At 35.9% G+C, this 70,394-nt stretch overlaps 8 protein-coding genes and 1 long non-coding RNA gene across 10 annotated transcripts in view; 5 read left to right on the top strand and 4 right to left on the bottom strand.

The window, feature by feature from the left end:
* LOC109084650 (probable G-protein coupled receptor 139) overlaps positions 1-4,397 on the bottom strand; it is a 14,158-nt gene extending 9,761 nt beyond the window's left edge. The window contains exon 1 of the mRNA XM_042719571.1: positions 3,959-4,397. Within this exon, the coding sequence (XP_042575505.1) occupies positions 3,959-4,397 (439 nt within the window). The remainder of the gene's footprint in view (positions 1-3,958) is intronic.
* Positions 1,928-4,086, top strand: LOC122136471. Its single transcript, XR_006154155.1, has 3 exons — positions 1,928-2,199; positions 2,299-2,347; positions 3,962-4,086. It is a non-coding gene; the product is annotated as an uncharacterized LOC122136471 (long non-coding RNA).
* An 18,080-nt stretch (positions 4,398-22,477) lies between the features above and the next one.
* On the bottom strand, positions 22,478-27,220 carry LOC109056184 (lipopolysaccharide-induced tumor necrosis factor-alpha factor homolog). Its single transcript, XM_042721462.1, has 6 exons — positions 27,116-27,220; positions 25,683-25,943; positions 24,920-24,952; positions 24,794-24,826; positions 24,516-24,663; positions 22,478-23,551 (listed from the first exon to the last, which is right to left on the bottom strand). Exons 2-6 carry the CDS (start codon positions 25,930-25,932, stop codon positions 23,446-23,448), a joined length of 570 nt encoding a protein of 189 aa, XP_042577396.1. The 5' UTR covers positions 25,933-25,943; positions 27,116-27,220; the 3' UTR covers positions 22,478-23,445.
* Positions 27,221-28,086: 866 nt separating this feature from the next.
* LOC109056178 (E3 ubiquitin-protein ligase TRIM35-like) lies at positions 28,087-33,121 on the top strand. The gene is made up of 6 exons (XM_042719568.1): positions 28,087-28,600; positions 28,726-28,821; positions 30,064-30,294; positions 30,404-30,426; positions 30,508-30,629; positions 30,786-33,121. Exons 1-6 carry the CDS (start codon positions 28,205-28,207, stop codon positions 31,268-31,270), a joined length of 1,353 nt encoding a protein of 450 aa, XP_042575502.1. The 5' UTR covers positions 28,087-28,204; the 3' UTR covers positions 31,271-33,121.
* Positions 33,122-36,387: 3,266 nt separating this feature from the next.
* Positions 36,388-42,521, bottom strand: LOC109056157 (somatostatin receptor type 5-like). The gene is made up of 3 exons (XM_042719565.1): positions 42,073-42,521; positions 39,434-40,582; positions 36,388-37,578 (listed from the first exon to the last, which is right to left on the bottom strand). The coding sequence occupies exons 2-3, from the start codon at positions 40,523-40,525 to the stop codon at positions 37,498-37,500; spliced, it is 1,173 nt and encodes a 390-aa protein (XP_042575499.1). The 5' UTR covers positions 40,526-40,582; positions 42,073-42,521; the 3' UTR covers positions 36,388-37,497.
* A 4,321-nt stretch (positions 42,522-46,842) lies between these two features.
* LOC109056158 (junctional adhesion molecule-like) lies at positions 46,843-51,965 on the top strand. Its single transcript, XM_042721358.1, has 6 exons — positions 46,843-47,037; positions 47,476-47,829; positions 47,919-48,275; positions 48,584-48,685; positions 51,609-51,695; positions 51,853-51,965. Exons 1-6 carry the CDS (start codon positions 46,989-46,991, stop codon positions 51,963-51,965), a joined length of 1,062 nt encoding a protein of 353 aa, XP_042577292.1. The 5' UTR covers positions 46,843-46,988.
* Positions 51,966-52,209: 244 nt separating this feature from the next.
* LOC122136468 lies at positions 52,210-56,847 on the top strand. Its single transcript, XM_042719566.1, has 10 exons — positions 52,210-52,229; positions 53,318-53,410; positions 53,822-53,974; positions 54,158-54,226; positions 54,528-54,623; positions 54,814-54,897; positions 55,121-55,216; positions 55,305-55,403; positions 55,537-55,574; positions 55,696-56,847. The coding sequence occupies exons 1-10, from the start codon at positions 52,211-52,213 to the stop codon at positions 55,825-55,827; spliced, it is 879 nt and encodes a 292-aa protein (XP_042575500.1). The 5' UTR covers position 52,210; the 3' UTR covers positions 55,828-56,847.
* A 2,636-nt stretch (positions 56,848-59,483) lies between these two features.
* Positions 59,484-63,886, top strand: LOC109056164 (MIF4G domain-containing protein B-like). 2 transcript variants are annotated; one of them, XM_019073396.2, is made up of 6 exons: positions 59,484-59,603; positions 61,299-61,381; positions 61,471-61,580; positions 61,723-61,878; positions 62,539-62,631; positions 62,771-63,886. In XM_019073396.2, exons 2-6 carry the CDS (start codon positions 61,300-61,302, stop codon positions 62,996-62,998), a joined length of 669 nt encoding a protein of 222 aa, XP_018928941.1. In that variant the 5' UTR covers positions 59,484-59,603; position 61,299; the 3' UTR covers positions 62,999-63,886. The 2 variants fall into 2 exon arrangements, with proteins under 2 accessions (XP_018928941.1, XP_018928942.1); XM_019073397.2 differs by having other exon boundaries at positions 59,496-59,603; positions 61,232-61,381.
* A 378-nt stretch (positions 63,887-64,264) lies between these two features.
* Positions 64,265-66,737, bottom strand: LOC109056180 (28S ribosomal protein S7, mitochondrial). Its single transcript, XM_042719567.1, has 5 exons — positions 66,578-66,737; positions 66,161-66,349; positions 65,772-65,835; positions 64,822-64,989; positions 64,265-64,660 (listed from the first exon to the last, which is right to left on the bottom strand). The coding sequence occupies exons 1-5, from the start codon at positions 66,619-66,621 to the stop codon at positions 64,439-64,441; spliced, it is 687 nt and encodes a 228-aa protein (XP_042575501.1). The 5' UTR covers positions 66,622-66,737; the 3' UTR covers positions 64,265-64,438.
* Positions 66,738-70,394: the final 3,657 nt, after the last annotated feature.

Below are 70,394 nucleotides of genomic sequence, written 5' to 3'. Positions count from 1 at the left end.
GAATAACACCACCAGGGTAATGCAGAGATGGTGAGAGGATCGTTACTGCGGATCTATGACCTTCCAAAACACGTGATGTTGTTGTTATATTCTGGTTGTGGATGATTAATCTTCATATTGAATTGAACCGAAACACATAAATCCAACAGTCCTTCAAAGTACAGCCTTCAGTGCGAGAAGCTAATGAAATAAGACCAACCTCTTCCAATTAGTGACCTTAATGAGCTTAACCTCCAGCGATCAATTGAACAGGCATGAGCTCATCTTAACACACTTGTATCTGTGGTTTCTACTAGAGATGGGAAGTTCGGCTCTTTTCAGAGAGCCGGCTCTTTTGGCTCAGCTCCCAAAGAAGAACCGGCTCTTTCGACTCCTGAACGGCTCTTAATTGCGATTTTTTTGTAGGCCTTTTATTTTACCATAACTTTGCAAAAATTAATGTTTGTGTGTTGAAAACCCTTTCATGTGCAGTGTTTTTATGAGAATCCTCTATAAGGGCCTAATTTTTGTGCATTTATTTTGTTACAAAAACCATTCTTTTGTTTATATTTTTTAATCAAACATTTTATTTACAACAAAACAGCAAATAAATCCCCGAGACGGAACTAGAACCAAACTCAAGCAAACAGTATTAATGTCCGCAGTGAAGATTGGCATTCAAAAAAACACAATGCCTCAGCTTTGATTGGACTGATCCTATTTCTTCTTTCTGTGATTATCTGACCTGTTTTCACCCCCCTCTCTGTTATTACATAATGGTATGATCCCATATCCTCACATCTGATTGGCCCCGATGCGATTGCTGACCAATCAAAACAAAGCTCTGCCTTGTGGTAAGCGGCGAAAGGAAAAAAAACTGGGAGCCGGCTCTCACTCGATGCGAGCCGGCTCTTCTGATTCACTACAAAGCATCGGCTCTCAGAGCCGCATCTTTTGCGCATGACACATCACTAGTTTCTACTCTTATTTTCTGATTTAGCGAAATTGGGAATATGCAATGATACAACAGTCTTCAAATTTCATTAAACTGTGAATAGCAGGTTTTTACAAGTTGCCACGCAGTTCACAGCTGTGCAGTTGAATATGAAATGTCGCAGTAATATATTAAACTGCATAATTTTAATATATTTTAAAAAAGTTTTTTTTGGGGTATGATTTAATATCTAGGTTGTATTTTGTTTTATTTTGTGTTTTCCCCCCCTTGTTTTTTAAGGATGTCAAGCAACCTGTTCCTGTTGGCATGTGTCTAATTACCTAGCTTCTACAACAACTGACAGCTGAATGTTGTTGAACGCCCTTTTTACGGTATTTTGCAGCTATACACAATTAATTGCATTTCATTATGTGCATTTAACATTTTATTTGTTTTGTTTCACAACAAACCTTCTGCTATACTTTTACTGTTAAACTACAACAGTACAAACTTTTTTTTTTCATTTCTTCTAAAAAAAATAATAATAAAAATAATTTGCATGCAATTAAATTTTTTTTTTTATCAAATAATCATTTGCATGCAGTTTTAACAATTGGAATATTTGCATTTTAAAAACATCATCAGGACTCTTAGTATGTATACTGTATATACATATATTTATATAATATTCATTCATTGTCATACAAATCATTTGTCAACTACTATAAAAATACATACAAAAGTATCACTCTTCACCTCTTTCCTCTTTAATCACACCTGCTTTTAGTCAACCTCTCTCTTTTCATTCTCTTTCCATCCATTCTCTTTGCTTTTCTCACTTTCTGTGTACAATGCCTTTGAGAGGTTTCGCTTCTTCACCTCCCCGTTTCTGTGCGTTTTATCACCTCCATCTACCCAAATCACTGCCAGGTGTGATGACTTTCACACAGTGTTGAATAAGACTCAAATCTCATCTCATTTGATGTCTATTTTTCACTTCAATATTTGTTGAGTTGAAATTTATTGTGTTGTTTAGCAATTGAGCAACAAGAAGACTGCCTGCCTTCGAAAGCAGATGAAAATATTTGTGTAAACTGCTCAGGCTGAGTGCTTTGCTCAAGGGCATGGCGATTTATCTCAATCTGACAACGAATCATTCCGCTGAAACTGTGCCACATGACGTCCAACCTGAGAGAGAAGCTTCGATTAAAATGTTCAGCTCACCTGCAGATAATACCATTAGTCATAAATTGAGCAATCAACCTCCAATTGTGCAGGAACAAAATGTAATTTTAGTGTCCAGGAGCATTAATATTAAACGCTTGAGGCCAATTAATACGAGGGCTACTCAAGACATCTAATGTATCATCTGTCTTGCTCCCCAGGTCATTCCAGTTAGAGCCGGATCTAATTTCAGCATCTGTGGAATAACAGGTATTTCTTGCTGATATACGATGTGAGACACTGAATTCTGAATGTCACAGATGACCTTTTGAAACAGTGTTTTTTTCCTCAGTTCTGATGCCAATATGGCTGCGTCTCACAAGGTTACAGACCACTTGGTCAAGGATGCTACTAAATAATCAAGATTAAGTGGGACAAGGGAAAATTTTAATAATCTACATGAAAAATCTCAACTGATTGGCCACAAACAGTAATATTGGGATGATGCATTCGCCTCAGCCCTGTGTATTCATAAATACACAGACAAAGTCATGCAATAAAACATAAATTGTAACTAAATAATAATTTTTTTAAGAATATGCATGAAAAGAACTGTGGGTACAAATGTGAATATTTGGGGTTATCCATTCTCTCACCCTTATTCACTTCAGACATTAATATACAAAGGACCCAAGACAACATTTTAAGAATCTACAATTAAATTCTTGTATTGATTGACCACAAATGTAAATTCTGATAATGATGTACTCGCCTCAGCCCTGTGCACTTCATTTAGTACTAAATAATCCAAAATGTAAGAATCTGTACTGATTGGCCACAAATGTGAAATCTGGGGATGTTGCACTCCTCTGACCCTTATTCACTTCATACTGTATATGCACAAAATCATGCATAAAAACATGCATTGTGCTCTAAATAATCAATATTTTAAGAATCAGCATAAAAAAAAACCTTGATGGGCACAAATGTGTATATTAGGGCTGATGGACTCATGGACTTTATGATTACACAAAGTCATGCATAAAAACATGGATTGTGCATTAAATATACAAGACGTCAAGAATCTTGTGAATAATCTGTGTTAACAGTTTCAGACATGAATATTAGAGACAATGCACCCCGTGCACTTCACAAATGCACAAAGTCATGCATAAAAACACTAATTAATCAAGCTTTTAAGAATCTGCACAGAAAAATCAGGACAGATCGGCCACAAATGTGAATGTTTAGGGCGATACCCTATCATGCATAAAAAAATGCCTTGTGTACTAAATAATCAAGATGTTAAGCATGCATGAAAAACCTGTAATGATGGGTATGAATGTTAGTTAACATTTATTACCCCTATGCACTATACACATTCATATGCAAAGTCATGCATAAAAACATGCATTGTGCACTAAATAATCAAGATTAAGTTGGACTAAAGACAAAATTTTAAGAATCTGCAATGAAAAACTTCCACTGATTGAACACAAATGTGAATTTTGGGGACAGTGTACTCCTCTCAGCCCTATGCACTTCATATAGGCACAGACAAATTCTGTGCACTAAATAATCAAGATTTTAAGAATCGTGGAAAAAACCTGTATTGACAGGTACAAATGTGAATATTTGGGATGATACACTCCTCTCACCCCTGTGCACTTCACAAATGCACAAAGTCATGCATAAAAGCACTAAATAATCAAGATATTAAGAATCTGCACAAAAAAATCTGTACAAACTGACCACAAATGTGAATATTTGGGGCAATGCACTTCTCTCACTCCTATGCACTTCAAGAATACACAAAGTCATGTATGAACACCTACATTGTTGCACTATTAAGGCAGAAAATCTTTCTTGCATCATTCTTACCAGGCAGGCCGAGGCACAGCAAGGAACTGTAGTATATGACGGGAAACTGTCCGAGAGGGCAACCGCGAGGACTCCAGGAACTGGAGTTGGTGGACAGCACGGTGAAGATGTGGCTGTGCTCCATGGCCTCTCTGCCCTCCTTCAAGCTCCAGAGAGAAGACGAACCACAGCCAGACCAACAGACACGCAGAGGAAGAGCTGGCTGACACGTGTGGGAGCTGGAGGATGACTGCACGGAAGAGACACAGACGATGAGAGGCGATGAAGCCGGCGATGTGATGGAAAGAGAGGCAGGGATGTGAGGAAGAGTGTGTGTGTGTGAGAGAGTGAGAGGGAAGGGGGGGGGGGCTGCTGGTGGGAATGAAATCTGGGGAGGCATGAACGCAAAAAGGGTGAAAATAAGTGATGAGGGGGGAGGGGGCGTGAAGGAGAGGAACATTGGGAGAGCGAAAGGCGTTAAGTGAGAAAGAGACGATTGGTGTTGACACCGCTGAGAGGTGATTTCTGTGCTGCTGACACACTTGTGTGTCTGAAGGGCGACCCAGAAGTAAATAAGAGCTCTAGCATGACTCGACTAGTTCGCACCAGTTACACGTACAGTACGTCCACCGCACACATGGTGCACACGGGCACTAGCTATTTAGCATTTTTGAACTTGTGAATTTTGTCATTATCATGGGAAAAATTAAAAGCATCCTAGATATTTTTTTTTATCATTATTATTAATTATTATTTAAATAATTTTTGCCACCACACACTTAATAATAATAATAATAAATTATTTTAAAATAACCCTTGCCGATACCGATTACCGATAACTGTGTTATCTTTGCATTTGTCATTTTTTTTTTTTTTAAAGAATATTGGATAGAGATAAACAAAAATATATAAAAAACTGTTAGTCAACTCAATGTTTTTGGAAATAGAAGTTTCCTTTAGTCATTTTCATGCACAATTAAGCCTGTTAAAATGTATTATAGAACCTTCTGCTACTTCTACTGTTCATTTTATTGCACGTTTTATCTTAAAATAATATAATAATTATAATAATTAGTATGATAATTAGAGATGTCTCATTACCATTTTTTCAGAACTCATTTATGTACTTGCTGATACCAATTACACTGTAATTTATTTGCATATATATAGGTAGAGAAACCAAATGAATATTAATCATACTAGTCTGATTTTTGTATTTTTTATTACCATTTTTTCATATAATTTTCCTGTATTTATTTTTATATATATATATATATATATATATATATTTTTCATAAAAACCATAGGAATGTTAATCATACTAGTTGATTTATTTATTTATATATATTCATATTTAATACATATTTATACATATTTTTCATATTTTTCAATGTATTGATGAGTTTTTGTTACTTTTACTGTTACTTTTATCATTCCAATCCTTTTTTTCCAGACGAAGTAAAATAGTAAAAAATAAATAAATAAATATAATGTTCCCGATACCACTTTTTTTCCAGAATGAGTAAAATGAAAATATTAATCCTTTATTTTAAAAATTCCTTAACCCTTAAAATAAAAAAATTCCTTTATTTTAATTGCTTTTGTAATTTTTAAAATAGATATTAGGTAGAGATATAGGCAACAATTTTTATTCATATAAAATTCAAATGTTTTTTCTTTTGCTTGATTAGGTAGAGATATAGGAAAAAAAAAAAAAAATCTCATAAATAATAATCCAAATTTGTGCCCACTTGTATATATTTTATGTATTTGTGATGTTACACTACAGTATGCGTTTTCAGTGAATCAGTATGTGGTTTTTAGAGTTTTCAAGATGATTTATTGGTGGTTTATTACTGTACCTAGAAATAAAAGTCTGATTAGTGATTTCTCATTACTTATTTACAGCATACCTCTCCTTAACAAGATGCATGATTTGAGGACTCATTTATGTCCGTATCACAAACGATGATGTTAGTGTTAGTGATGATGAGTTTATATTATGGAGTGTAACAACATCACTAATAATATTATGAAATAATTATAATACGAATAACAAGTTACATTTTTAACAGCAACGTAAATGAATAACCTTGGTGTTTTGTTAAACATGAGCACAGAGCAATAACACAGTACGTTAAATTCCTATCATTCTTTTTGCATAAATAATCATTTAGATAACAATCAAACGCAGCAGTAATAACATGACATTGATGGAAAGCACACTCTCTCCATTGCTGTGGGTCACAGAGTGCATTTCTGCGGCACCTGTTTACTTTGCATACTTGATCAGTCATATGTGTGATGTGGAAGGGAAAAGGCTGATTTTCTCCATGCCGTCCTTCTCGTAAAGTCATTTTCCTACAGCCCAGTAAATGAGTGTGAAGTGATAGAGAGAATACGGCCGTTTAATAAAATATAGCTCAGTGACTCGCATTGATTACCGAGAGCGACAGAATGGCAGGTCTTTCCTCATGTTCACACACAGGCCTGAGGCTATAAAGCACACATACACACCGCTCTGCACTCAGTGATCTACTTTACTGATACTCATTGCTTCTTTGACTGCAGAACAGATCTTTAAAAACAATAATGGGTATGAATTTATTAATTTAATACTGATTTGACTATTACTCATTAGATGAGACTGTATTGTATCACTCTAACAAAGCTTCATTTTTATGGCACGAGTTCATTTGAGCAAGACATAGAAAGAGATTCCATCTCTAACAGCATTATCCATCAGCTCAGCTCTAAGCGACAGACTGTATTAATAATGAATCGCAAGCTTTAATAGCAGCCCGGTATGCATAACATAACTGTTAAATTAGATGTTTGATTTTGGTAAAGGGGTGAAAGAGTTCATATGTGCTTTTTCATTTCCATGCCATTTCTCTCTCTCTCTCTCTCTCTCTCTCTCGCTTACATTCTCCATCAAAAGTGTAAGGTGTGGGCTGAAAAGATTCAGTAAAGAAATCAAATAGAATTCCTGCATGTAGAAAATGACAAAAGTGGGTGAATGCGAACTAGACAGTAAGGAGAACACCACACCTGTTACTGTGTTAAAGCAGTGTGAAGATTCAGCAGAGCGAAGACTTTATCACTCAATATCTCTGTGTAATCTCTCAAAAACAGACATGTTTCTGAAACTGTCAGAATCCCAGAGTGATACTAATGCTCTGCTGCAAAACCTAGTGAGCTGCCGATGTAGGCAGCATTTTAAGGTTTTACATGCCTGCAAATGTTGTGCCAAAAGTAGGTCAATGTAATTACACTACACATCTTGTTTAACACTAAGGCAGCATTTCCATCTAATTAAAAAAATGCATTGCAACAAGTTCTATGAAGAGATATGAATCCAAGATGATATGATCCAATTTAAATAGAGATAAAAGAAAGACAAAATTGTTTTGTTATATTCAATTCAATTCAAGTTTATTTCTATAGTGCTTTTCATGATACAAATCATTGCAAAGCAACTTTACAGAAAATTAAGTTTCCACAATATATTTAGGAGTAGCTTATCACTGTCAGTTTGTGTACATATGGCAGAGATGTACGGAAAAATCAATTAAAGACGTAATCAAACAGATGATGAACACTATTAACAGCAATTATTATATGTTGCAATCAAACTTATAACAAAATTTGGTAATTCTGTATGTTGTTTCAGGGCTGGCATTATCTGAGGTACACTGAGGGGTTGGCATCATCTCTTCTCCGGTGTTCTGTATCCAGACCCAGGTATATCAATCCCGTGGCAAAAACAGAGGAACAAATAGAGACATAATTAGCATAGCTGCTGTTCCAACCATGCAAAAAAAGATTTGTTCAACCCAAGCTAAGGAATAATAATTTTCATTTGATCAGGTATAACTGCAATACAAGATTATGAGATGCATTACTTAAATGCGTAGCCAAAGAGATGTGTTTTATTGCTAGATTTAAACAGAGAGAGTGTGTCTGAACCCCGAACGTTATCAGGAAGGCTATTCCAGAATTTGGGAGCCAAATGTGAAAAAGCTTTACCTTCTTTAGTGGACTTTGCTATCCTATGTACTACCAAAGGTCCAGAGTTTTGCTACCTTAGGGATCATGATGGATTGTAGCGTGGTAGAAGATTAGCTAGGTATGCAGGAGGTAACCCATTAAGGGCCTTATAAGTAAGTGATAATATTTTGTAACTGATACGGAACTTAATAGGTAGCCAGTGCAGAGACTGTAGAATTGGGGTAATATGATTAGATTTTCTTGACCTGGTAAGGACTCTAGCTGCTGTATTTTGGACTACCCATAGCTTGTTTATTGAAGATGCAGGACAACCACCTAGAAGTGCATAGTGATAGTGACGTGACATTCAGCCAAGTATGGTGACCCATACTCAGAATTCGTGCTCTGCATTTATCCCATCCGAAGTGCACACACACAGAGCAGTGAACACACACACACACTGTGAACACACACCCGGAGCATCGGGTAGCCATTTTATGCTGCGGCGCCCGGGGAGCAGTTGGGGGTTCGATGCCTTGCTCAAGGGCACCTAAGTAATGGTATTGAACTCCCCCCACCCACAATTCCTGCTGGCCCGAGACTCGAACTCACAACCCTTCGATTGGGAGTCCGACTCTCTAACCAGTAGGCCACGACTTCCCACGGCCACGACTTCCCACTGTAATATTACAATAGTCCAGTCTAGAGGTCATGAATGCATGAACTAGCTTTTCTGAATCAGGAACAGGTAACATGTTTCGTAGCTTGCCAGTGTTTATAAGATGGAAGAATGTTGTTTTTGTAACATGGGAAATATGATTTTCAAAAGACAAGTTGCTGTCTAATATAACACCCAGACGTTTGACTATAGAGGAAGTAACAGTACATCTGTCTAGTTGCAAATTGTAATCCAAGAGATTCTGTGTACTGTGTTTTGGTCCAATAAGTAATATCTCTCTCTTATCCGAATTTAATAGGAGAAAATTATTGGTTATCCATTCTTTTACATTTTTAACACACTCTGTTAACTTAGATAATTTAGAAGTTTCATCTGGTCTTGTTGAGATATATAGTTATATACATAGGAATAACTATTTTTCATATATTCCGTATTTTATAATAATGTTACCAAAGGATAACGTGTATTGAAAATGGCAGAGGACCTAGGACAGATCCCTGTGGCACTCCATACTTTACTGGTGATTATTGAAATGACTCCCTATTTAAATAAATAAAGTGGTAGCGATCGGACAGGTAGGATCTAAACCATCTTAAAGCCTGCTCTTGAATACCCATATAGTTTTGTAATCAATATTTTTATTTTATTTTTATTTTTTTTGCAGGAAGGAGCACAATTGAGCAGACAATTTTTTTATTATTATTTTAGACATAAACGGAAGATTCTTGTATTGAAATGTGGCTTTTGAAATGTGGACTTTATCTACATAATTTTTTCAATACAGATGTAAGATGCCCCTTACGAAAATTAAACATGGTTTAACTACAAATAAAAAGTCTTGGGTTACACATGTAACCATGGTTCCTCGAGAGTGAACACTAGGGGGCCCATTGGGGAATGCAGCGTGCATGACCGGTGTCTGAAGCACATGTGAAACAATGCCAATCTATTGGTCCACATGGCCCACGATGTCATAGGCAGAGTGCCCGGAAGTATTAAAGGGCACCTGCTGAATACATCATCCATTTAGCTGTCTTTAGATGTAAACAGGCTGGCATGGCAAGGGGGTGCAGCGTCTCATTCCTTCTCGGCAAACCATGGTTACATGTGTAAACCGAGATGTTCCCCTTCTAGGGAACTCCCTACATTGGGGAACGAAATCCAACTACTCCATGCCGAGGCGCATGCCTTAGATGGCTATACTAAGGAGGTCCCCAATCCATGTCAGTCCCACACCAGCTAGACGTAAAAAAGCTGGGTGTAAGCCATACACTGGGCTTTGCAATGTCCAGCTTTACGATAAATATTTACCACACCGACACATTCTCCCACAGTTATAGATCTAGCTGAGATGACGTTCACGCCACAATGGCTACAACTACTAATATAGAACTGAATTGCTCAAGACATCTTAACAAGTGAACATTTCCTAACAAGTCCGCATTTTTATATCTGAAGTCTCCATCCACATTCCCATGACAGATTTTATCAAGTTTAAGTAAAATATAATAAATGTAATACAATGCTTCTCTCTAGTTATTTTTTATAGCTGACTGTAAAGTTTTATGTACAATGAATGACTTTCCTGAGGTAAATGTGACTTTACGTGACATTTTGTGTTTTACTGGTGTCTTTCTGTGGCATTTATAGTTTGTATTTTGTGAAAATATTTAAAAGCAAAATTTGAAAGCTGATCATTTATTTCTGATTAAAAGTAACAAAGCACAAAACTTATTGTGATTATTGCACGGCAGGCATGCTACAAATAATGAATAGAATTAAAGATGTGAAATATTTCCAAGCATTTACACAGTCCTTCCAAGCAAGATGTCAAATGGTTCAGTTTCTTTTAATAAACCAAGTTCATATGTAATATTTTACTACTTAATTATTACATGCTGTACAGAAATATATTTTGTATTCAATTACTTTCGGCAGTGTGGTAGGCTAAAGTCTACACCGAGCTTTGCGAATAACATCGTTCATCCTGCCCGAAAAGACCATGAACATTACAGTTCACGTCTGCAGTAAGAATTAACTAACAGACGTGAATCCTAAAAAAACAAATAATGTCCAAGCAAATCAGCTGGTGAAGGAAGTAAAACCTTTGTTGGGACTTTTTAACAATGGAGTCAATGTGATTGTCCCTCTTCAGGTCCTGAGAGATGGTGGTTCCCAGGAACCTGAATGACTCCACTGCAGCCACAGTTCTGTCTATGATGGTGAGTGGGGGGAGTGCAGGGGGGTTTCTCCTGAAGTCCACGATCATCTCCACTGTTTTGAGTGTGTTCAGCTCCAGGTTGTTAAGACTGCACCAGACAGCCAGCTGCTCAATCCCTTGTCTGTAAGCAGACTCGTCACCGTCCTGGATGACACCGATGACTGTAATGTCATCTGCAAACTTCAGGAGCTTGACAGAGGGGTCTTTAGAGGTGCAGTCGCTGGTGTACAGGGAGAAGAGCACTGGGGAGAGAACACATCCCTGGTGGGCACCAGTGTTGGTGGAGCGGCTGTTTGACATGAATTTCCCCAGTCTCACTAGCTGTTGTCTATCTGTCAGAAAGCTGGTGATCCACTGACAGATAGAGCTAAGAACAGAGAGCTGTGTCACTTTGGTCTGGAGGGCTGTCGGGATGATGGTGTTGAAAGCCGAGCTAATGTCCACAAAGAGGATCCTCACATAAATCCCTGGTTTGTCCAGATGTTGCAGGATGAAGTGCAATCCCATGTTTACTGGATCATCCATGGACCTGTTTGCTCGGTAAGCAAACTGCAGGTGGTCCAGTAAGGGTCCAGTGATGTCCTTCAGATAAGCCAGAACCAGTTTTTCAAACGACTTCATGACGACAGACGTTAGAGCCACAGGCATGTAGTCGTTAAGTCCTGTCATCTTGGGTTTCTTTGGAACGGGATGATGGTGGAGCGTTTAAAACAAAACTCCAGAGATCTGTTGAAGATCTGTGAAAAGATGGGGGCCAGCTGGTCAGCACAGGTTTTCAGACAGGCTGGTGTAATGCCATCTGGGCCTGGTGCCTTTCCTCTTTTGTTCTTCCTGAAGACCCGGCACACATCATCCTCACTGATTTGAAGAGCAGAAGGTGGGGAGAGGGGGACTGCAGGAGGTGTTAACGGTTGTGTAGAGAGATGGTCAGAACAGGTGTGGGGGGTTTCAAATCTACATTAAAACTCATTCAGGTCATTAGCAAGTTGTTGATTCGCCTCAGTGCAGGGGGATGATGTCTTGTAGTTTGTGATTGCTCTCAAACCTTTCCACACTGAAGTTGAGTCATTGGAAGTATACTGATCTTCCAACTTTTTAGCGTAGGTCCTTTTAGCCACTCTAATCTCTTTATTCAATGTGTTCCTGGCCTGATTGTACAAGACTCTGTCCCCATTTCTGTAGGCATCCTCTTTGGCCTGGCGAAGATGTCTGAGTTTTGCTGTAAACCATGGCTTATCATTGTTGAATGTTAAATAAGTCCTGGTAGGAATGCATGTATCCTCACAAAAACTAATATAGGATGTTACAGTCTCTGTGAGCTCGTCCAGATCAGTGGTAGCAGCTTCAAAAACACTCCAATCAGTGAGGTCCCCACCGGATACAACAAATGCCTTGTTTGTAATAGGTTTTATTGGTTTTGTCTCATCACGCTGGTCTTCTGATGATTTGCGCTACCCTGTCAGATTTTGCTACCTCCCATTAAAACAGATGGTACCATAATTCGGAAGCAAAATTCTTTATTAACATGTACACCTGCCCAAGTGGTTCTCAATTCCAGTCCTTGCGCCCCCCAGCTCTGCATATTTTGCATGTCTCTCTTTGTTAACACACCTGATTCAGATAATCAGCTCGTTAAAAGTGAGCACCGTGCATGAACAGTGTTCCCACTGACATAGTGCCTATACAGTGTTCATTGCTCCCTACTCCCTGAGCAGGGGAAATCTGTTGAAGTTTACCTCACTTCGGAACATTCATTTATGGATTTGCACTGCACAGCGTCTTCACATACGGACAAGTGTGACATCATATAACTTACCTATGTAAATAAATACAATTTAAATTCACGTCTCGCACACTTCAATGCACTTTGAAAGGATCATATACATTTGCTTCGATATGGAATCATGGCAGAATATCCTGTGATGTCCACTTCATAAGGCACTTATGTTCGAATAGAACAAACGTCCGAAGCGATAAGAGAAACATACAAAATGTGCAGAGCAGGGGGGCGCGAAGACTGGAATTGAGAACTGCTGACCTACCCCAACCCTAAACCTACCCTTACAGTAATATAAATACAGTGTTGGTAGCATAATCTGATAGGTAGCATTATTTGTTAGAACACCGGGACACAGCATAACAGTATGTTTAAGGGGCGTAACATTTCAGGTGCACGCTTGAAGTATTCAGCCAATCACAATGCACTGGATAGCTGACCAATCAGAGCACACCTTGCTTTTCAGAATGATGAGCTTTGTAAAAATCAACGCTTTTCAGGAAGGCGGGGCATAGAGAAGAAACAATAATGTACAGTATGTGGAAAATAATGTGTTTTTTTTTTTACCTTAAACCCCGTAAACACATTTGTTTACATTAATTCCAGGTAACTATCACATATCTATAATGACAAAAGCGGAAACAATATGTCCTGATGGTAGGTAATTCACTCATTTCGGGAATAAATTTAATTTACACAATGATTCACGAAAACATACGATGGTAACACCAAAAATGTCACACTATATTGTAAAACTAGGCAATTTGATGTTATTTACTATCATAAGAAATACATATATTGAGGAGAGATCCAGAAAGTTTGCTGTAAGGTAGGCCTACTGTAAAATGACATATTAATATAATTTCATAATATTGAATGTACAGTGCTTGTACATATAATACTTGTATTTACAGTAACTATTTTATTGAAAACTACTATACTAACTTTGTTTCACTTTTTCTGCCAGCCTTTAAAAATGACTTTTGTTGGTAACCTATGTGTTCAGGTAGATTCAGACATGTTTAATATTATTTTTGGAATAAAATCAGTTTATTTAATGTTACCACATGACAGCTCTGTAAGTTAGGTACCGGTAATACCACTGTTTGGACGCTGGTCGGTGCATCGTGATTTATTTTCATTGCACACATTCATTCATTGTAACTAAAATTGGCAATGAAATGCATTCATTTAGGTTATATTATCATGAATCTAAAATGCTAAGACTGTTATATTTGTTTGGCCATTTGTTAAGTTACCTATCTAAATTTCTCTACAATATTGGGAAATCATTAATTCGGTTTGTTGATTTCAAGTATAAACACTAGAAATGGCAAGGTTCTTGGTTTGATTCCCATGAGATGCATGCATTGACAGAATGTAGGCTATACCTTCAATGCAGCATAAGTTGGTTTGGATAAAAGCATTTGCCAAATGCATAGATGTGGATGTAAATAATGAAGGGGTGCGAGCTCTATTCGAGCCCCTGCTGGACTACTTGATTAAAGAAAGAAATGGATAGATAATGTGAACTCATGGAATTGATTTTTGCTTCACATTGTGAGATGACCGGGATTATTATGAATATTTATAATAAATTGAGCACACAGCTCAGCTGCATTTGTTGGTACTTTGTGTTCTTTGGGTTCAGTCTGCAGTGTCATCATGACAGGGACCAGATCTGCTGTTTCAAAAGACTCATTAGGCATTTGTCAGACACTGCGACTGCACATTAATTCCTCATGGTTGTGTCAATGCATATTTAGGGATTTCCAGGGCTCTTCCTGATTCACATATCAATTTCAAAAGCAGTACACTGCATGAATATTCAGAGAGAAATTAAGAGCTCCGTTTTGTTGAGTCCGTGTGACGTGATCACGACGAGCTTTGCACTTCAAACACTTTCCCATCTGCTTCTCTCATTAATACCATTCTTTCAAAAGCATCAAAAACCCCAGGAAGGGTTGGACAGCTTTTATTTCCCTTTATTAAAAAGGAGAAGCATCAAACCTTAATCCCTAAACCTTCAGAAGTGTTTATTAAACCATTCATCTCCTCACATCTCCCTTTAATGCTAGTTAGTGCGGTATTAATGATTGTTTAATGTATGCTGTCTCTCTCGGGCTCTGTTCTGCACGTCTCTCTCCCTGCGGCCTTGATCTGTGTGAGCTGTGTCTGAATAAACACAGTGTTTTAACACCATGGACAAAAACTGCTTAATCCGAGAATGCATTTACAAAACAACAAAGTCAAGTTGACATTTATTGAACCTGAGTGAAGGCCACCAATAAACCTTCAAAAAGAGACTGAACTGAGTGCATGTATTTGTGCATTTGACAAAACAGCTTTTTTCATTTACATTTGTTGACCCTGGGTCATTCTAAACCATGGATTAAAAGAATCTTGGGTTATTCATTTATTTTTTTCATGTTTTACACTGGTTATTAATCCTGCGTATTCAGGTTTCAAACTGTACCACTGAAAACACTTTTCAGACCATAACTTTAAGAATAAATCTGTTCATCACTTCAGTTAACACTTCTCAAAGTTTCTGTGATTGTAGAAAGAACATGAACGCTTAATAAGGCAAGTGGTGTTAAAGGGATTGTTCACCCAAAAATTAAAATTGTCATTAATTTCTCACCTTCATGTCAATTCCGAACCCGTAAGACATTCGTTCATCTTTGGAACACAAATGAAGATGTTTTTGATGAAATCTAAAAGCTTTCTGACCCTCAATAGACAGCAAGGGAACTACCACATTCAAGGCCCAAAAACATAAGGACAATGTTAAAAAGACTCGTAGCTTCATAAAATTACAGTTGAGAGATGTGTCTTGTGTCTCATGTCTTTTGAATTTCAATTTCAGTGCAGTGCCGCTCATCTATGTCCAAAACAGTGCACCAATAAGAAGAGCCCAGAGCCCAGAACAAGTTTTTGGTTTACAGTAGTAAGTTGGCATGGCAACTGTTTTATTTAATGGCAACATGGCGGAGGAGGCATTCTGCACTGCACTTTTTTAAAAACCATTCCTGAACATTGCGTCTCACGTTTTTAGATGCAAAGATGTGTTCTGTGTGAACAGCCCCTAATAATGCATTATTTCACACTTTTACCTTTGGCATTGCAATTTGGGGTTAACGTCCCAAAAACAAGGGTTAATGATGACAACCCGAATTTAAAAATTGTGTAACACTGCTTTATTTGATGTTTAAAAACATGAACCCATGGTTGTGTGCATTGTAAAAGGACCGATTTTTTTTTTTACTCTTTTTATTTGTGTTAGTAATGTTAGTAACAGGGTTGCCAGGTCTTTGAAACAAAACAAGCCCAATTGCTAATCAAAACATTTCTATACGTTTCCCCCACAGTCAAAATTGTGTTCTGGAGGGCGGGGAGAGCGCTTTATCCACCGAACTAAAAAACAATAAAAGTAGCACAATTGAACAGTAAAACTGCAGACTTGGCAACACTACTTAGTAAAACATTTACAGATGATGTAATGAAAATCTGTAAATCAGATCTCTGAGGCAAATATTTCTCTAAATCTACATTATCCCTTAATTACAAGCTGTATTTGCATTTAACTTTGACTAATCTCTTCTCTCACTTCTTATATTTGCCATAGTCTTTCACATCAAATCGTCTGGTTTAATGGTGTTCAGAGTGAGGCATTAAAGAGGTCAGAGCCGCAAGGTTATATTAGCAGCTTTGTTTACTTTTCAGAGCTCTCGTCTGATTATATCTGATTTTCTAACCCTTAAGATTGATCCCTCTAGGTTCCCTTACGAAAAAGAAGTTTATTCAAGTGTGCTATTGGTATACTTCTTTTAAACTAAAAATAGGAAAGTATGCTTTTAGTTTACTTTTTATGTACATTTAAGCATACTTGACATACTTACAAAAAGTCTAAATATATTTGAGCTATACTTGTGCTCTTAGAATCCGTGTTTTCATTATTATGCGGTAGAGGGCGCTAGTACACATCTTCTGTACAGAATTTCCAAAAAAAAAAACACAAGAGAAGAAGAAGAAACAACAGATACTAACACATGTAATCTAACACGATCATCTGACATGAAACAGCATCAAAACTGTAACGTTATGGAATAAAATGTCGACTGATGACGAGGTAATAATTACAGTCAAGCTTTGGGGTGTTGATCGGCTCCCTCTACATTTTGATTATCATTCTGAATCCAATTCATAGTCTTTTTTCAGCTTTTTGTTTAAAATTTTATTTCTTTATTTTTTTATGAAACTTACCCACATTAAAGTGTTTAAAAAAGAATGCATGAAGCTAGAATAAAATGTTTTTATTTACAATCAGATACCCTGTTCTTTCTTTGGATGTTTTGTATGTTCAGATATTCATATAACAAAATATATACAAATTCAAACCTAAATAGGGACATATAGTATACTTAAAGTATTTAGTAAAGTTCACTTAAAGAAAACTTATGAGTATACTTGCAGTATAAAACTACTAAACTAGTAGTTTACTGAAACTATTCTTCAAAGTGTACAATTTAAGTATTTAGTAAATTTCAGTTTCAGTATAAGTTCACTTTTAGTATAATTGCAGTACAAACTACAAACATAGAGGTAAACTAGCTGTGTACTCAAAGTTTGCTACTGTTATACTTAAAGTATACTTAAAAAGTATACTTTTATATACTAGAAAGTGGGCCAATTTAGTCCCAAGGAGTATTGAAACAGTACACTTACAAGTATACTACTAGAACACTGATATTTGTATACTTGCTAAATAAAGTATACTTAAAAATATACTTGAACTTTACTTAAGTATACTTAATAAAATAAACTTGAAGTACACTAAGGGGTTTGGATGGTCAGATTGTCAAGGCTTGATTGGATGCTAGTGTAGTCAGAGTAGGTTGAATGAGGCCATTTAGCTACTTGCTAGTGTTAGTCAGTAGTAGGTTGAATGAGGTTCCAAAACCATATCTAGAGAGCCTAAAAATAGAGACTTGATCGTTTGTAGTTTCTTTGTAAATTGGCTCCTTAAGCAGTAGACTACTTTAAAAAGTAAAATGTACCCATGTAAAATGAAAAAGAAGATTTACGGAAAATCAATAAATTATGAATGATTTATTGCTATTGTCTGAATAATATGTATCTGTATAATAATAATAATAATATCTGTAACCAATTAAAAAGTAACTGTAGTCTGATTACAAGTATTTTACAATGTAATATAATCAAATTACAAGTACTACAAGTAATTTTTGGAATCTGATTATGTAATTCAGATTATATGTAATCAGTTACTACCCAGCACTGCACCCTAACAATTACCGTAGTATCATGCTGGTGAGGTTTACTTTTTTTTTTTTTTTTTTTTTTTTTTTTTTTACGGTATCTAGTATTTGATATATTTTCTATACTACAATGCGCTACAATATGCATTACTTGTTATTGACATATTGCATAATAAGTGCAAATGACATTACATGAAGAGTTGGAGGAGCATTGCTCATGTACTTAGCACAGATGGTTTTGTCCGAATGTCATTTCCGTCATAATATTATATCAGCACCTGTACAGTACAGTACATATAAAGGTATTAGTATTGTGCGTGTGTTTTATCATGTGGTTGTTGTTTACAGTTGCCCCTCATCCCTCTCTATGAAAGGAGCAAGCTAAAGGTCACTGCCTCCCACATGTGAGGATGTTACAGTTAAAACAGTGCAGCTCCGTACGCAGCGTTTCATGTCCCCCGGGGGGCTTTCTTTGAGCCGCGGGCCCCTCTGGCCACACGCAAGGCCCCGGCAATGCAACACTTTGAGGGATGAAATAAGGCTTGATTATAAAGTGATTATATCTGACACTAGCCAGGCATGAAAGGCGTTTGTTTTAAAGGACCCTTGTTTTCGAGGTCCGGTTTAACATCAAAGACAGAGTGAGGGATGGAGGAAGAAGAGGACATGTGATATTTATTAAAAGGGAAGAGAGCAGTGCCAGGTCACTTTCATTTCTGTATGTCATTTTTCCGGCTCACCTCATTGTACTTTCATAAATACAGACAATACACCCAACACTAAATGCAAATATTATAGTATAATTTATTGATGTTATATGTTTTTAGGGGTGTGTTTTGTAATTGAAATATATAGACTCAAGCTGATAAACTGTAATAAAACAAACACTTAGTTATGAAAGTTATGCAAGCAAAATAGCCCAAAATCTACAAAATAGACTGCATGGAAAAAAGTTTCACTTGTTGTGTCTTGCCTTAATTAAAAGGGAGGAAAAAACATGTCACTTATCTTTTGTTGTTGACGTTATAGCTTGAATATCCAATCTAGCTTGGTTAATTGGTGCAAAATGCATCATTTTAAATAGATGTGTTCAAATCCTTGCTCAGAGCAATATTAATAGTGATGCTTAACACCACTAATGAAAGCTAAATGGGCTGCTTTTGCCTTTGTCTTTCCTACAAAGTGAAGTGGTGTGGGGTTTTGTCAGACAGATTTGAAGCTCTAAACAGAGCCCTGAATGTCTCCCCCTCCAGCTTTTCCTTTGATTCATTTTCTGAATTGGGAGACACAAATGGATGTTCATTGACAGAATATCAGTCAGAAGTGCCGCCTTTCCCTCCTGTTCCCTGCGGTGAGTCTGCAGCACCTGTCTGCTGAAGAACACGTGCAGCAGATGCATGGACACCTGTGAGCTCTCCTGGAGGAACGTTTATTGCTCATTTGTTAGCCGATAGCTCAGGAGACTTAATAGTTCTGATTAATGTATGTAACTTTGCCTCAGATGTTTTTCCTAAAATGTGAGCAAAAGTGCAATATTTAAATAAATAAATAAATAAATAAATAAATAAATAAATAATAAAATAAGATTTTTCTTTCTACATCAAAATTTTGAGTTTAAATCAGTGTGGGGCTGTTTCTTTGCAATTATTTGTAAAAGTAAACTCTAGTAAATTTCACAAATTACAAGTACACACTGAACTGAATGTGAAATTTTGAAGTGGAAAGACTGAAATTGTATTTTCTTGGAAAATATATTTCAGTGATAATTACAACTTAATCAAATAAATAATAACTGTTCACTCTATAAAAATTGGGCACATTGTACTGTATTTGAAGGAATTTGCTGTAATATTTATGTCATGGTGTGTCTTGCAGGGACCATTCAGGAGGCACAGATAAAAAAAACGCAGGAGATAATCCAACATAGAAGGCTGCACAAACACATTTAACCAAATAGTGAACACGTAGACCCGTCAGAGGAACAACTGAACTGGTAAGAACTAAATACATGGGATAATTACCAAACACAGGTGCAAGGATTTGATTTTGCGTTTCGAATTTTATACTGCATTTTGTTGTATTTTACAGTTAACGGAAATGTCTGTAAAATTAATGGATAATGGCCCGGTATTTTTTATTTATTTATTCATTTTTAATGGATTTATTTCTTACAGTGTTTAAATGAATAGACATTTGGTCTCAGAAGTATTTGATGAGAAGGATTTGAGTTCATACCGAGATCTCTGACTTTTGATGGCAGACTTTGTCATCTTAGCAAATCTGAGCACATTTTGATATTTCTTCTGAAAGTCTAGAGGAGGCACACAAGAATACTGGATTTTATTTCTCAGAAGAACAAAATCTGAGAAGATGGAGACTTTTCGAAGTCTGTGTGGAGAAAGTAAATGAAACAAACAAAAACAAAAAAACTTCTATAACAAAAACTTCTGAAAATGTGAGTTGTTGCTGTTGTTTGTACTTTCTAAAAACTCCAAAAGGGGGGTTTTCATAGTAGTGATGCCATGAAAGAACCAATGTTTTTAATAAACAAATAATCTTTTGATTCTAAAGAACCTTTCATGCCATGAAAAGATTCCATGGATCTCAAAGGTTTTTCGTGGAACCACACCAAATAACCCTTATTTTTAAAAAATATACTGAAGTGAAAGTGAAAGTGGTGGTATTTGCATTTTATGGGTATGGTAACCCATACTCGGAATTGGTGCTCTGCATTTAACCCATCCAAGTGCGCACACACACACAGCAGTGAGAAGTGAACACACCGTGAACACACACCCGGAGCAGTGGGCAGCTATATCCAGCGCCCGGGGAGTGAGAAGTGAACACACCGTGAACACACACCCGGAGCAGTGGGCAGCTATATCCAGCGCCCGGGGAAAGGGCGCTGGATATATCCACCACCTACATACAACTCCTGGCAGCACCGAGACTCAAACCTGCGACCTTCTGGTTACAAGTCCAATTCTCTAACCATTAGGCCACAGCTGCCCCTTGAAAAATATAGATAGGCTATGCTAAATAAGTTTCAAAAATATATCTGCTACAGGAAGACATTAGAAGACTTTGTTGTCCTCCCTTGGGTTACAGTACCTCTTAAGTGTCATAAGGGCGTTCAACGCTCCTGTTTATGTGCTTTATAGTGCCACCTGTGCTCCATCTTCAGCTCGTGCAGCGTCGGTCGGCGTGAGTCTGGTTCACTGGGTTCATGTGGTTCAGCAGAGTGAGTCTGCTGGCACAGAAATCTCTCTCACCTCACGCCTTTCTACACCTCTCTGCCTGACACAGTTTGATTAATTAGTATTGCAAGCGGCAGAGTAGTGGCCACCATTCCCCTTACGGCTCAAACACACACACAGCCTCTCTCCGCCATTTCTCTTTCACTCCTTCCATCATAATGGTTTTATGGGGCACCAAAACGAGTGATAAAACATCCTTGCGGACTATGCAGAGTAATAATGAAAAAGAACAGTAATAATAATAAAGACGATAACGTCATTTTTTTTTTTTTACCATTCTCGTAGTTTGGGATTTGAAGACAGTTTTTTTTTTGTCAGATTCAAAGCTGATGATGTGAGGCTCATCATTATATATAATTCATACTAATACAGTTAGTTGTACTACAGAGCCAGTATTGAAATTGTAATCACTTGTTGTGCAACATACATTCTTGGCATGCAATTAATTGAAATAATATCGAAATCACAGTATGGCTTATTGAGCTTATTAAACCACAACAGACTGTGGTTAATTATTTAATTTCATTAAATAAATATGCTGTCTGCATGCGCTGCATGGTTCAAAAGAAAAATGCTCTCATTTGTATACACACTTTGGGCTTATCATACTATGTTAAAGAAATTTAGTAAAGGTGAAAGTCTTGAGTTTGGTTCTTTTAAAGAGATCAAGTCTGAACACCTTTAGGCCTAACTTTGAGCAAAACCAGAGACTGAGCAAAACCTGGCTTTATTTGGAGACAAAGGGTATTGTTTTTTGTTTAATACAAACCCTGTTTAATTTTATTTTACTATTATAGTATTTATTAATATTTGGAATTAACTCTCTTTTTCACTTGATTTTTAATAATGTTGTTATGTGCTTATTTAGTTTATATTATTATTTAAATGTTTCTATAATTAATCTTTATTTATCTTGTAGTGTTTTCAGCTTATTTAGTGATTTTATTATACTTCAATTTAAAACATATTTATTTTATTAGCTGCCACAGCAACATTTCTATTTTTTGTTTGTTTGTTTGTTTAGTTAGTTTATTTTATCTAATTTTCATATTTTATTTCAGCTTAATTTCAATTAACAAAATATTTTAAATAATATTAGTTTAAGTTAACAGTAACAACACTGTAGCAACATGAGGCAGTAAATTTTTATATATTAAATTAAATTAATATTGTAACAATCTGCTTCCATTCTGTATGCAACAGAGCGACTTGCTTTTTAAAATAGTTTATTATGCCCTCTATTGGTTCTTGTACAGATTGCAGGCACACAGTTGTAGAATATATATATATATATATATAGAGAATGTAAAATGATTTTAGATACTACACTGCTGACAAATAATTCTCACTGATTAACAGAATAAAATGTAAAAATTTGATTCAAGTTAACAGTTGTTCCACAAATTCACAAAAAATGATGATGATAATAATAATAATAATAATAAAAAAGCATTTCAGCCTCTTTTGTCCCTTGAAATCAAGAAACATTCATTAATTTCTCTGTGAATGTAAATTAAGAATTTATAATGTGAATGTGATCAAATTATTCATTAAGGCTGCCCTGTAATTCTCTCCGGGGAAAAGAGTCTAAATTACAGGAAACTGAACAACAGATAATTAGTCAGAATCAAAATGACTGTTGGGCTGTTAACTTCAATAAGGTTCACTAATTCATTCTAGGAACAGTTTACTTCACTATATTTAGTTTAATTTCTTTGAACCATCTAACAAGCATCATGTAATGATAATAACAGTTGTTAACCCTGAAACCCTTCATTTAAGAGAGGCTAATAATGAAATGTTGAAGCTAAGAGGTGAAGACAACTGGGTGCCATAGCAATACAGTTACATTACAGTTACATTATGAGCTTGTAAATGTTACAAATTTAACATTTATTAACCTTAACATCAAACTGACATCATGTTAGTTAACTTTAGTTTGCTTTAAAAGTTCATACATTAAAATGTTAAGACAATATATATCTGAGACATAACTGTGATCTACATTTACAGGCAGAGTTCTGAAAGAAATTGAATGTAAAACAGTTATTAAATATTCTATTTCATACAATATTTATATCCATACATATTTTAATAAATATTACACATTATGTAAACACTTACCATATAGTCTTACTACACGTGTCGTAATAGTTGCATTTGGTTAAGTGATAATTATTTGTGTGAAATTATTTGAAATCACCTGTGTTGGAATTTAATGTCGCATAGACACTTTCCTTTGTCTTATACCCATTAGATCCCATTCAAATTAAAGATCAAGAGGGACATGTTTGAATCCAGATCACAGGCGCTTGTAGAAAGACAAGATCTTGTTGCAGTTTGGGCAGCGGTGCTCAACATCTTTACATGAATCCATCCAGAAAGGTGCTAGACAGCACGGCCAGCACCTGCAAAAGAGGCATCAGACTCAATCAATCACTGTCTGCCCTACTGACTTCCACTCACTGCTTCTATTCCTCTCTTTAACTCTAGGCTCTTGCTGTCTGCTTGCAGAATTACGAGACAAAATATGATTTACATAACTTTTTATTTACATTTGCATGTCCCATTGAAAGCCTACACTAAAAACAAAGTGGTGTGTAAACAATTTCCACTCTGAAATTTTTAGTACATTTTACAATTAATTAATTAAAAAAAAATCAAGTAAGACTAGTATTTTATTGTAAAATGTACTCCAAAAATATATTGTTTTATATAAAACCTTGAAAAATAATTTTATGGTGTATTCTGTCTAAAAAGGGATACAAATGGCAAATGTACACTCTAAAGGTGGCACAGAAGTGATTCTGAAGTGGCTTTTAGGTGTCTTTACACACTGTTCAGTGCCTCTTAGAGGAGGCATAAACGGAAATACAAAGCAATCACAAATACATACTTTGATACTAAGGGTTGAAGTGGGTCAAAGCTGGCATAATTTAGTCTATTGCACATTTACACTGGATTCTAAGCAGGCACAGAGCAGTCTTAACTTGGCTGAGTGAAGGCACTTAAAAAAATGAAGGTTCCAAAAGAGGTTTTTCACAGTGATGCCATAGAAGAATCTTTTAATGAACAGTTCTTAAAAGAATCTTGTGTGCGTGTGCGTGTGCGTGTTTGTGTTTGTGTGCGTGTGCGGGTGTGTGTGTGTGTGTGTGTGTGTGTGTGTGTGTGTGTGTGTGTGCGTGTGCGTGTGCGTGTTTGTGTGTGTGCGAAAATTATTTTAAAAATTCAAAGAACCTTTTTCCACTATGAAGAACCTTTTGAGTAATGTAAAGGTTCTATGGATATTAAATGTTCTTCATGGAACCAACCTTTATTTTTAAGAGTGTGTAGTAAGTTTTATGAAATTATCAAGTTTAAGGAAATGTTTACCCGATGAGGGCAAGACAGCCACAGGCCATCCAGGCCATGAGTCCGGAGTAGTGATCTGTTATAGTGATCACCTGGTGCTTACAGTGAGGGCACATGGTTTGAGCGGGTAAATCACGCAGACTGGGAAGCATCACTGTGGTTGTTACAGCTGTAATGCACATAAACACAACACATGATCCAGATAAAAAGAAAAGCTACCATTCTGCCATTGTGTAGCATCATTGATTCTTCTCAGGATTATCTAACTGTTTATATTAATAATTGAAAACTGTACTTACTGTTAACTTGAGGATACATCCCAGGGTTTGGACCTTTGAAAAAAAGTAAAAAGAGTTCCATTGCACTAATACCAGTGATTGGTATTAATTAATTCTACTCTTTGATAGTTAAAAACTGCTACTTACTGTTAATTTGAGGATATATCCCTTGATTTGGAGCTTTAGAAAAAGATTTTGAAGCAGTAAAAGCTGTCACTGACAGTACACAATGTCTTTCAAGATTCAAACAAGCATAATTAACCTCAGCTGTCAACACGCCACATATCATGTGATTAAAATGTTATTATTTTATTTTATATTTTATTAATGTTATTTTTAAATCCATCAGCATATGAGGGCAGGAGGAGCAGAAACAGGAAGAAGATGCCTTGCATATTCAGTGCCAACATTTCAAACATTACAAAGTTGCTAAGAACTAGTCTTTAACACCAGTAGATCATGAAGATTCACATTTATGTGTGTCTGATATGATCAAGCGATGACCACATTTATGTGTGTCTGATATGATCAAGCGATGACTCAAGTGCTTGTGCTTCATAATGTAATGGACACGCCTTCTCATTAATAATAATGAGTTACCACAGATGTACACGTGTGTTTTTTTTGGTAATATTGTATAATTATTAGTTTTTTATAAGTATTTTGTTGTTGGATAATTTTTTATGATGAGTAATAAAAGTTTTTTAATATTGGGGAAAGTAAAAAATAATCATTTTGGGGGCAAATTTGTTATACCCTGTATGAGCAAAGTCAACATACAATGTGATAACATTAACTATCATTTTCAGCAAATAGAAAATCCTCTCTGGGTCTGAATGACATAAACACAATTTGAAGAAATGCACCAACAAGCAATCTATTTAACTGAGGTTTATCAAACCAAACGTACCTCCATGAAAGTATGGATTAACTTCCGGCTCTGGGTATGAGGTGTATGCCATATTAATATTTGGATATGGAGGTGAATTGTATCCTGGGTTGTCTTTCCCTATGTAATCTGCTGGAGGGCCTGGGTAGGGTGGAGCAGATTCATAAGCTTCCATTGCTTTCATAGCCTCTATATCCTCCATATCCTCCATATCCTCCAGATATTCCACCGTTTCCAAATCATCCAAATCAGCTTCTCCTGCTTTATCCATATTCTAAGCTCCTTAAACAAAAAATTTATATTGTTTTGTTTTTTTTATATTCTAATTTAATTAAACAAAAAAACAACAAAACATAACAGAAGCACCAATGCAAATGCAAGCAAAAAAAAATGTTGACAAGACCCATTCAAATCTCTACAGTGCATCCAAATTTCATTCTGACATGGAAATGTTCTGTTTGTAAAGTATTTTGCACTGCTTTTCCTTTTAGTCATGGAAACAGAGCTTCATTTTCCACTGCATCATCAAGACCAGGAACTTAAGACATATGATGTTAGCTTGTAAAAACCAAGTTGTAGAGCTTCCCTCTTCCATTTGAAAATCAAATTGAGTTATTTGCAACACAGAATTTTTACTTCATTTAAAATTATGAAAGGTAGTTGAGTCCCAAATAACAAAATGTTAGATAAAATTTTAAAGATTTTTTTTTTTTTTTTTTTTTTAAAATATGTAATATTACGCAATTTGATGATGCTCAGTTCAAATAATCAATTAAAACTTTATTCCACATGCTATGAAATGTATGATTTTGTGAGAAAGTGTGATACACTAGAGCACTATTTCTGGAATCAGCATCCCAAAATTGGAAAGAAATTTAGACTTAAGCCAGATACATTTATGTTTAAATTTGATGGGTAAAAAAAAAAAAAAAAGAAGAACTGAATGAGAACGATGAGTTTTTGAGGCATCTGGGTCTTGTAGAGCTCTAAATTTCCATTTAGTGGTGGACAGGCAAGCTACAAAATAATTAATTACAAATGTCTTTTTTTAAATTTAATTTTAGTTGTGTTTTTGATGGATTTAAAAAGAGCCTAGAGTTAAATGTGATTCTCGTGTTTTAAAGTCATGAATCAACTTCCATTAGACTTGCCAAAGAATTCAGGAGTGTGACTCTTTTGTCATTCACACGAACAATATGCAAACAGAGGCAGAAAACAGAGCTCTCAGCCACAGATGGTGAATTAACTTTTTCGATTTTAACATAACATTGTGCTATGTATAATTATATAAATAACAATAATCATTGATTATCACTGTCATATCTGTTAACTCTTGGTCATTAGATTATATCTAATCTCCTTGGCGAATCGTTTTTAAAATAAAAAAAGATATCTCTCTTCTGTATCTTCGTCTCATTCTCACACTGATTAAATCTACTTCCAGGCCAACTTACCTACAGGAATGAGAGATCAGTGAGATTCGAGACTGGGTGTTGTATTTCCTTGGAGACCAGATGAGACTGAGTTCAGGAAAAGGAGAAAAGGGAGTGTATGAGTTCTAGAGGATGGTGAAGAAAGGAAGCAAAAGGGAGGAGAATTTTAAGGCTTCTGATGATGACTTCCTCTTCTGAGATTGTTATTTAGTGGCTAAATAGATTTATTATTTAATTCAGACTTGATCTAGTTTGACTTTGTTTGGTTTAAAGGTGTTGGGTATAGTAGTATGCGTATGTTTGTTTATGTTTATTTTTGATTTAAATCTGCTTCTTCTTTAGCCATGTTGGCTTTAAATGACCTGCCTTTGTTTTGATGTATTCATTAGTTTGGTTTTCTTGAGCCTTGTCATTCCATTAGTTTTCCAAGAGTTGTTTGAATATCTTTGCATTCACAAACTGGTTGATGACATAGAATTGCCAAAAGCAGTGAATGCAGTAATTAGTGATCTATTGCATTAGTTTTTGAATGGTTTTTTTAGTGTTTTTGTTTTTTATTTCTTAGTATTACAAGCTAGTTTTGATGACATAGAATTGCCAAAAGCAGTGAATGCAGTAATTAGTGATCTAGTTTTTTATTTCAATGTGCTTTTGCCCAGGATTAATATAAATAAGGGGAGATCTGAACACACGCTCTAGTACAGTGAATCATGAGCTAGGTAAGCCTGGGTATATTTGCTATGCTAATTTTCTATGTAAACAACCCTTTTCCATTCACATCCATTGGATAGGTCTTGAACGACTCACTGTTTTAGAAGAATTATTTGAGTCAATGATTTATTGGTTTGCTCATTTCAGAAGGGGCTGTCGCCAGCTATAGCTAAATTGAATAACAAATAATAGCGAATAAAGTGCCTCAAGTCTGCCACACAGACCCTATTGTCTTGACTAAAGCAACAAAGTATCAGTGATTAGTTGAGAAGGAAGTGAAACCCTTTCAAAAAGGATTTTTGAGAAGTCTTTTTCTCTGACTTGTCTCGTGGTTATTTATTTTAAATGCATCATTCCGAAAGTGAAAGTAAAGGTTAGATTGCTGAAGAAACAGTAAAGATGTATTCGCCATTTGTAGAAGAACTTAATTGTGCTGTGTGTTATGAAATCTTCAAGGATCCTGTTGTTTTATCATGTAGTCACAGTTTCTGTAAAGAGTGTCTTCAACAGTTCTGGAGAACCAAGGAAACTCAGGAGTGTCCTGTCTGTAGGAGAAGATCCTCAAGGGATGATCCTCCAACTAATCTTGTGTTAAAAAACTTGTGTGAGTCGTTTCTGAAGGAGAGGAATGAGAGGTGTTCATCAGGATCTGAGGAGATCTGCAGTTTACACGGTGAGAAACTCAAACTCTTCTGTCTGGAGGAAGAACAGCCTGTGTGTTTAGTGTGTAGAGATTCACAAACACATGACAACCACAAATTCAGACCCATCAGTGAAGCAGTTTCATCATATAAGGTAAGAGAAATGAAAATTTCTCTGTTTAAGTTGGCTTAGCTTTATATCACATATACGGCGTTATCATATTCATGTATTTTCTCAGCAGCTGATCCGTTTTGTATTTTCATTTTCTTGAATTCTAGGAGAAGCTAAATACAGCACTAAAATCCTTACAAGTGAAACTTAAACACAAAGAGAACATTAAAGGGGAATTTGAGAAAACAGTTGAACACATCAAGGTGAGGAAACGGTCTAATCAGTTATTTAAACGGGGAGTGGGGAATCGTGTAAAAAATAAGAAAACAACCGTTTTTCTTTTCTTTTTTTAAAATCACAAATAAAGCAAGCTGAAAACACATAACCAGCTTGAATAAATATTGAAACGCCCTTTTCTGCCAGTTGCGCAACCAAATATTTAACCGTGAAGTCATCAGATGTTTCTCGATAAATGAGATTTATGAATGTTTATAATTGTGTATAGTTGTCTTGAGCTGATTTGCTGAATTTGTTGAAAACTTAGAAGAGTTAGATTTTTACTTTTGTGAGTGTTTAGGCAATGTAATCAGGAAAAGGTGGTGGTGGGGGTTTTCTGTAATATGCAGTTGCTGTACTTGAGTGCTTGGACTCCTAAAAACAAAGAGGAGAAGATGCACACCTTACTTGATGTGTGTGATTGATTAATTTGTGCAGGTTCATATGTTTACAATGGACCCTGAAACTTTTGCACATTTTTCTTAAATACCCATACCAAGACAAAACATTCTCCAAAATGAGACATGAACTAACAATTGGATTTGGCACTGAACAGGATACTTATTTTGGAACAGGAGGTTATTTGGTTGAAAACCCTGGGAAAGCTGGTTCAGTATTCCTAAACTCTTAAATCTGTATCATTATTTTAGCTTGCTACTGTGGGATGAAAAGATTGTTGCACTGAGACATTTAAAATGATGCCATACATAAATGTGAAAATCTTTTGCGTTCCCACAGAAGATACATGTAACCATTCTGAGTGAAACAAGTGAAGGGAAGGGAGTGGTGAAGACGTAGCAAATGTGGAGGCAAAATGTGCTCACAAGACTTGGGTTGCAAAGGGGTGGAAAAATTCTGATAAATTTAGTAGAAGTGGATGATGAAGATGTAGAAAGTGTTCAGGATACATGTGTTGTTAAAGATTTTAATAATTTTTTGTCAACCTTTTTGTCAACCCTTTACAAGACACATATCTGTATGCTAATTCACTGTTTGGATTGTCCATCTCTCAGAAGATTAAAGTCTCTGAAGACTTACACCCCAGTACAGAAGAAATGCAGGAAATGACTGTTATCTACACTGTAAAATAAGAGTAGTCATCAAACCTATGAAATAAAACAAATGTGTTTAGTGAAATCTTATTTCTTTAAGGTGAAAAACAAAACCTTTGTGTAAATGATGTGATGTGTGTTGACTGAGATGATTGAAGTGAATATGATTGATTTCAGTCTCAAGCTGAGCACACAGAACTTCAGATTAAACAGCAGTTTGAGAAGCTTCATCAGTTTATCAGAGATGAAGAAGAAGCTGCAATCACTGCACTGAGGGAGGAAGAGGAGCAGAAGAAGCAGATGATGAAGGAGAAGCTGGAGGAGATCAACAGACACATCTCAGCTCTTTCACAGACAGTCAAAGACACGGAGGAGATGATGAGAGACAGTGACAATGATGTTCTAAAGGTCTGACTTCAGATCATCCATTAATTGGCTGATTGATTGATGATTGATGGATTGATTGATTGATTGATTTATTGAGTTGTTGATGATAAATTGTGTGTTTGTTCTGCAGAAGTTTCCACTCTCAATGGAAAGGTGAGTGATCTGCTGCTGTCTCTGCTCTCTCTGCTTCTGAAGTTAAAGCCACTGCAGTTCTGATCCTGAATGTTCTTCCAGAGTCCAGATCTCATCACAGCCGGATCCAGAGACACCTGCTGGAGCTTTGATTCATGTGCCACGTTACTTGGGCAACCTGCCCTTCAGAGTCTGGAAGAAGATGAAAGAAATCATCCAATACAGTGAGTCTGGAGAAGATCTGTGCTCTTACACATACACTGGATATGACACATTCTGGAATATTTATAACATTTAATTCATAATAATCTGTATTTGGTTCACTCTTGATCATTACATGAACATCAGAATAAAAGCAGCTGTTGACTATGTCTCATCAGCTCCTGTGATTCTGGATCCAAACACGGCTCATCCAGGTCTCGTCCTCTCTGATGATCTGACCAGTGTGAAAGACCGCTGGAACAAACAACCGCTTCCTGATAATCCAGAGAGATTTGACAGCTATTCCTGTGTTCTGGGTTCAGAGGGTTTCAATTCAGGAACACACTGCTGGGATGTGGAGGTTAAAGGGAATTCACACTGGATTCTTGGAGTAACTGCAGCATCGAACCAAAGGAAGGGACGTGAGTTCTTTGACACTGATGTGTGGAGTGTGCAGTATGGATTGTATGAAGGGTCTGGTTTTCCTGTTAAACAGGATCTTGAGTGTGTGAGAGTGTATCTAGTCTATGACAGAGGAATGGTGTTATTCATTGATCCTGTAACTAACACACATCTACACACATTCACAACCACCTTCACCGACACTGTCTTTCCTTTCTTCGAAACTGCTTCCTCTCTGAGAATCTTGCCGTTCAAAATTTAGTAAATGTTACACCTGGATCTTCCTGCTTTCATCTTTCCCAGTCACCATGTTTTAATCCATATCACATGAGTGAGAGTGCTGTTGATCTGAATATCAGCACTTCAGTCATTCAGTGCTAGTACAGACACACTGACAGAGACATAATGCTGAACTTCCAGCTGAAGCGAATGCTGGTGCAAACTTCTAGTTATTATCTAATAATTGTTTGATTGTTTTATAATTGCTATAAACCATGGTTGTTTTAATTTAAAGGATCAACTGAAAGGATCAAAGCATCAAAGGACTCTTTTAACCAAAAAAAATAGTAACAACTTGGTGGCAGATTGTGTGAGTGATCAATCTGGCGCTCTTGGCTCACTTCCTCCTGGAGCTTACCCTGGAGTTTGTTATAATAATGTGGATCAACAGGCTTCTTACATGGATTATACCTCTTCTCATCATCCATCCAGTGACACTGATGATCAAACTGATCAAATCGCTCATGGTAGCTACCAGCAACAGTGTTAGCATCTGTAAATCATTTTAAGCTAGATACAAAATAGATGCAAGTTTAAATTGAAATGTTTGCACTTCTAACCACCAGATGTCACTGTCAGCCATAATTAATACATTCCAGTCCTGTCAGTAAAATTGTTTTATGGCATTTTACATACTGTATGATGAAACAGAATTTACATTGTTTACAACATTGACATTGTATGATACCTCTCTTTATTCCAGTATTGTATAATGTGCATGAATATTATGAAGTGTATTATATGAGCACATGAGCATAACCAGTCTAGATATTCAGTTCCCCTGCCACTTTGTGCAAAAAAGATGAAAAGCCTTTATAGAAACTAAACATTGAGGCAAACAGCATCTTCCATAAATTATTTGAAATCAAGTGAATGTGTCTGGCAGTGATTGTTTAGTTTCTATGTTGTGACGTCAGAGATAAGAAGTCAGTAGATTCATTGGCCATCTGACGACGTTGTTGTCTCTGATTTTGTTACTGTTAATTGTAGCTGGCAACTAAGTTACTGAGAAAGTGACAGTTATAATTCTTCATCTTTACTAAGATGAAAAAAAAAATGTAATATGTTTGCATTGACAATCTTTTAAAGGCCACTAGATGTCACTGTCAGATAATTACTGTGAGCTGCCAAGGTTTATTTTAAGTATACATGCACTTTACAATGTTTACTTTAAATTAAATTAAATTAAATTAAATTAAATTAAATTAAATTAAATTAAATTAAATTAAATTAAATTAAATTAAATTAAATTATTAATAATACATACAGCTTTCAATGCTCACTTGAAACCCTTAAATTAAATCCAGCATAATTAATTATACATCTATCTTACAATGTTAAATTAAATTACATTAAATTAAATAGTATAAGGGCACGCAACAATACTACAGAATTATTTTAATAATTTATATTAATAAAAAAAGGTATCTTTGTCTTTATTTTCTACATCTACAACTTTTTATACCACAAATAATGCATCACTTTTCTTACAATACAAAACAAACATAAAATCAAACAGATATTGCATGTCTGAGTGCATGAAAAGATAGTTATGTTTACATACAACAATTTTTCTGCTTACATTTATATAGGCTCCATTACAGTGTAAATAGTAAGTGTGATAAACAGACATGTATTCTGACTTGCAGTTGGATGTTAACACATTTGCTTGCTTGAGAACATTTTATTTGGGGGAAAAACAGTGGCATATTATCTTTCAGTTCTTGTTGAGATGGAAACAGAAATGATCAAAATCGTTTTTTTTTTTTTCCTGTTGTTTTTCATGTCAGACTGTTCAGTTCAGTATTAAATGCATCCTGTCCCTTCATTTGAAGTGCGCCCACCTCTCGTTGCAGTCAATTATTTAGTTATTTTTTCCCTCTCTATTGCTCTATTTTAAACTCTTCCAACCCTTTACAGCAGTCATTTTCCATAACAGTTTAACCACTTGTATGTATACCTTAATGCACTGACCAAACAGTGCTTGACAAAATATAATGGGATTATTTCCTATGAGGGGGAAATTGTTTCCAGGAAGTGCCGTGGCTCTTGATGGACATGCTTATGACCTCCTGGTATTTGGCACTTTGTCATTAATAGGTTCAAACTCTGCTTGGAAAATAGCACTGATTTCTCAGAACGATTTGCAATAACGGTCTTCAAACCGCTTTGAACTTTTGCTTTGATTAGTGGAGTCAAAACGCATATATCAGATATTGTATACAATACTGAAACAGAAACCTGAGACACATATATTCGGTCTTCTGACCTTCAGGTAAAGTTCACCATGAATCTGTCAGCATGAGAATGAATGCCAAATGTGATTTTGGGAAAGGCCAGTTGTTGGATGGCTCAAGTGGTTTTCCAATTCCATCCGGCATCAGACAAATACAATTTGCTAACAGCTTCCCAAAATAACCTACAATCCCATTTCTTTTCAAATGAAATGAAGGGAAGGTAAAATGTCTTATTTGTTGAATGGTACTTGAAATTGTATTATCAGTGGGGCCTCGCTAAATTAGCCAATTTAAAAACAACTGGGTTTAAAGGAGACTGGAGAACTATTTTCACTCCCATATCCGCCTTTGTGTGCAAGAGGGCTTGGATGACAAAATGCAGTTTTCTCTTGCAGGGCGTTTCCACTTCTAATTTAAAAAGAGTTCAAATTCACCAGACTTACTGGTCTGTTATCCTCAGATTTTTTCCCCTTTCTTTATATAACAATTAAGTTTACAATTATGTAACAAGCCTCTTCTGTTTGTGTTTACTCACAATTCTTAAAAATGATTAAAATAAAGTTCACCCAAAAAATTTAAATTTGCTGAAAATATATTTGCAGTGAATGGGTGCCATCAGAATGAGAGACTAAACAGCTGATAAAAACATCACAATAATCCACAAGTAACCCACACCAGCCCATCAGTTGACGTCTTGTGAAGTGAAAAGCTGCATGTTTGTAAGAAAAAAAAAATCCATTCTGACGGCACCCATTCACTATAGAGGATCCATTCATGAGCAAATGATGTACTGCTACATTTCTTCAAATCTGTTCTGATTATGAAACAAACTCATCTACGTGTTTGATGACCTGTGAGTACATTTTCCACATGCCTTTATTTTTGAGTGAACTTTTTCTTAAATCTGATCTTCTGCATTGTTGTTAGACTGACAAATTGTTTGGTAGTAATTTAGGTTGTGAATTTTTGATTGGAATTTTTTTTTTATCAGATTATGTCACCACAGGACTAACCAACAACAACACTTCACACAGACATTAAGCAAAGGGATATTCCATCTATTTAGATTTGTTTTATTATATGGACTTGATACATTTATATTTTGGAGTATTTTGTACAGTGACCATTAGTATTTTTCAAGGGTTCATGAGTACAAACAAACATAACATTTAGCACCAATTGAGTTTAGTTCAATTATTATTATTATTTATTAATTTATTATTATTATTATTTATTTATTTATTATTTTTATTTTTTTCAGAAAATAAGCTAGCACAACTCTTACATTTTGTCAAATTTAATTAAACAATTTCTTTGCATTCAGTCCATAAAGCACAGTTTCTGTTGGGACTAGATGTAATAATTTTGATTCTGAACTGAAACTGGGCAGGGAATGCGTAACTCCCAGCATGCTTTGCTTGGGAATTAATGGCGAGTGAATGTTGAATGTAAATTCAACATTAAATTGAAATGTTATTGTATGTGTTTTTGAGAAATGGGCGACATTGAACAGTATGACATTTTCTAATTTAATCATTAGGGAATGACTACTTAGTATGCTGCTGGTTAGCAGGCTTGCAGGGGTTCTGTAAAAATGAGCATATGAATCATGCGCATGCATAGAATCACTTAAAATATTTTACCTCATTACATTAAATAAATGGGAATAAATCATTTTTTGACAGAATTATTTTACTAAAGACTGAGAGGAATAATGATGTTGATACATCTTTACTGATTTGTGAAACTGAAATAATTATTTCAATTTAAAGCACTTTTTTTCAGTGCATGCTGGGTATTGTCCTCTGCTTTGACACTGAGAGTCTGTATACGGCAGGTTTGAACATATGAAAAAAGGACAAGTGACACTTGCAACCTCCTGCGCCCTGACAGATGGGTTGTCAGTAAACAACATCAACATGCGGGTAGAGACAGCAAAACTGAGAGAAAAAAAGGGGCATGTTGACAAAGAGATAGAGAGTGGAACGACACTGTGTTGAAACTGGTTTGCCAAGGCTGTGTCTGGTTCTAACATTGACAAGTCCACTAAAGCTAGTGGCAAATGAGTGACTGAACTCAAAACAAACACTGCAACGCATATGACCTGAAAAACTAACGGCCAGAACCTGTTGATGATATGCCAATAATAAACAGTGATTATAAGGATTATTGTTCGGCATAAGGAAACATTTTAAGAGAAGGAAAAAATAAAAGAGTAAACAGGTGCACTTGTAAAGACGGTACGATCTATAGATTTGCAGGAATTTGCCTGCATGCCAGAAAGGGCATGGTATTTATACAGTCCGAAGTACAACAGTTACCATTTAATAGAAATGTTCTGCATTTGTTGAACCGTCTTACTTAGGCATAGTATTTCAGAAAAGCAGTGGAAGGGATCTGGTCTGTGTGCTTTTAGCCACACACAGTGGATCTTTTTGCTGACTGGATGATGATGTAATGTAAAACCAGAACTGATCTTGCAGCGGACTCATTTTTTTTTTAGTCGGAGAAAGTACATCCTCTAAATGGAATTTTGCTAAAAATATCCTAACCCTCAGGCCATCCAAGATGTAGATGAGTTTGTTTATTGGAACAGATTTAAAGAATTGTAGCATTACATCACTTGTTCAGCAATGGATCCTCTGCAGTGAATGGGTGCCGTCAGAATGAGAGTCCAAACAGCTGATAAAAACATCAAAATAACCCACAAGTAATTCACATCACTCCAGTCCAGTCCATCAGTTAATGTCTTGTGAAGAGAAAAGCTGTGTTTGTAAGAAACAAACTGTTTTTTTATCAGCTGTTCAGACTTTCATTCTGACGGCACCCATTCACTGCAGAGCATCCATTTCTGAGAAAGTAATATAATGCTAAATTTCTCCGAATCTGTTCTGATGAAGAAACATCATTTTGTCTTAGTTGACAGACCTGTCTATGTAACATTTTGTCTGCATACTTATCTCATTTTGAGTTTTGTCCCTCATGCGTGCCTCTTTGTTTTTCTTCCTGGGGCTATAGTTGATAATTGGCTACACTGACCCAGAAGTGTCTATTAATGAGTACAGTCTCTGTAAATCTAAAGCCAATAAAGTATGGAAAATCTGCTGACCTTCTGGCCCTGGGCACAAATAAGGAATCTGATGATGTAAAGGTGACTTGTGAATAAAACAAAAAGAAAAAAGCTCAAACAAGTCATGAGATGTTAACGGATGGAGATATTTTTTGAATCATTGTAAGCAGCTGTTTAATACACTGTTTAATGTACTTGTTAGCAGCTGTTTATGTACTTGTAGAACTCTGAACAGTGTGATTAGCAGGTTAATATAAACCATTTTGCCTGGACCTCTATTTAAAGTAATTAACTTTACAGTATTGTTTACTATATACAGCACATAATAATCTAATAACATAGATGTCTTTTACTACAGAATTATTACAAGAGTCCCATGTTTCCATTTGAAACTTATCGGAATCCTGTAAATCCAGGTTTATTAGGAATGATACAAACAACATCAAGACTAAGGCAGCATAACACAGGTACACCTAATCACCAGGAGAGCTTGTTTGAGAGTAAAAATGTTCAGAACCGCCACCAAATTAGCAATGTCCATCAAAATGTAACAGCAGAAGCCACTTCCTCTCTCAATTGTCCAAATTGGTCCAAAGGTGGAGGATGAACAGTTTCCCAGTTTTATTCAGTCATGGGGAACAAAATGATGAGCAATTTGCCATTATAATACATATTTACAGTTATATATAACATCACTGATATCTTCTCATCACAGAGTGATATTTATATGGAAATGTATTGTGTTTGTGCACCAGAGAGTGTTTGCTCTAGGCAAAGACAACAATAACTTCATATAAAGCTGTATATTTTGACCATGTCATAATGACTTTGATTGGACGACCAACTCAGAACAAAAAGAATATATGTGTTAAAAGAGGGAAAAATCCATCCAACTTTCAGATTTTATATGGACTGGCTGCTCGGCTGTGGTCCAGGTCGGTGGTTTTCTGATTTATCACATGCCTCAGCCTTCAAACCAATGGACTGAAAAAGAAAAGGTAGGTATAGGATTTCAGACAGCAAAAACAATAGAAAGAATAAAGCCTTTAGCCTTGCAGCAACTATTCTAAGAACTCTATTCTTCAAATGCAGTTCAGATGTAATCTGAGTATTTGTTTTCCTTCAGATCTACTTTAAAGGGGCATTTATGTACAGAACAACCCATTGAGATCTACAAGCCTTCAGTAGTGTTGCAGAGTCCATTGAGATATAGTTGTCTTTTGTTGTGTTTGTTGTTTCTTAAGGCCCCGACATATACCAGCATTCAAAGCTTCCATGTTTCTCATCATTCTAAATGTATTCTAATTTGAATGTTTGGAATGTTGGCGCTGCCTGAGAAAAGAACATGTACCTGGTTGTTTTGTGTTTATGGTCTATATCACTTCTTTGAGGATAATGTTTCATAATCTGATGACTAAGGAGTGATGGGCCAGACCTGTTTGATTCGAGAAGATTTAGTGATTGTGATGTTCTCTGCTGTTTGCTCTGATAAGCCTGACATTTATGCCCATTATCGATGAGCATCCTTCCTTCTTTAGTCATAGTGCTATCACCAGTAAGTGATAAAAATGAATAATTGCAACAAATGAATGCTGGTTTGTCAGTGAAGGCTACAAATACATTACAAAAAATCTGCATCAAATTCATAGGCAGATGAGTAAAGACATGAAAATTTTAATTGGCATTTCAAAAAATGTAATTGTTAGAAATTTTTAATTGGCATTTCAAAAAATTTAATTGTTAATTTTAGTAATCGTTTGTAATGTTATGTGCTTTGTTATTTTTATTAGTTTTTGTAAATATTTCTATTAGGTTTATTTTTATCTCAATTTGAGTTGTTTTTGTGAGTGAAGTGACATACAGCCAAGTATGGTGACCCATACTCAGAATTCGTGCTCTGCATTTAACCCATCCAAAGTGCACACACACAGCAGTGAATACACACACACCGTGAACACACACCCAGAGCAGTGGGCAGCCATTTAGGCTGCGGCGCCCAGGGAGCAGTTGGGGGTTTGATGCCTTGCTCAAGGGCAACTCAGTCGTGGTATTGCCGGCCCAAGACTCGAACCCACAACCTTAGGGTTAGGAGAACTCTCTAACCACTAGGCCATGACTGTAGAAGCCCATTTCTGCCACAAAGTAAAAGCAATTTTTTTATTTCACAATTCTGACTTTTTTTCCCTTACAATTATGAACTTATATGCAAGTAATTTTTTTCTTTTTATATTTATTCGTTTTTTTTTTTTAATTGTGTGATAAACTTGCAGTCATGAGTTATAAAGTCAGAATCATGGGATTATGAATTTATGTGAGAAATATAGTTATAATATGATATATATTGTTTGAAGACATGTGATTGTTAGAAATATATTATAAAGTCAGAATCATGGGATACACACTTGCGATTGCAAGAAATATAGTTGAAATATAGTTGAAATTGCGAGATACCAACTCACAATTCTTTTTTTGTGTTTTGTGAATTGTAAGATATCAATTGTGATTTATGAAGTCCAGTTCTTAGGAAAAGAACTGACTATTTTAGTTTATATCTCGCAATTCAGGGTTGTTTTGCAAGTCACAATTGTATCTCACAATTTTGACTATATTTCTCGCAATTGCCAGTGTATATCCCATACATCCCATATGTAAACTTGCAATTCTGAGAAATAAAGCCAGAATTGAGGGTTGTGAGATAAACAGTCGCATTTACCTTTTTTTCAGTTGCAGAAACAAGCTTCCCTACATTGTTTTTTGGTATATGTAAGCATTTACCTTTTATTGTGTTGCTTTCTGATTCTTGATTCTAAGGATGTGCTTTATAATCAAAGACCCTTACCTGATAGCTCTGGACATGTTCTTTGAAATCAAAGCTCCTTGGAGGGAATAAGGCCTCATTCTGCTGGTTCCTGCTGAGGCGCTCACGGCCAGGGTGACCGTTGCTGACCCCGTTGACCCTGTGGATGCACAACACTTGCTGGAAGCTCCGCTTGAAGTTGTCCGACAGAAAGCTGTAGAGCAGAGGATTGGCGCAGCTGTTGACGTAGGTCAGGATGACGGTGAGAAAGTAGATGCCGGTGATGAGGCTGTTCTCCGGGAGGGTGCTGATCAGGTTGAGGATGTTGAGTATGAAAAACGGCAGCCAGCACAGGACAAACACCACCACAATGATCACCACCATTCTCGTCACTTTCTTCTCAGACTTGCTGCGTTTGGAGAGTCCCGCTCGCGCACTGGTGGACTTTACCTTGATTACAATGAGCAGGTAGCAAAGGCAGATGACCAGAAGTGGGCAGAAGAAACCTAGTATGGCGGTGTAGAGGATGAATGCGGTCGACCACACGTCACGCGGTTCAGGCCAGCTCAGGTTGCAGGTGTTGAGCTCTGGCTGAACGTCACAGTAAATGATGACTGGTAGTGTCAGCAGACAGGACAGTGCCCATACCATGCTATTTATCACCTTGGCAACACTGGGTCGCCGCCACCTCGTGCTGCGGATAGGATGTACCACAGCCATATAGCGATCAATGCTCATTACTGTCAGACAGAATGTGCTAGTAAATTGACTGATGGAGTCTGCCCACATCAGAATACGACAGAGGAAGTTGCCAAACGGCCAGTAGGCGAGCACGTTGTGGGTGGTGAGAAATGGAAGTCCCAGGATGTACAGCTCGTCAGCCACTGCCAGGTTTAAGATGTACATGTTGGTGACCGTCTTCATTTTGGTGTAGCGCAGGACAACGAAAATGGCCAGAGAGTTTCCTGTCAAACCCACGACGAACACCACAATGTAGATTACAGCCAGAATCTTTGTGCTGTCCTCCTCGGCCATCGAGCTTCCATTCGGTTGAAGGGAAATATTGCTGAATTCACTGGACTGGTTTGCATAGTCTGAGATTGAGGTGTTGCACATAGACCCCTGGGTTGCCATATTTAGATACAGGCACCGATTTGGCAAGGAACTGCTGATTTTTGAGTCTCCAAATGGCTATAAAGAACAAAATGAGAATAGTGGTTTATCTCAGCAGCATTATATTTAAAATGAGAGATTGAAATTGCTTGTTTGACTTTTATGCACACACTGTAGGATAAAAATCCATAGAAAAATGACAGTATGTGTTAAGTTTATCAGACATTCCTTTAACACAATGCAATGCTTAATTCAAAATATGGGAAAATCAATATGGAAAATTCCTTCAAACACAATGCACTGAGCTGTATTTTTTAACACATTTTATTAGTGCACAGAAAAATTCTAAAACATTATTAAAACTTGAACTGAACAATTCTGAGAGTATTAAATGTGACATAAATACACTTGACTTGGAAATACCTTCTTACCACTTTGGGGTAAAATAGAATTTTTTAGAGGTTCAGATCAGCATATTGTTTTCTGAGTGCATTAATGTTTTTCTGAAGATCTAGAAAATAAGCAGTTATTTTTGAAGGAATTTAAAGTGAAGATCTAGAAAATAAGCAGTTATTTTTGAAGGAATTTAAAGGTTCTTCACCCCAAAACATGCATAGGCTTTCCCCCATATTGGCATTGTCATAATGTCAAAGGCTTTCCCCCAATTAATTGGCATTTTTTCGTGTTTCAAAAACATGCATATTCATATTGCTTTGTAGTTGCATTAGCGATGTATATGTTGTTTGTGTAGTGAGCAGAGCGACACAATGTGTTGCACAAATAAAACACAGCCTCAGAAATGCGCTGAGCCATAAATCGAAACAAAGGGTAACGATGTCACTGTTATGAGTACAAACAGTCCAGTGGACACTAATTAATATGAACCGTCCGCATTTCCACCGCACCGGTGAATTTTTAACTTGCCTTATATGCCACAAGCGAGTGCCTGACTGCAACAAAACGATGTGTTGATGTGCCGACACATCCACTTATTAAGTTTTGAAACATTTTAAAAGTCACGAATTACTGGGTGCGAATTTTCACTTGACAGTTCGCAGAGGGAGTAACCACAGCATTCAAGCTTGTCACTTTATTATAATTTATACATCCATCAATCAATATAGCTCGATAGCTGAGTCACTTCGCCCCTATGGAAATTCCTTATAGAACTTCTTTACGCATTTATTTAAATATACATTTAATATAATGGTTAATTATTAAATATCTATAGGTATATTTGGAAATTCAGCTGTAGAAAGTCACTGCGATTTACAGTCTTAATGGGCAAACTAACAACATGTTTATATGTTTAAACTATCATTAAACAAAGTGTAAATTTAGCTGTCACTTATTTGCAGTAAGATGATCATACCAATCAAAACAGCTTACATGCTTTTGTTGCAATAAGTAAAGTTTTCACGGGAAAAATGCAATTTGAAATGTTGGAATTAAAGTTGATAACGCGATAACATGACCACTTCCACTAAATGCCATGCAATTAGGCTTAATCGGCCACAGAATGAATGACTCACTCTTATTTAATTATAGAGGTAGCTGTACAACCCTACCTCAAACGCAGTGCGCGGTGCTCTGGGTTTCAGAAGCGCTTCCACTAATTGATCAGACTCTTCTCCGTTTCTGTGATCAATAAAGATTAGATGACTCAATGTCTCTTTGTCTGAGGTCCAACATCAAGAGCCAGCACATCACCTTCATCCCCGATTCCAGTTTACAAGAGTTCACTATAAGGCCTTATGTTGCGGTGCGCACACAATCCGCATCGTTTGTCTTTGAGAAAACCACAAGTTTACATGACTATAGAATCCACATCTAGCCAACAATTTAAGTGACTATTTGTACACCTAATAAATGTCTAAATATACTTGTAGTCTTGTCCTCCGTGGAACGGCTGAATCTTCAGGTCGGTTCAGGTGGAGAGGTGCTGCTCTCTCCAAGCGCGCACTGTTTTATGGGCTTGTCTGGTCTTCTGCGCGTAACAAGCCCAGAGCAGAGCACTTCATACGTCACAGGCACAAACGAGCTTCTGTTTTTCTGACCTCTCCTTATAGTCATGCATGGATCTGCACGTTGCACCGAGCTCATAATGGTGAATTTATTGATAGGCTACACTGAAGTATATAAATGTGTCATTCCCCGCTGAAGCAGGTGACGGATCATAAAACTGTCGCGCAACGAAAACGCAGCAGTGTAACATTTTATGGTCTGTTTTACTACGCCTTTGAAAAACACACTACTGTTTGCATTTTCTAAAATGCTTATTCTTCTTGTACCTACTAGAAATGATAAGATATAGCCTATATATCAAATTGTGTACTAATAGGATTTTATTTTATTATTTTTTTCCCAATAAGTGTCTTAAAGTATTTTTCCTATGCATTACGGGAGTCTTTAATGTTCTTGCAGGTTTCAGTATTGTAAGTTCTTCAGACATTTGTCCTTTTTGAAAGGGTCAGATGTCTCAATTGTTAATCTTTACTGGCAGGGTGAACAACCCAGTGTTCAAAACCTCTGAAAAACTCTTTTGTTTGAGTATTTTAAAGCCATATTTTACAGATGTAAGAAATGGCAAGGGTGTGTATGCCTGCATTCCACTCTCACAATATAGACCTGCAGAGTCCTAATATCAAATTGAGGTTTACTATGCAGTAAAAGAGAAATGCTTTGTGTTTTATTAGTTCACAAAGCTCTGATGCCAGTTAAGATTATACTAAGAGCAGTTTTCTTTCTTTCTTTCTTTCTTTCTTTCTTTTTTTTTTCTTTTTTTTTTTACATTTGTGCCAAGTTCTGGATGGTTTTCAGTATTTAAAGTTAGAACCTGGATCTCCATTGTGGTCCAAGTCCAGTTTCATATTACTGAATAATTTGGTTTATTTAATTTATTATTATATTATTATTATTATTATTATTATTATTATTGTAATTGTTGTGCTTGCAGTTTGGACATTTCTGATTTCACTGAAACACTGCTATTAATGTTGCCTTAAATATGTATAAAATGTAGTATAAATTATGTTCTTCTCATAACTGATAGACACAGTCTTTTTTTTTTTTCTTTTAGACACAGTCTTAATTTTTTTTTTTTTGTGTGTTTTTTTGTGAATGGAAGGGTTTATGTGTGGGTTTTTGTGACTGGCAGGCTTTATACTGATAGACGTATTTTTTTTTTTTTTTTTGATGTTCTTTTAGCAGTTACATCAGTGATCCTTGCAGCTTTCTTATCACAGTGGCTTATGTGAAAGTACACAAATTGCATAAGTAGTAGTTAGTCGTTCCCAACCACGTTCCTGGAGGCCCCCCAACACTGCATGTTTTCCATGTCTCCTTAATCGAACACATCTGATTCAGATCATCTGCTCATTAGTAGAGACCCCAAGACCTGAAATGGGTATGTCAGACAAAGGAGAGATGCACAATGTGAAGTGTTGGGGGGCCTCCAGGAACGAGGTAGGGAACCACTAACAGGGCAGGTAGCAAGTAATAAAGGTCACACACTGAGCTCAAACCCCAGAAGCAAGTTACATCCATGAAACAGAGAACATTTTACAGTGTACTGTTGACTGTCAGAAATGTTGATTGACTAAAGTGGATGTGTTTGAGAATATACGTACATTTAGACATTTAGCAAATATCCATGTTCTGGTTTGTATGAGAATCACTCACACAGCTTTCCTTTTATTTGATCTAATTTATGTTGACAAGAATGGATGTACATTTCCACCACATAAGAAAAATTCTTTGGTAAATCATAAATATGACATTTAAAAAAATCATATTTATGAGATAAAAAGATTAAATTATGACATAAATGTCATAATAAAGACATTAAATTATGACATACTAAATCATATTCATGAGATGTAAATTAGATAAGTAAATGAGATAAGTCATAATTTTAATGTAGTCTAATGTTTGACTATTTATGTCATAATTATGACTTGGTATGTCATAATTTCCACTCATGTCGTTATTTATACTTTTTATCTCATTGCATTTTATGTCATAATTATGAATTGCCAATTCATGCTTTGTTTTCTTATGTTGCAAAAATAGGCTTCCATTGGGGACAATGGTAGTTCGCTTTGGTCTAAAAGCAGAAAGTTAAGGCAGGCAGTTAAGGAGGAAAAGGAAGTTTCATATCATGAAAATGTTTTGGTATTACTGTGGTTTCTAATCAGTAGGCACTTTGACTTGGGAGTCTTAAAGGAATAGTTCACCCTAAAATGAAAATTCTCTTATAACTTATTTTCTTAAAAACAAATAAATATATGCAGGTTTGTTAATGTATTATTTTTGTTGTTGTTATGAACTATCCCTTTTTATCAGAGCTGCATTATCAAAATGTTCTTTTATCTTCTCTGATAGGTCAATAAATGGCTATAAATCAGTATGTCTTGAGTATAATAGAATAGAGACAGACACATCTGTGGACTTTCCACAGATCAGTGGAGAATGGGCATCATAAAAATGGTAAAAATAAAGTGCAGGATGATCTGGGCAGAAGAAGGGAAACACACAGATACAGGAAGAGGAGGAGCAGGGAATGGAGGCCGTTTCCTTCCTACCCAGCATGAGACTTTAAAAAAAAAAAAAAAAAAAAAAAAAAAAAGGTCAAACAGACAGAAAATCATACCTATGGCTCTGGTATGTTGGTGCTCTGATGAATGTATAAGGTGCACATATAACGCTATAGCCTACTGTGAGACCATGTGTCATTTTTGAGATAACAGATCTACTTCACGCACTTTAACTGAACTTTGCTGCAGGTATGACCACTAACACAGCCTCTCAGTCAAGTCAAGTTTATTTGTATTGTGCTTGTCACAATACACACTGTTTAAAAGCACATTTACAAAAAATGTCCATGATAAATGTTAAATCGAGATGTTAATGTTTATTAATATCTTCTAGTATTAATAAACCTATTAATACTCTTCTAGTAACATTAATAGAATGTCTGTAGAATGTTCTCTGGTCTTTAATAATGTTCTCAAAACATTAGCACAAAACATTATTTCTGCATCTTTCATGGAACTGTCTGGTTTGCAATCCTTGTAGGGATTCTCCATAGACGTAATGGCTTTTCAGAAACCATATATTCTATTGCCCTACCCCAACCCTACAATTATTTAATTTTTAATTAAAAAAACTTCAAATTAGGTCCCCACTGTGACATGAGTCCCCATGACTTGGTGTGTATTCAGTCCCCAGCAGGATATAAAAACAAGGTCTCTCTCTCTCTCACACACACACACACACACACACACACACACACACACACACACACACACACACACACACACACACACACACACACACACACACACACACACACACACACATCTCTTCTCTGTAGACTATCACTGCTACTCCAATGTGTCAAACTAGTTTTTGGCCATGTTGACACAAGCATAAAAACCTCATTAGATCCATTCTGAGCAGGTTTTTTATGGCATTATATCACGTTCCCATTGGATACTGCACTGCTTTTGTCATGACACCATCCCAAACTCTGGACCCTGACTGCTGCTAATGCTGGTTAAATGAACTCAGTCCCACCTCAGAAAAGTGACATTTTATTTTTTAAGTGACATTATTATGACAGTAAAGCTTGCACTATTATTTTACGTCTGCTGATAAGAGTATGATGCTCAGAACTGTAACTACGATGCACAACATCAAGTCAAAGTGCTCATATTTAAACACAGAATCTTTCTTTTTTTATCTAAAGTCATTAGCTATCTGAAGTTATTGGTGAGTTCCTCTTGATATAAATGAATTTCACTTAAATAAACACGTGAAATTCTAGGGAAACTTTTTATTTATTTATTTATTTATTTATTTATTTTATTATTTTATTATTGTCGGTTTTTTTTGCTTACAACACACAACAGACTTTCTATATAAAGATGCAGGTGAGGTCTCTGTCGGTCTGGTCTTCTTGAGGACAAGGCATTTCAAGGTGTCCCTCTGGGCTTCTTTCCTTAGAAGAAGAAGAAGAAGAAGAAGAAGAAGAAGAAGAAGAAGAAGAAGAAGAAGAAGAAGAACTTTTAGATGAGTTCCACTGTCAACTCCTCTGCTAACCACTAGATAGCTCTATAAAACAACTTTTTACAGTTGACAAAAATTTTAATTAAATAATTTAAAGTTAATTATTGTATTGACTTTATCAAAATAATACAATCAAAGATGTAAACGCAATATCAATAATTATATCTTATTTCCTTTGTGCTAACAGCTTAAAAGTAATCTCATATTACCTCACATTTCCTCATGATCACGCGACACACTTGTTTACACTCACTGCACTCACTTGAGCTAAACCACTTCCTTAGGTGCCTTCAAAATCACAAAAACAAGAAAGCAAAACGGTTGCCTTTGTGTCGCACTGAGATGCATAAGAAATTAGTCGTTTCTTATCATTTACACTGGAAATAATGAGAGTTTCGTAAGAGAGCATTTTAAGATGCATTTCCTGCAGTGTGTTTTGATGCTCAACTTTATAATATCTGATGGTATGTATTGTTTGTTTAGATTTAATGCTATAGGAAGTAAAAAATGTTTAATTTTTCATTACTCTCGTTACAGTTATATGACATTTAAAAGCAAAATGCCTTTTCCATGGTAATCACGTGTCCTTTATTAACCTTTAAACATTTAAGAGAGAAAGTAAAGGTAAAATTTTTTAAATGTCCTATTTCCGGTGTGGTACAGCGCGTGTCTGTTTTTTTGAACGGTGTTTTTTCAAGATGCCTATTGTTTTCTGAGGGGCTCCATAATAATTCATTGGTGTTGTGAGACCCCTTAAACCACTTAAATTATATGTCTTGAAAATTTTAGCCTAGTATTTCTAAAATTATTATTAAACAATTCATGTAATTATATTTATATTAAGGTCTATTGTAACTTTATAACAATTATTATATTTATTTCTCTCTCTCTCAAACACACAGATACCCTGGGGTTTATTGTTCGAGGTCCCTCTGGTCCTCTGGTTGTACGTCTGGGTGGCTCTGTCATTCTGCCCTGTTATGTTGAGACGCCTTTAGTAGCAGAACAAGTGAAAGTTGTGTGGAAAAGAACTGACTCGGAGACTCTGGTTCATCTGTATCAAGATGGTGAGAGTCGAGCAGAGGCCCAGCAGCAGGATTATCATGATAGAGCTCATTTCTTTACTGATCAGATTCAACATGGAAACTTCTCCCTCCGTCTGGACAATCTGAGAGCTGAAGACAAAGGGGTTTACAGATGTAAAGTTTACAGTCAAAAGGTTGCTGACAAAACTTTAGTTGAAATAAAAGATGTTGGTGAGTGTGAATCAGTTTCTACATCAGAATTTAAAACAAAAACTAGGCTATATTTCATTCTGTAATATTTCAGCTATTCTTTCTTCCAGAGCGTTTGCTAGTATCAGGATCGAGTCGCTCCATATCTGCGTCTGTGGGTGAGGACGTCACTCTGAACTGCTCTGTAGACTCTCACATCACACCTGAACACATTGAAGAGGTTTCATGGAAGAAAACAGATGAAGATGAAGATATTCTGGTTCTACTCTTCCAAAACAATCAGACTTTATCAGATTCATCAGATGAGCGATACAGAGACAGAGTTGAGTTCTTCACTGATGAAATCCCCAAAGGAAACTTCTCTCTCAGACTGAAGAGTGTCAGAACTGAGGATAAAGGAGTTTACATGTGTCAAGTGTTTGCTGGAGGACTTTCAGCCAATGCAACTGCAGATTTGGAGCAACTGGGTGAGTCACAGATAAATAAGAAAACAATCTAAACCACACAAACTTGTGATATTAACAATTTTGTTACCATTTACCTAGACCTCCTTATGCCAGAAAGGTTCTTTGTTGTTGTTTTGTTTTTGTAGCACCTTTTTTTTGACTCACATACATTCTAGTTAGGACCCTAATGAAACCTTGTTTGTCTAGAGTGGTACAGCAGTAAAAATTCTAAATATATTGGCTTACCCCAGAATTCAGTACCTGAGTTCCATTTAGCTGTTTAGTTCCATACAGTGTCACACATTGTGTAACTGATGTTTGTTTGACAGGTTTCTCTTGGCTACACATAACTGTGTTGATTCTCTGTATTATTGCACCTGTATCTGCACTTCTGCTTTGCTGGCTTGTTTACTCTGGATCAGAAAATCAAGGTATGTTTATATGAGAAATAGGCTTCAAATATTTATTCTATATTCTTTATTCTACAGTCGTGGCCAAAAGTTTTGAGAATTACATAAATATTGGAAATTGGAAAAGTTGCTGCTTAAGTTTTCATAATAGCAATTTGCATATACTTCAGAATGTTATGAAGAGTGATCAGGTGAATTGCATAGTCCTTTTTTGCCATGGAAAATTAACTTAATCTCAAAAAAAACCTTTCCACTGCATTTCATTGCTGTCATTAAAGGACCTGCTGAGATCATTTCAGTAATCATCTTGTTAACTCAGGTGAGAATGTTGATGAGCACAAGGCTGGAGATCATTATATCAGGCTGATTGGGTTAGAATGGCAGACTTGACATGTTAAAAGGACGGTGATGCTTGAAATCATTGTTCTTCCATTGTTAACCATGGTGACCTGCAAAGAAACGCGTGCAGCCATCATTGTGTTGCATAAAATGGCTTCACAGGCAAGGATATTGTGGCTAATAAGATTGCAACTAAATCAACAATTTATAGGTTCATCAAGAACTTCAAGGAGAGAGGTTCAATTCTTGTAAAGAAGGCTTCAGGGCGTCCAAAAAAGTCCAGCAAGCGCCAGGATCGTCCTCCTAAAGAGGATTCAGCTGCGGGATCGGAGTGCCACCAGTGCAGAGCTTGCTCAGGAATGGCAGCAGGCAGGTGTGAGCACATCTGCACGCACAGTGAGGCGAAGACTTTTGAAGATGGCCTGGTGTCAAGAAGGGCAGCAAAGAGCCACTTCTCTCCAAAAAAAAAAAACATCAGGGACAGATTGATCTTCTGCAGAAAGTATAGTGAATGGACTGCTGAGGACTGGGGCAAAGTCATATTCTTCGATGAAGTCCCCCTTTCCGATTGTTTGGGGCATCTGGAAAAAAGGCTTGTCCGGAGAAGAAAAGGTGAGCGCTACCATCAGTCCTGTGTCATGCCAACAGTAAAACATCCTGACCCCATTCATGTGTGGGGTTGCTTCTCATCCAAGGGAGTGGGCTCACTCACAATTCTGCCCAAAAACACAGCCATGAATAAAGAATGGTACCAAAAACACCCTCCAACAGCAACTTCTTCCAACAACCCAACAAACAGTTTGGTGAAGAACAATGCATTTTCCAGCACGATGGAGCACCGTGCCATAAGGCAAAAGTGATAACTAAGTGGCTCGGGGACCAGAATGTTGAAATTTTGGGTCCATGGCCTGGAAACTCCCCAGATCTTAATCCATTGAGAACTTGTGGTCAATCCTCAAGAGGCGGTGTGGACAAACAAAAAAACCCACTAATTTTGACAAACTCCAAGAAGTTATTATGAAAGAATGGGTTGCTATCAGTCATGATTTTGCCCAGAAGTTGATTGAGAGCATGCCCAGTCGAATTGCAGAGGTCCTGAAAAAGAAGGGCCAACACTGCAAAATACTGACTCTTTGCATAAATGTCATGTAATTGTCGATAAAAGCCTTTGAAACGTATGAAGTGCTTGTAATTATATTTCAGTACATCACAGAAACAACTGAAACAAAGATCTAAAAGCAGTTTAGCAGCAAACTTTTTGAAAACTAATATTTATGTAATTCTCAAAACTTTTGGCCACGACTGTATATATTCAATATATTCTATATATGTTTATATATATATATATACACAGTGGCATGCCAACGTTTGTGAACCCCTTGCAGAATCTTTGAAAATGTGAGTAATTTTAACAAAATAAGAGAGATCATACAAAATGCATGGTTTTTTTATTTTTTATTTTATTTTTTTATTTAGTACTGCCTTGAGTAAGATATTTTACAATAACCCCGTTCAAGTGTGAACCCTTGGTTCTTAATACTGTGTGTGGTTACCTGGATGATACACAACTGTTTTTTTTTTTGTTTTGTGATGGTTGTTCATGAGTCCCATGTTTGTTCTGAACAATTAAACTGCCTGCTGTTCTTTTGATTAATAATAATTGTCCATGTGCTGAATTTTTTTTTTTTTAAGAGTATTTTTAGTATTTTTGAACTTTTTAGAGGTGATTGTTTTATTTTTTTGACATCCATCTTTTCACACTGAGGACAATTGAGGGACTCAAACACAATTATTAAAAAAAGCTCGAACAGGAAAACTTTTGAACAGGATGAAGATGTCCAAATTGTTCTTATTTTGTAGAAATATAATTTGTTTCCATTTAGTACTGCCCTTTGGAAGCAACAGAAGATACTTGCATGTTTATCGGAAGACAAATTAAGTACAATTTACCTTGATCTTCAAATACAAAACGTTTTCCCACCCGGCTCTTAATGCATCGTGTTTCCTTCTGGAGCATTAGTGAATGTTTAAACCTTTTTTAATAGTTGTGTTTGAGTCCCTCAGTTGTCCTTAGTGTGAAAAGATGGATCTCAAAATCATACAGTCACTGCTCGAAAGGGTTCAAATATGCAAAAGATGCAGGAGCTGCAGGATTTTTCTAAAGAACAGAGCTCAGTTTAACTGTTCAGAACAAACACAGGACTCATGAACAGCAATCACAAAACAGAAAAACAAACAAGCAAACAAAATATTAAAAACCAAGGGTTCACAAACTTTTGAACGGGGTTATTTTTATAATTGCAGCTATTTATTTATTTATTTTTTTTGTCTTGTGGATTAAATGTAAACATCTTTTATGTAAAATATCTTACTCAGGACAGTACTAAATAAAACATGCATTTTGTATGATCTCTCTTATTTTGTTAAAATTACTCACATGTTCACAGATTCTGCAAGGGGTTCACAAACTCTCTCTGTGTGTGTGTGTGTGTGTGTGTGTGTGTGTGTGTGTGTGTGTGTGTGTGTGTGTGTGTGTGTGTGTGTGGGTGTTTATAAATAAACAATTTTCAGTTCTAACTGGAGCTGGTATGTATCTCCATTTTAGAGACAAGGCTGTGTCTTCAAGTTTGTCTTTTCCTTTGCCCGTTTATTACTATGCTGTTGACTTCAATCATCTGGCATTTTATTGAAGGTATTTCATCAGGACTATTTTATCTGAGATCTTTTAATAAATCCAACATAGACTTTACAACTTAATTACAACTTAATGCATTCATTTAGAATGGTTATACCAATTATATTTGTATATTTCAGAGTTTTTTTTTTATCATCAAAATAATGTGTTTCAGGTTCTCTGTATGAGACCATCTCTTGCTGTATGCTCTATATTCTGGGGCCATTGAGGTTGTTTTGGGTTACACCATTAGCCACAGATTTACCAGGTTGGTTTTTTTTTAAATAAATTGCTTTATAAAACTAACTTATTTATATTTAGATTTTACATAATATCTGTGTCTACTGAGGTTTGTCGTAGCTATACATAACGCTAAAAGGGATTAGACAAGAATTACTATTATTTGTTTTTATTATTATTTATTATTATTATTTATTTATTATGATTTTTGTTATTTGAATGGTTTTACTATTTTTTTTTTTTATTATTATTTGTTGTTTTTATTTATTTATTATGATTTTTTTTTAGCATTTATGGCAGTGGTGTATTCAGGTAAATAATCTTGAAAACTAAACTTAATTTATCCTTAGTTTATGTTTAGCTTATCCAGTTTATATATATATATGAGTTTGTGGTGGTTGTGTATTCAGGTAAATAATCTTGAAAACTAAACTTTACGTTTTGTTATGTTGCAGCCTTATGTTATACTGCTTTAAATTACTTTTTTCCCACATCAAGCTACACTCCATACACCATAATGGTAAAGCAAAAAACAGGTAAATCAAAAAACAACATTATCAAAAAACAGGTTTTTAACATTTTTGCAAGTTTATTAAAATGTATAAGTATTCATACCCTTATCTGGGTAAGCTGAAATTTAGCTCAGGAGCATTCATATCGCTTGTAGATGTTACTACACTTCGAGTGAAGTTAACCTGCGGCAAATTCAATTGAATAACTATAATGACAGACTAAAATATGTTGAGTGCAACATTTTGAAATATGATTCATACGAATTGAAATACGACCTTTCATTGCATCTAAATCTAAAAAGACTCATCCTGCATTATAGCACACGTTGTCCGGTGATTTATTAAAGGGCATATTGGCCTGAAAAACATGATTTTTTAGTTCATAATTTTTTAACACTGCATTTGGTACCTAAAAGTAATGTAATTTTATTGACATAATTAACTGTAATCAAATTACATAAATTTAAAATGTAACGCATTACTTTACTGCGTTACCAGAAAAAGTAATTAGATTACAGTTACGCATTTCTGTGTAACTTGTTATACCCAACTCTGGCTGCAACATAACAAAACAACATGAAAAAAAATGAAGGGGTATGAAAACTTTCACAAACCACTGTGCTATATAGTTTTATATATATACTCCCTATATATATATATATATCATATATATATAAGTACTTGTCGGCAGCTCCCACAATAGAATAGTCCCGCCTGGATGCCACAATCTCTCCTCTGAACGTGGAGAAGACGAAGGAAGAGCAGACCTCCGGCCGTACGTGTCGGCAGAGAGCGCAGGATGTGTGCTCAGCAAAGAGTTAAGTTTTTTACGTGCACAATAGTAAAATATACCATTAAGTTTAAATTAATAATTAATATTTGTGTCAGTACTTTTAGCTGAACATTTTGAAAACATCAGCGCAGTGATCAGAACAGTCACCATCAGTTTACTCGTCCTGATGTGTCTCCTCTTCATTACACGTGAGTATTCGCCCATTATGGAGCATTATCCACAAGATGAGGATATCTTGTTTTAATGCATTGTTGAAGACACAACATTCACAGACTTTTTTTTCATACATAATTTTTATAGAGGATAGTTGTTTTAACTCAGAATTAATATCAGTACAATCTAGAACAATTTGCATATTTCACCTTTTTAAACAATTCACACAACCACTTCATTCAAATTGTTCTTGATGATTTATGGCCAGAGAAGATTATTTAATTATTATTATTTATTTGTTCAAAACTGACATTCAAACAATGCTTCTTTAGGACATTTATTGTATACATCTTAGATATGCAGTAAGTGTGAAATATATTTGTTTAGATTTGTTATGTGTTGATACTGAATGCACACATTTTTTTTTTTTTTTTTTTTTTTTATAGAATTGGCTGAAGAGAAGTTGCTGTCATGCTGTGGAGAGTTAAGGAGAAGGATGTACAGAAAAGTTAGACTCTTTGTAGCTACTAGTAGCTTTTCATGGCTGCCTTCATTCCAGCTCGCCCTTCTGCTCTACACTCATTTTGCCTCCAATAAAGGTAAGCAGGAACATTTTAAAACTTGAGCAGATACTGAATGATAATTAACTAATCACTATGCTTGAGGAACGTTCAGTTTTGTCTGCTTCTTACACAGCATAAATAAAAGTGAAAGAAGAAGCTGGTCATGTAGTTATTGTGACGATTTATCTCCTTACTCTAACTGCCTCTCTCTTTTTTTAGTGTTTATTATTACAGCTCTACCAGTACTTCATTGGTTGTCTTATTTATTTTGGAATGAAAAGAAATGCTGTAAGTATGAGAAATTATATTTTGCTCTATTATGACTGGAGAAATTAATCAGTAGATGGGTATACAATACACGTTTAAATATATGCATATCACATTTATTGTACTTTTGTTCAAATACTGTTGAATGTTCACCTAAATGTGTCAGAGCTAGTTATGTCTCTTAAAAAAAAAAAAAATCAGTTTCCAAAAAAATAAAAATAAATCAGTTTCCATCTAAATCAGCTGTTTCACAAGTCACAGCTTCACTCAGTAACTATTTTTATTCATGAGCCTGTTTTCACTGTTTCTTTTGTCTTTTCAGGTCTACGTTGTCTATATTATTTAATTTGGTTAATGAAGATTGTGATGAGTGGCGTAATGGTGTATTTTTACATTATGCTCTTGAGAAATGAAAAAGGTGTGAACATATTTCTAATATTTAAAGATATTAAAAAGTTTAAACCATTTTTTTTTTATCATACATGCAAGTGTACATCTGTTAATTTTTAACATTGGTCTGTTGAATATAAAATAGAACGAGAGATAAATAATTATGGGCAATAAATAAGACTTTTCTGCTTTTTAATAAAGACTTTTTTTATTTACAGCTGATGCAGGACCGGTCTGTTTGGCAGGATTTGTTCAAGCCTTGTGGGTGCTTGCATTTTCTGAAGTCCCAGTCTATTATGAGAGTAAAGTATCAATCAGCTTCTTTCTCGTTCATGTGTTGTTTTTTCAGTCCTCCTGTTTCATTCTCATCCACAAATCTTAAGGTCTGGATAAGTGTTGTGATTCTGCCGGGGATTATAATACTGCAGCCAGTCAGAAAACTATGGCTGTGTCTAAAATCATTAACTTGTTCACTCATTCACAGTTCCTTAATGAACTAACAAAATGTTTAACTCTGCCCTACAGAGCTCAGCATGAGGAAAATGATGTTCCTGTATGGATCAGCTGGTCTTGTTTTAGTGAACTCTGCTGCACTGATGACAGAACTGATAATGAAAGCAGGTGAGTGGACACAACATTATAATGAGATTCCTAAGGCCATGTAGGGTCAAAACATACTGCTTGCTTAAAAATGAATCTCCTTCCACAGTTTATGGTGTACGCCTGGTGGGAGATTTGAGAGCCATTGTCTTTCTGTCTGAGTGGCTTTTCACTGTAGCATTGCTGATTTTATCCCTTCTTGCATCCTGTAAGTATGACCTGAAATGGATTTTATCACTATGTGTGAATCATCTATCATGCTGCCTTTGCCGCATCTGTGCATGAACTGAGCCTGATCAATTGTAACTAATCTTCATATCTTTTCCTCTCTCACATCTCAGGGAAACCCGTCAACACCGAGTCTCAGGAGGCTTCTCGGGTGAGTTTTTATGATTACATATGAATTTGGTTAAATAATACAATCATTTTAAATGCACTGATATTTAAAATGGACAACAATAGAAATATGTCACTTAAATACGTTTTTCTTTTAATTGCAGATGTCGATAGATTATAATGCGACTCCTGGTACAAAGCACACCAGTGTAGATATGAACCAGATGACTGGAGAATCCGTTGAAATGGAAACTCTGAGAAAAGTATCCGAGAACAGCGAGGAGCATAAAGAATAGGAGATCAACTAACAGTAAAGTGAACTGCACTTTCTAGAAGATCTGACTGAACCTTTCTCACTGGGCAGAGGTTTTCATGGAATTAAAAATTTCTGAGGGTAAAACCATCGAACATGCCATTTGTTATTTATTTATTTATTTTTTGTCTGCATAACTATTAGCAGCAGACATTGGTGCACTGCACATCATCATATTTCAGCCTGAATTATTTTTATAACTGCACTGTTGTGCCATTGGTATTGTGGTTGCCAAACTATGCTGAATTCTACTTTGAAGTGACTTAAGTGTTTGAAGTGACTCAAAAATTGTTTATATACTCTCAAACTTTTATATTTTTATGCATTTAAATATTTTACATGTAATATGTAGCCTATGTAAATTATTTACTTTATGTAATTTGTTAAAATATGCACTTTCTCATCTTTGTTCTTATGTTATTGCTGACTATGCTTTAAAAGTGCTTAGAGCACTTACGACAGTATTTACTAAAGCAATCAGCATTATTTTTCTTTAGTACCAAAATGGGTATTGAGGAATGTTAAATTTTACTGTAACTTTATTGTGACTCTCTTTCAAGAGTTAGGGGTATGTTTCTGGCCAGAGTAAGCTGCAAAGTGGATCCAGAGTTGAATGTATAACATAATATGCTCTTCTGTTGCTTTTTTCACTGACATTTTTTGTGAAACATGTTCTACCTTTTTCTTCTCTTTGGGATGTTTATGCACATTGACTTCTGAGATGATGTTACTGTATATATGACAAGATTCTGCCTCTGATAAATTTGTGTAAGGTATCATCTTAAATGTAAGAAGACCTTTGTTTTACAGGATATTGTTATAGGCCTACATGTTTATTTTATTATTCAGAAGTATTTTTAAATGTATTATTTATTATTATAATATTTTTTAATTTATTTTTCATATTTTTTGTACCAAGTTCAAACACATGATCTCATGTAGTATTAAAATATGATCTGCATCGCTCTGTATATTATAATAAATATTTTGCAAGAAATTACAATCTGCCCCAAGGATGTGATCTCCGCCTGACCCAACTCAGTATGCTTTTTTTTTTAGAATTCACTGACATTATAAAGTGTTAGGGCTGGACAATAATTAAATATCAATATGTGTTGCAATGTATTTTTTTTTTTTCAATAACAGTGATATCATTTTTAAACACCGATATTTCCGTATACATTACCAGTGTTTACCATCAATTTATTTATTTGTGGCATTTGACTTTGATGAATAAACATTAGCACTACACGTTTCAAAATCAAAACACGTAGCGGGTGTTTTATATGAATGTATCTCTGAAGGGAACCGACTGTCTTCAGAAAAGTTTCGTTGGCATTTTCAATAAGCCTGTCTCCCAATAGTATCTACTGTCTCCAGCAACATGTTTTTGTTTTTGCTCAAATTTATTTAATTTTATTTTTTTCTGCAGCAACTCAAAGCACTTTTCATACTCTTTATCCTGTCTGAAGCACATTTGTTTCAATCAGTAAGAATAATCAGCCTACACAGGGCCGGCCCGGGGCAAAGGTACATAGGCAGTTGCCTAGGGCTTCAAAATGACTGGGGGTCGCCGCACAAAAGTTTTTTGTTTTTTGGTTTTATTTGATTTTTATTGTGGCGGTTGTGTTGTTTGGGAGCGATATGTTTGGGGAGCAGATTCTGACAATTAACATAATTTTTTGTACTGATCGATCATCAAACTGATTAAAATAATGTTGGAAAAAAATAAAATTCACATCAACGAAAAAGCATAAAATTTGACAACATGTCATGTTTTGGGCTAATTTAAATACTTTCTGCATGACGTAATTATAATACATCATCATAATGCATTACTTATGCATGGGGCACGCAGTTAAAATAGTTTTGCCATTTATGTGCTCTTAAAGTATAATTTCTGAGAAAAAAAAAATTAGTGAAAAAAAAGAAAATTTTAGGGGCACAATGCAGAAAACGACAACAAAGAAGAGCAGAAAAATATCAATGTAGAGGTAAAAGAAAACGACAACAAAGAAGAGCAGAAAAATATCAATGTAGAGGTAAAATCACAAGTTAACGACTGTGTATTTACTACATCTTTATGTAGTAGCCTATTTTAAAATAGCCTGTTATGTTTTTTATTTCATAACATGCTTAAACAAAAAGTGTCAACACTGACACAGCATTCATGAAATGATTACGTTTAAGTATGTCATTCCACTTGCACAAAACTGAAATGCTGGATATGCTTTAGACTAATAGCTAGCTACCTGCTATCATTCAAATTTGCTACCTGGCTATCATCTACAAATAAACTACAAAATGCTACTATTTTAGGCATTTGATATTGTCATATTTTTTTGTTGTTAAATACTTGTCACTGTAAGTTGTTCTCTTCTGCTCATACCTACAAGGCACTTCAACATCTGCATTTATTTTAAACTACCGAGTTCTTATCTAAATCTCACCTAGGGCACCAACAGTACATTTTTCTTTTTTTTTTTAAAGCGGTCTGAAAGCCTGCATTTATTTGACGGATTTAAGCAAAAACTGCTTTCTATTTACTATATAAATATTTCTTTGAATATATTTTATAATGTAATTTATTGCTGTGATCAAAGCTGAATTTTCAGCATCATTACTCCACTCTTCAGTGTCATGTGACCCTTCAGAAATCATCCTAATATGATGATTTGCTGATTATTAATATAAAACAGTTGAGTACATTTTTTTTTTTTTTTCAGGATTCTTTGATGAATAGAACGATCCAAAGATCAGCATTTGTCTGAAATAAAAAGCTTTTGTAACATTATACACCATTCAGTCAAAAGCTTGGAGTCAGTAGGCCTATCATTTTTATCATTTATTTATTTATTTATTTATTTTGGGGGGGAAATAAATTATAGAAATTAATACTTTTATTTAGCAAGGATGCTTTAAAATGATCAAAAGTGATGATAAAGACATTTATAATGTTCCAAAAGATTTCTATTTCAGATAAATGCTGTTCTTATGAACTTTCATATTTATCAAAGAAACCTGAAAAAATCTAGTCAGCCGTTTTCAACATAATAATAAATGTTTCTTGAGCAGCAAATCAGAATATTAGAATGATTTCTGAAGGATCATGTGACTGGAGTAATGATGCTAAATTTTCAGCTTTGAAATCACAGGAAAAAAAATACATTTTTAAATATTATCAAATAGAAAATAGTAAAAGAAAAATAAGAATAATTTAAATAGTAAAAAATATTGCAAAATGTTACTGTTTCTCCTGTATTTTGGATCAAATAAATGCAGGCTTGGTGAGCAGAAGAAAATTATTTATAAAAAAAAAAATACAAATAAAAACATTAAAAATCTTACTGTTCAAAAACTTTTGACTGGTAGTGTATGTTAGCATATAGTTTGAAGTTAAAGATATTAATATTAATAAGGTGAGTCTGAGATGTTTATTTGACAGTGATTTCACATTTCTTGTTTTGAACATTTTTCTTTTTTTCGGAATGGAGAGTCACCCTTTTCTTATTAATATGAATGTGGTCATACAGAAGTTGCTCCTGAACCTTTCTATGTGGTCCAGGATAACGCAATGAATATTTAAAATAGAACCAGCCCTCGTCAGCCAATCATTTAGGTCAACCGAGACAACGTCACATTACGTAATTAATATTCATAAGGCAAGACGGATAATAGTGTTGTCTCGGGAGACCGCGGAAAAGAGCGAAGATTAGATGGGTGAAAAACATTTGCCTATTTACTTGTCCGGTTTTTAAAGTAAGTTTCTCACTCATGGACATGCAATATTATCCCTCTCACATTTTTAGTAGTATAAAAACATGTTATATGCATTTCGTAGTGTCGTTGAGTGTCTGAAATCCGCTAATAGCGCATCAAAGCTGAGATGTAAACGGATAGGTGTGCTCCTGTGTTATTGTGTAACTTACCTCTATTTTAAAGAGTTTCAATCATAATGTTCATGATATTGCCGCGAAAGTGTGAATTTGAATTTGCCGTTGTCTTTAAATTATGTTTTATTTGTCTGATTGAGCGGTTATGAGCTTAGAAGCAAAACAATAATTGATTTCTTCGCTAACTCTTCGGCGTTTGTGTATGTTCACTTTTGGCTTGGACAGCGCGTGGGAAAGTAACGTTACAGATTAGGTCTACGATCGACTGTAAAGTTACAGTGGCCATCGCTTTTAGAAAAGAGTGTTTCTGATCAGTAATACTCAGCAGTTTTGAGTCGTTTATCATGTAGTCGTTGTGTTTTTTTAGAAAGTGTCAAGCCGGTGATGGTGTTTGTCGTAATCCGTTAATCCCCGTTTAACACACGAGCTGCTCTGATTCCCTTTGAAAGTCAGATGATGACAGCACGTGTTTCACACATCACCTGTTTCACAAGAGCACGTGTTTCACAAGAGCACAGTGACAATATGACAGTAGTGTGTTACTGGTCTGAGCTGCATTGCCATTAATGTTCTAGTAGTTAATGCAAATTAGACAAATACTATAAACAAAGGGTCAATTTCAAGGCTCTGGAATTGATTTTCAGGGATATTTTTACTTTTCCGATCACGAAATTGTTCTGATTCATATTTAGATATATAGTTAGTCATTCAGCAAAACTCTATGACAGCAAATATGTGTATCTGGCAACTACATTTCATTTTAAACCCATAACTAGAATTACATATAAACATGATCAAATGTTAAATAACAGATACAATGAGGAATTTACTTTTTAGCCCATTATTTTTTTCATTGTCTGCAAGTGTTGTCACAGTACCAAAATTTCAGTATTCGGTACCGATACCAGTGAAAATCCACGGTTCTCGGTACCAATTTCAGTACCAATGCAAAACACAAAAATATCCTAATTAAAAAAACAATTTTTATCATTAAAAATAAAACCAATGCCATTCTTTATACTTATTTACAGTTGTGTTTAAAGTTTTTCTACAAGTAATATAAAATTATGAAAAACCATAAACAAGTTTCACCCAAATTTAATTTGTCTTTTTAATGAAATTTAAACACATTTTATTTTTTGCTAAATAAAGGGGATTTTGCTATTGAAATTAAAACATGGAAGAAATATTGTGTGATTTATTTCTTTAAAATAAAGTTTTATTAATTTTTTTCAACAGTAGTACTCTGCAACATTTTTCCCTGTTCCTCATTTGTAATAAATTATGCAGAACAATCTTTCTTTTAAGAGTATGTTGCTCACTGGCTGAATGTCATATAAAATGTTGGGTTTTTCGTATTCAGATTGAGTTTTGACTCTAAGCCAGTATTTGTCTGTAACTGGATTTTTAATTGTAGCTCAGCCTAATTTGTTCTTCCTTATTGCTGATCCAGACAGTGTACATTGTTTGAGATATTTGCAATTATTTTCACAGGAAAAACTTGTCTTATGTGCCTGAAGGTTGGTTATTGATTGATTCCCTGTCTTCCCGTCGTAAGCAGAATGGAGAACTCATCTAAAGAAGAGTACACGATCCGGTCGTTTGATTTGGAAACACAGAAACTTCTCAAAACTGCCTTGAAAGGTCATTATCTTTAATCTGCAGCAGTTTTGCATGACGTATTTTACTGTTAGGCTCACAAATGCTGTTGTTTTTGTTTCTTTCCCCCTCAGATCCAGGTTCAGTTGACCTGGAGAAAGTGTCCAATGTAATAGTGGACCAGTCTCTGAAGGACCAGATCTTCAGCAGGGAGGCCGGACGCATCTGTTTCACGATTGTCCAGGTAAACAAATGCACCACATGCTCATGTTTTTTATACAGAACACTTAAAAGTTTGCATGTTGCATTCTCTTCAGTGTATAAAAATACATTTGTCTTGTAGTTTATTAGGACTGAGTTGTAATCAATTGACTCACGTGATTCAGGCAGAGGCCAAACAGACCAACGGGAACGTGTTTCGCCGTAACCTTCTGAACCGACTGCAGCAGGAATTCAAAGCCAGAGAAGAGACGCGGAAGAGATCCACTCACGAATGGGTTTGCCTCGTGTCCTTCATCTGCAACATCTTTGACTACCTCAAGGTGAATAGTTGCCTTCTGTTTTAATACTTAATGGAATAGTTTACCCAAAAAATATATGCTCAAAATTTACTCACCCTTAGGCTATCCAAGATGTAGAGGAGTTTGCTTCTTCATCAGAACAGATTTGGAGCAATTTATCATTACATCACTTGGTCACCAGTGGATGCTCTGCAGTGAATGGGTGCCGTCTGAATGAGAGTCCAAACAGCTGATAAAAACATCACAATAATCCACATCACTCCAGTCCATCAACTAACATCTGAAGTGAAAAGCTACGTGTTTGTAAGACACAAATCCATAATTGGGACATTTTTAACTTGAAAATGTTATTTCCATAATCCATAAAATTTCTTAGTGGTCTTGTCTGAATCAGGAGAGAAATATGCACAGATCAAGCACCTTTACAAACCAAAACAAGTCCACTGATGATCAGGTGATGTAAATGTCTCCAAATCTGTTCTGATGAAGAAACAGTCTCATCTACTGTATCTTGGAAGGCTTGAGGGTGAGTGAATTTTCAATCATTTTTCATTTTTGGGTGAACTTTTCATTTCAGAATCAAAATTAGGAAGGTTGTCATGGTAACTATATTAGTAAAAAAAATGCATATGCAAATTTATTTGAATTGCTTAATTTTTAACTGTAATCTGTTTGCTGCAGGTGAACAACATGCCCATGATGGCCCTGGTGCACCCCGTCTATGACTGTTTGTTCAGACTGGCCCAATCTGATGCCCTGAAGAACGAGGAGGAGGTGAATCTTCAACAGTATTACTGGTTGATTGAACTGGATAGACTAATAGAGTAAATAAATTAGTAATGCATCAAAAAAATTAGGGTCAAAATCATTAACCACAACTTTTTGACTTTTGCCATCTCTCTCTCTGTCTCAGGTGGACTGTCTGGTGTTACAGCTGCATGGTATTGGAGATCAGCTGGAGAAGATGAACCTGCAGCTCATGGACGAGCTGTTCAATCTCCTGAGGGATGGATTTCTCCTGCAGGAGGACCTGAGCTCCATGGGCCGCCTGCTCCTGCTCGAGATCCTTGAGTTTCGCGCGGGAGGCTGGACTCTCAGTGAAACAGCTCAGAAATACTACTACAGTGAAGTGACGGACTGAGGCCTCTACCAATCAGAGAAACAAGAAAGCGGGATGAAATTGCAATCTGTAAGAACCAAGTGTGGAGGTTTTATTTTTATATTTACCTTTGTTCACTAGGTATGAGGTTTGCAGTTAGTTGCAGTACTGGGTTTTGATTTTGGTTGTGACTTTTTGAAGTTGACTCGAGGTGACATGAAGTTCATCATATTTTCTTTCAACACTTGACAAATGGTGTGTCTAAGCTTGGTGCTGATGCAACTGTCATAGTGACAACAGCCAATCACATTATTATTCTGGTGATGCATGAATGGGATTGGCTAGTGTCTGCGCTAGGGTATTTGCATAAGGTGATCCGATTGGCTAATGCTTGCATTGACGCTTGAAAATTTGAAAAGGTTTTAACTTCTGCCACGAGCAACGCCAGTGGAGCGGCGCGACGGACCCACAATTCAGTTCGGCAATGCTTGACGTCACTCCATTCAAAGTAAACGAGAGGCGTTGACGCCGACGCCCCCCCGTGAATACCAGCATTCCCTAGAACAAACTATTAATATGTGCAATAATGCAGTTCACTCATGGTTAAACGCAGGCTACTTAGCAGGAAAGTAGAAAAACTAAGTTATAGCTAAAGGACTTTTTAATGCTTTTTTGGCTATAATCACAGTATGTGTAGTTTTCATTGGTCACAGATCTTTAGACGTTTTAGTTAATCATTCTGAAAGTGAATGAAGTTCAAGTATATCTCTGTTTGATCATCGAAGTGTTACAATAGAAGCATTACAATCATGATTCATTTGATATAGGTCTTATATTAGTGTCAAGGGCTTTAATCACAATGCTAGAAATTATTAGATGGTTTTATTTAATAGAGATGGAGGGATATATTTAATACATTTTTAGATGGTTTTTTTTTATTTTGCTAGAATGAAATAGATGGTTTTTTTTTATTTTTATGTTGTTATTTATAAATCTACTTTATATATTTGTTTTATAATACATCTTATAAAATGTAAATCTGTTAACAAAATCTAGACTAATATTTTTATGGTATGAAAAGAAGAGTGAATGTTTTGGCCTCACGGATTCCTCAGGCTCTTGCAGATTAGTCAGTGACTTGTATAGTTATGTTTTTTTTTTGGTGTTTAATGAGGATTTTGTGTTTTGGTCAATAAATAGTATAAAAAAAAAAATATATATATATTTTTGAGCACAAGATTACAATTGAAATGAAAAAAAAAAAAATCCAACTCTTGTATTAAAAATAATCCTCGTTAAAAATGGATATGTATTTTTTTTAGCTTTATTTACTTTCACACAAAGACAACGTGTATTTATGAGTCAAGATAACAGACTTTCTTGTGTCCTTTTTTGAGATGCCCCACCATCCCAAACTCCTGATGCTGTCAGTCCAAACCGAATCAGGTCTGTGGGTGAACTAGGAGTCCAGACGTCCTCTCTCTACCACCAGCGGTAGTGTGCATACGCCCTGTTGGCTTCGGCCATCTTGTGTAGGTCGTGTTTGCGTTTCACTACGTTTCCCTCGTTAGCGAAGGCGGCCAGCAGCTCCTGCGAGAGTTTCTCGTACATGTGTGTGCGACGGTGCTTGTTGTCTCTGCATTCTGTGATCAGCCACTTCATGGCCAGAAAACGCCGCCGATTATCTGTGAGAGGAACGGGCACCTGCAGGACCAATCATTCAGAGTAAGATTCACGATTACATCTACTTCCTATTTGCCATTTGCAAACCACTGATTGAACTCTGATTCTGAGTTGCATATCTACAAACATCTGAGTAGGTCGTCTCAGAGTTGTGAAATAAATATTAAAGGTTGTTCACTGACCTGATAAGATTTGCCTCCTTTCTGGACACTGGCCAGGCCAATGATGGGTTTGCAGTTCTCTAGGGCCTGATGGAAGACGGTATATGGATTACACTCGATCTCTTCTCTCTTAGCTGCTGGAGATTTGTGGTATTTCTCCACCTGTTTTCTCTTTATGGTCTCCAGCGTCTAAACAGACACAAAACATCCAAGCAGAAATTATGTGAGAGACTTGTATGTACAATTTTGTAACATTTGTACAAGATGTCTCTTATGCTAACAAGGCTGTTTTTTTTTATTAATAAAAATACATGGAAAAACTGGAAGATGTAATATCTTATAGAACAATATATTGATTCCAATTCAAAATAACTTTAATTGTCAAATACTGTAAAGTGTAATTTATTCCTGTGATGCAAAGATGAATTTTCAAAATTATTTCTCAAGTGTCACATGATCTTCAGAAATCAATTAATAATAAATAAATAACTAATAAATAGTTTTTTGATGAATATAAAGCATTTATTTGAAACTGAAATCTTTAAGATTGTAACATTTTTTGTTTGTGTTGTTTTGTTAAAAATAAAAAAAGACTTTCCCCAAACTTTTGAATAGTAACGTATCACAGTTTCCACAAAAATATGAAGCAGCACAACTGTTTTCAACATTGATAAGACATGTTTCATGAGCAGCAAATCAGCATTTTAAAAAGGTATCTGGAGGATCATGTGACACTGAAGACTGGAGGAATGATGCGGAAAATTCAGCTTTTTTAAAAAGGTATCTGGAGGATCATGTGACACTGAAGACTGGAGGAATCTTAAATGTTCATAATATTTACAATATTACAGTTTTTACTGCATTTTTGGTGAAATAAAATCAGCCTTGATGAGCAGAAAAAAAGTGTTAAAAACTCTAATTATTCCAAACGTTTGATCACTAGTGTGTATATAATGAGATTTGATAAAAACCTGTGTCATGATTCCTCTAGCAAGGATTTTATTGCCATCTTGCATCATCATGTTGATGAACTTGCTGTTGAAGTAAAACATAACCAGAGCTTATGAAAGATCCATATACAGTGGGGTCCAAAATATTGGGACCACGGGTGAAAAAAAAGTAAAATAATATATATATATATATATATATATATATATATATATATATATATATATATATATATTTTAATTACAGCAAAGTTCAAACAGTATTACAATAAGCATAATATAAGTGAACAATCTACATAAGGTTTAGTTATTTTAAATGATAGATTTTCAATGTGTCTTTGGCCCCTGTTTTTTTTATGTTCATGGAGCTATAATAAGGTTTCCTGCAGTTGGCTGAGTCGTTTTGTTTTTACCTGATCAGAGGGTCATTGAAAGCAGAGCTGGTGTCGCTGGACAGCGCTGCTTTGATCGGACTCACTGTTTTCAGTTCCTGCAGCTCTTTTTCTTCAGGACTGAGCTCTGATTCTGGGACACGAGCATCTTTACTGGGATCCGGATCCAGATAGTATGGATTATACCGACTCCATCTCACCAAACACAGACTGAGAGAGACACACATGACTCAATATGCGTGTTACACAGAGAAACCACAACAAGCTGAGGCGTGAATTTAGAAACATTTTGAAGCACATGGTTTAGTTTGCGATAAACAGCGTGGAATCAACGATAAATCATACAAATTAAGAAGTACACAGCAAAACTTGGTGTGACCTAGATCTTGTTTAGGAAATTCCTGGCAAAAATAAGTACATAAAACTAGTGAAATGTACCTCGGTGTCCAGGGCTTCAGTAAATGTCTGACGGAGGCTGCCATCTTAAGGAGGATCTAACAGTGTTGTCTCAGATCAGCTTGGGTGACCAAACTGTTATATCCACGGTTAGAGGACAAATACAAACGCAGATCTCAGATCAGCGGTTAAACTCACTCTGACGCGACCGTGAAAGGACCTCAGATGAAGAATGCGTCCTAAAATATTGCCTGAGCAAAATAATGCCACTAAATATTCGTTTTGATTTAAAAAAAAATGTTAATGTCTTGCATTTTACATTTATAGTAGCTATAAAATTGCTCTTCCTCAGTGTCTAGGTAATAGTTATTTACACTAAAAAGAAGTCAGGCAGTTGGTTAATTTCCTGTATGGCTGTAAACGTGTTTGTAGATATGTCTACAAATATTTGTACTGCCCCCCCGCGTCTCAGATTTATTCATTTTATTTAATACAAACAAACAAACACAAAGAAACACACACAAGTTCAGATAGACTCGTGCTGTGCATTATTTCTCCTTTAAATTTAAAAAAACATTTAATTAATTTTTGGCGAAGAGATTATGAAATAGCTCGTATTGTAAAAGTAATCCCGTGTGTAACTTGAAATAAAAGCGTTAGGAGTGAAAGATCCGTGTTTTTTAAATTTCGTTTTAGATTTCATTGAGTGGGATGAGCGCTCGCGAGAGAAGGGTAACTTCAGGCACCTCTTGGATCCGTTAGCGTGATTTTTTTCTTTCCGCCGGTCCGCCGTAATTTTGTGGACAGACCCCATTAGAAAACAGCGCCTTGGCGGAGAAAAGTTGTTATTGATGATTCGCGTTTTCTGAAATTTTTTTTTTTGAAGCTCAATTTTTACCTCACCCCCACCCCACATAAAGGCAGTGTTATATGGTTAAATTGTGCCTAATATACAATGCTAACACCCTAAACAAAATGTAAAAGAGAAAAGTGTGGAATCTGAGATACGAACGATTGACATTAAGAAGTTTTTTAGTAAAGCACCAGACCAATGCTACACAGTTAATTATTCTTTTTGCTTAATCACTAAACATTTATTTATATTATAAAACTTACGTGAATATAGGCCATAATGTAGCTAATCATGTTTTTTTTGGCCGCTCACTAGAAAGCGAACTGTGATTTATACAAAAGACTGAATATATATATAAGGTGTGTACAATTTTATAATTATTAGAATTTAGAAAAATCACCAGTTCATATCATTGGGATGTAGTTTTGTAAAGTGTATATGTGTGCTAATTTAGATTTGGGTTGAATCTTTGTCCCGAATCTACATACAGTGCATAGACAAAGAACAAAGAACAGGGAGCAGACACGTATAGGTACGAAAATACAGTACTAACCTAGTTGTGACTACACTTACAATAACCATAAGTTAAAATTAAATGTTATGGCCCAAATTTCTATTGTGTCCCTTACGTACCTGTTGTACCTTACAAGTAACAACATATGGATGTAGTATGATAACCACAGTGTAAAGTATACATTTGTGCATTAGTATCTACAACTATGGATACATTTCTGTAAATACAAGTAAATAAAATAAAAAAACACCAGAAACAAATCCTCTGAATGGTTGTTTTGTGTAAGTACAAAGTTGTAAACAGGACATAGCTAACTACATTTTGTAAACCAACAATATGTATAGGAGAATTTGGACACCATTTGATCCAGGGGGTGGAGATGGGTAAAAAAAGGTTTAGGGAAATTCAATTGTCAATTCAATTCAATTCAATTCAGTTCGTGAGAATCTTGTGTATAGACGCTTTTTACCGATACACCATCATTTACAAAAGCAACTTTACAGAAAATTAAGTTTCTACACTATTTAGTAGTAGCTTATCAGTGGTGTTGTCATTTCATGTGCATATATAGCAGAAATGTTCAGAAAAATCAATAACGGAGACGGTAAACAAAACGCGAGTAAACACTATTAAAGCCAATTATGCAATCAAACTTATGCAAATGTGGATTTCTGTATGTTGTCTCTGGGTTAGCATCATTCCCTGAGGTCTCTGAGGGGCTCGGCCATCATCTCTTCTCAGGTGTCTGGATCCAGGACTGGAGCTGTGTTAAAGTCTTAGTTACCATGGGATGTAATGGATCCAGGGGTGGAGATGGCTAGGTTTAGTGATAGAAAGTGGGAGGAGGGGTGGACTTGAGTTGTTGACACCACTGTTCTAACTACCAAGTTGTACGTACATGTAAAACTCTTCATGTCTGTTTCCTACTTATAAAGTGTAACATTCTGGACACCGAACACAATTTATATGTAAAGCCTTACCATACGGACCTGCGTAGTACATGATAAATCTAATATAAAGTGTAACCCTCTTTTACCACAAAGTCTGTTAGCATGTACACCTTGACTTTAATACCAAAAAGTGTTAAAGTTCAAGTCATTTGAGCTGTATTGTTATGTGTGGACATACTGTGAAACGAAATATCGTGCCTCACAGGACCACGGTGTACATAAATACAGACATACATCATGAAAGTAAACAGCAACAAGCCTATACACACACTAACCTACTGACAGATTTTGACTAGAAATAGACTTATATAAAGTTACCTATATTACAAAGCCATTTCAGTGGTCAAGTCATTGGCACACCACAAGTCAGTTTATTAACTTAAACTAATTTTGGAAAACGAATTAACCTTACTGAAGTGTTACCCACTACTGAGATTTTCCAACCAAGAAACATGCCTTGAGCATTTGCAGGGTTTTGCTGATGTATCACAAGGTTGAATTTGTTGTTTATATGATGTATATATGGTGCTACTATGTAAGGTGCATACACTTACTAACCTGTAAGTGGTAAACCAATCCAGGGCTAACCTGAAAAGGGGCCTCAAAAAGGCCAAGTACAAGCCGGCTGTAGCGAGGAACACTTTTCCAACTCTGACACCTCGACGCATGTGGCAGGGGCATCCAGATCATCAGTGACTACAAGTCAAGCAGGCTCCACTCCAACGGGTCAATGGACGTCTCCTTCCTTAACGAGTCTAAATTACTTTTTATGCTCGCTTCAACAGCTTACAGCAAGGGAGACGACCACCAAAATCACACACTCAGCAGACCACCAACCTTGTCTCAAACTCACCTCCACAAATGTCCACACTGCATTGAGCCGGATCAATGCACGAAGGCTGCTGGCCTGGACGGCATTTCTGATGTGTGCTTAGGGCATGTGCAGAGCAGCTTTCAGTGGGTCTTCTACAGACATTTCGCTAACCTGTCCTCACCCAAGCAACTTGTGCCAACATGTTTTAAGTCCACATCCATTGTGCCAGTACCCGAAAACACTCCTCCCCGATGTGCCTTAAATGACTACCGCCTCAGAAGCGCAATCACACCCATCATTATAAAGTGCTTTGAGCGATTGGTCCTAGCACACCTCAAAAGACTGCCTCCCACCCACACCACTGGACTCCACACACCACTTGCCTCATCAGCAGAAACAGGTGAGCACAGAGGATGGCAGTATGCACAGTGCCGTACTCTGCACCTCACAATACCTGGACAATAACAACACATATGTATGTGGGATGTTGTTTGTTGGACTTCAGTTCAGCATTTAACACCGCTCATTCCCTCCAAGCTGACCACAAAACTTGGAGACCTGGACATTAACAATCTCCCTCTGCAACTGGATTATGGACTTTCTGACCAACAGTATCTCAGCATGTTAGGTCAGGGCCACACCCACTCCCACCACCATCACACTTAACCCCTCTGAGTCGCATTAACGCCAGATAATGCTTTTTGAGGGTATTCCTTCTCCTGATACAC

This window comes from Cyprinus carpio, chromosome B3 (genome assembly GCF_018340385.1).
Source record: "Cyprinus carpio isolate SPL01 chromosome B3, ASM1834038v1, whole genome shotgun sequence".
NCBI lineage: Eukaryota > Metazoa > Chordata > Actinopteri > Cypriniformes > Cyprinidae > Cyprinus > Cyprinus carpio.
The sequence above is the reverse complement of the archived record's forward strand: the minus strand, read 5'-3'. Positions and strand labels throughout refer to the sequence as shown.

Excerpts from the sequence above, each read along its gene's own strand:
- LOC109056184 (XM_042721462.1), bottom strand. The coding sequence starts at position 25,932 with ATGGATAAAGCAGGAGAAGCTGATTTGGATGATTTGGAAACGGTGGAA. Across the intron at positions 24,827-24,919 it reads GATATATCCTCAAATTAACA|GTCCAAACCCTGGGATGTAT; the intron begins GTAAGTAGCAGT and ends TTTTTTTCAAAG. Across the intron at positions 23,552-24,515 it reads GGCTGTCTTGCCCTCATCGG|GTGCTGGCCGTGCTGTCTAG; the intron begins GTAAACATTTCC and ends CCTCTTTTGCAG.
- LOC109056164 (XM_019073396.2), top strand. The coding sequence starts at position 61,300 with ATGGAGAACTCATCTAAAGAAGAGTACACGATCCGGTCGTTTGATTTG. Across the intron at positions 61,581-61,722 it reads TCTGTTTCACGATTGTCCAG|GCAGAGGCCAAACAGACCAA; the intron begins GTAAACAAATGC and ends CACGTGATTCAG. Across the intron at positions 61,879-62,538 it reads ACATCTTTGACTACCTCAAG|GTGAACAACATGCCCATGAT; the intron begins GTGAATAGTTGC and ends TGTTTGCTGCAG.
- LOC109056158 (XM_042721358.1), top strand. The coding sequence starts at position 46,989 with ATGCATTTCCTGCAGTGTGTTTTGATGCTCAACTTTATAATATCTGAT. Across the intron at positions 47,038-47,475 it reads CAACTTTATAATATCTGATG|ATACCCTGGGGTTTATTGTT; the intron begins GTATGTATTGTT and ends TCAAACACACAG. Across the intron at positions 51,696-51,852 it reads CATCTGGCATTTTATTGAAG|GTTCTCTGTATGAGACCATC; the intron begins GTATTTCATCAG and ends AATGTGTTTCAG.
- LOC122136468 (XM_042719566.1), top strand. Across the intron at positions 54,624-54,813 it reads GCTCTTGAGAAATGAAAAAG|CTGATGCAGGACCGGTCTGT; the intron begins GTGTGAACATAT and ends TTTTATTTACAG. Across the intron at positions 55,217-55,304 it reads AGAACTGATAATGAAAGCAG|TTTATGGTGTACGCCTGGTG; the intron begins GTGAGTGGACAC and ends CTCCTTCCACAG.
- LOC109056180 (XM_042719567.1), bottom strand. The coding sequence starts at position 66,621 with ATGGCAGCCTCCGTCAGACATTTACTGAAGCCCTGGACACCGAG. Across the intron at positions 64,990-65,771 it reads CTAGAGGAATCATGACACAG|ACGCTGGAGACCATAAAGAG; the intron begins GTTTTTATCAAA and ends GTGTCTGTTTAG. Across the intron at positions 64,661-64,821 it reads AAGGAGGCAAATCTTATCAG|GTGCCCGTTCCTCTCACAGA; the intron begins GTCAGTGAACAA and ends TTGGTCCTGCAG.
- LOC109056178 (XM_042719568.1), top strand. The coding sequence starts at position 28,205 with ATGTATTCGCCATTTGTAGAAGAACTTAATTGTGCTGTGTGTTATGAA. Across the intron at positions 28,601-28,725 it reads AAGCAGTTTCATCATATAAG|GAGAAGCTAAATACAGCACT; the intron begins GTAAGAGAAATG and ends CTTGAATTCTAG. Across the intron at positions 28,822-30,063 it reads AAACAGTTGAACACATCAAG|TCTCAAGCTGAGCACACAGA; the intron begins GTGAGGAAACGG and ends GATTGATTTCAG.
- LOC109056157 (XM_042719565.1), bottom strand. The coding sequence starts at position 40,525 with ATGGCAACCCAGGGGTCTATGTGCAACACCTCAATCTCAGACTATGCA. Across the intron at positions 37,579-39,433 it reads AACATGTCCAGAGCTATCAG|TCCATTGGTTTGAAGGCTGA; the intron begins GTAAGGGTCTTT and ends TTTCTTTTTCAG.